The sequence below is a fragment of the Poecile atricapillus genome, chromosome 2 (assembly GCF_030490865.1).
Source record: "Poecile atricapillus isolate bPoeAtr1 chromosome 2, bPoeAtr1.hap1, whole genome shotgun sequence".
In the NCBI taxonomy this organism is placed as follows: Eukaryota; Metazoa; Chordata; class Aves; order Passeriformes; family Paridae; genus Poecile; species Poecile atricapillus.
Genome location: NC_081250.1, coordinates 106,915,796 through 106,976,743, shown reverse-complemented (window position 1 = coordinate 106,976,743; position 60,948 = coordinate 106,915,796). Strand labels below are relative to the sequence as shown.

Genomic DNA, 60,948 nt, shown 5'->3' with positions numbered 1-60,948 from the left:
TTTTTAAGAGAGAGTGTGGACCAACTACTCACACTCTGCAGTGTTTGCAGAGAGAAACTCTCTCAGTTGGGACTGGAAGGCAGACAAGGAGCTAAGGCTGACCTGCTTCCACTGTGTTGTTTTTTATCCTGGTGGGAGGACGTGAGGCATCACCTGCACAATTTCCTGTCTCCACTCAGTTGGGCAGTGAGTCAGGTGTTCCAAGCAGCATCACATCCAAGCCAGTCTGTCATCCTAGCAGGTGCTGAGGAAACATTTCTGCTTGATACCACAACACAGGAGTCTGAAAGGGAATTTTAAAGGGTCTCAGGGATTTCAAAGGGTTTGAAAGCTTTCCATCACTGCTTTCAGAAGAAATGTTTTACTGTGCTTATTCATGGCTTTGATGCTTGGAGCAAACAGATGCTTGTTTAGAATTAGGTCTGAATTCCCACACTCATAGGAAATACTCTATGCTTTATTTTGCACTGTTTAATACCCAAAGCTAACCATGCAAACTGTCCCTGTGAAAAGTCTGAGCTGTTCCCCCACCCAGAGCACTTGTTCATGCTGAGAGCTTTCTCGGAGCGTAAGCAGTCAGAGACCATCTGTGCATGGGCTGGAGAAACTTATGTAAATATTGCTGCTTTGGGGTTGGTATTTAGAAGGTGCTGGGCTAAATGATTTATTAGTGTGCTCAGTGCTGACGTGGAGCAGGTTCTCAGGTTGGCTTTTATCACTGACACCTCCTTATGGGGTCTCACTGGAAAATTCCTGGTAACTGGATAGTGGGAGGGACCTGCAGCCCCAGGTCATGTATCTTATGATCTTATGCTGGAAGCTGTGCAATCCCTCACAGCATGAGAGAATGAAATCCACAAGCATGGCCATCCTGAAGGCATGGCCTTGCATTGGTTAAATTTGATGGGAGAAGCTGCAATCTCTACACTAATGGCAGCTAAAAGTTTCTCCCTCCATAGTTTGTTTCTCTAATTTTCGCATGGTGGCTGTGCAGTAGTCAGAAACTACTTTCCCCTGTACAGGTCCTTCAGCAGCCACCAGCAGAGACTGGGTTGACCCCATGGGTCTGTAAGCCTTCCTTTTATAAGGAAAAATCCTTCATTTAGAAATCCCAGTAGTCTAAAACTCAGTAAATATCAGACTTCAGGCCACTTCTTCATTCCCACTGCATTCAGTAGAGCAGAGACCTGGACATGTGGGACTGGAGGTCGCTGGATTCAGCAGCCCAGCAGGTAAAAATAGTCTGTAGGCAGGTTGACTGTGAATTCCAGCTTGGCACACACACAAACCCTGTGCACATGTGGCCACACACCACAGCCCAGTGTTGTGGTTTAGGCCCAGCTGGCAGCTCAGTTGCTCACTCACTTCTACCTGGTGGGTGTTCAGTCACCTCCAGGATAGCCAGACCCCATCACACCTGATGGTGACTTGGGAGGACAAACTCCATCACTCTGCACATCCCTCCCTTCCTCCTCTTGCCCCAGCTCTACATGCTGAGCATGATGCCATATGGTTTGGAATACACACTTGGCCAGCTGAGGCCAGCTGACCCCTCCCAGCTCCTTGTGCACTCCCAGTCTCCTGGCTTCCACGGTGCAATGAGGAGCACAGAAGGCCTTGACTCTGTGTCAAGTGACTCTGTGGCCGCTCAGTCAGAACAAAAACATCCCTGTGTTTTCAACACTCTTCTCAACACAAATCCAAAACACAGCCCCGCACCAGCTACACTGCAGAAACAACTCTATCCCAGTCAAAGCCAGTGCACCTAGAAAACAGCACTTGCACAGGCAGCACAAAACTTTTAGTCCTGTCCCTCTGTGCCTGATCCACACGAAGGCCTGTGTGTTGGAAATACAGGCACACCATGTGCAGGAATTGTCCTCATATATCCAATTTATCCAGTACCTACTGGCACCTGGGGGCCACAGTAGGTACTCCCTTGCAGGGACAAACATACAGACACAGACGTCTGTACGTACACATGAGACTATGGACCCCTCCTGTAGCCAGTCATGGACACTCAGCCTACCTGGCAGCTGGCCCTGGATGCTCTCATCAATCTCTGCACACACACACACACTCAAGCAGACAGGTGAACCCCAGACGTCACACTCTCCCCTGTGCTTGGCATGGATCAGGAGCCAGCTCTTCCAGCTGTTTCACAGGTTAAGATGGAAAAACACCTGGCCCAGGCTATTTCTGCTTTGGTATCTGTCTTCCAAGTCACCTATTCCATTTGCCTGCCAGCAACAATAGGGAGCCTCTACCCAGGAATGAAGCTGGACACAGTTTAATGAGCAGACAGGGCAGATAGCAGCAATGAGGTGCAGGGCACGGTACTGACTGATCTCTTACATCCCTTAACTCTTGTCTACTCATTATTCTCCAAACCACCATGATCCCTCCCTTTTGCTGCTTCTGATTCTTCCCTATAACATCCTCTAAGTTTGTTGCATCCCAAGACATTGTTCCCCTGCACCCCATAATGTGCCAAACCCCTCAGGTGAGACTCTCCTGTTGTCTCACCCTGATGGATGTCACCCTTGGCCCACGGGACTAAGGGTTCCTGGGACAGTCCTGCAAAGTGGGCTTGGTGGTGAGATCAGGACCCTCAAAAGCAGTGCAGCAATGAAAATAGGAAAGGGGAATGGTCTGAAAACACAACCAAAATAGCTAATTGCACACACATAAGTAGTAAAAGAGGAAGATCTCAGAAGTGCTGGCAGTAGGCCAGGAGAACACTGGAATTTCACATGTTGAAAATTCATCAAACCTCCTTGATATAAAGTTACATGCAGGCCACTTCTGAGCAATAAATGAGTCTGTCTTATCCAAAAGCCTTAAAAAATTGAATAGGCCAGTGAGTGGGAGCTTGGAAATCCTCCCTGAAAAATTCTTCCTGGCAGCTTCAGCCATGGCCAAGGAATAGCAGGTCTTTTATATTTTTTATTTTTTTTTTTAGTTTTCAAAAAAATGAGAAATGTGAGGAGCAGTAGATATTTAGCTTCAGACTGCACTTAATCACATTATTTCATTTTTCTACACTCTGTCCTTGATATTTTTCCACTTGCGTGATTTATTCTTGGCTACTATATAACATAAATCTATACAAAAGATGCAGTTCCCTTTGTCTGAGTGCTAAAAACACAGCAAAAGAGGCAATAGGATTTAAAATACAGTAAGCCAATTTGAAGCATTTGATTTGACAGCCACCAGTTGCATGATGGCACAAGGAAAGCTACCAGAGTAAGCTAATAGAAATGGGTGAGTTTTGAAAGTTGCAGTAGAGTAAGCCAGGATCTGAGTTAGAGCATCCTAATGTTTACATGCCTCTTTGAGAAAATGGAATATTTTCACACAAAACTCCCTCCATGTGAGTTGCCCTCTGCCAGTGTTCCAACCTATACTTAAACTTTCTGGAATGGGATGTGAATTGTAACACCTTGCTTTCTGATTCCTGAACTCCATCATGTTTTAGAGCATCCTGAGTCTCGTGCCCTTTGAAAGAAAATCCTCTTTTCAAAACACTTTAAGTTAGTCTGAGCTGAAAGCCTGAATGTTGGGAGAGATGGGGAATTATGAGGGAAAAGATTACACCACCAGGAATGCAGGCCCTTGATAGCCCTTGGCAGGCAAGCATCAGTTTTGTTTCTGGAAATGGATGTACATCTAGAAGTTGGAAGAGCTGAGCAAAATAAAGCAGGGTGCTGCCTCTAGGTAAGAAATAAGAGTGGCAGAAAGAATAAATGTTTGGTTTTGGAAGTCTCCTGTGAGTCTCATAACTGCATATTGAAGGCAGCTCTCTCTAGCATGAATCAGGGTGTGCTACAGCTCATGGGTGTCTGGTGGGTGTAAAAGAGCTGCCATGGTTTTTGGGGACATGGGTGAGAGCCCCTAGAATAGGTCACATCAAGTCTACAGACCCATTTGGAATGATAATTTGTAGTCTCTCTGGGTGATAAATGCCTTAAATCTTACTCTTCCTTTTCTCATGTCCTTCCCAGGTCAGTCCTAGGATAAGCAGATTCTGTAGAAGTTTTCTTCTGAGAAAGCCCATGAGAGCTATTTTTATATATACTGTGTTGGAAATTGTTGACATCGCAAAGGGAAATATATTTTAATAGCAATTGTTTCAGTGCCAGTTCACATTTGTTTTAGCATAAATGCCTTTTTATAAATGAACCCAGTTCTGTGAGAACCCCATACATGCAGTAACTTCAAAGAGCTGGCACAGCCTGGAGCCCACCAGTCTCCACAGCATATACCTGTCTTTTAAAAGAAATATTGGTCACATTTAACAACTTGTGAAACAAGTAATATCTTTTCATACATATTTCCACAATACTATCACAGGACAACATGGCCATTTAATGTCTTGACAAAATTTTCACGAAAGCCTCCTTTGCTTATCCTTAGGGTGAATGAAGAGCCTTAACGAAGTCTTGGTGAGTGGTGTTCTAGAGGAGCTTTATCTGTAAAGTGCTACTAATCCCAGACCTCCCTGGCTCAATGCTCTCTGTTAACCACAGCAGAACATGGAGCAGATGAGACATAAATGCAATTCCTTTCTTGGGAAGGCATAGGACTTTTCCAGGATTGCTAAGAAAATAGTCTCTGTCAATACTCAGAGGCTGAGGAGTAAAAAAGGCTTTCTGACACCCACCCTAAACAGTTAACTCTTCCAACACAAGTTTGAGAAGATAATCATATTCCCAATGATTTAATGTCCTTCTCTATTACCAACCAAAAAAGAAGCAGAGGGAAGTATGGCTAAAAAAATATTCTTTGTAACTTTTTATATTTCTTTTTTTCCTTAAGTGTCAAATTATTAGGATTAAACTTCAAAAGTCCCATTGGTTTCTCTGAATGGTTTGCCAAGCATTTAATGATCTATTAGCAATTAATAGAGTGTGCTTGGCAGGCTAACAAGCTGGAAAGTATTCATTTCATATCCAGCAAGCAAAACACTTTAGAAACACATATAAAGAGCACAGTGATTTCAGACAGGGTTGTCATGATGAGTTTGAGTTTCTTGCCTGCTTCTATTAATTTGACAGTAATGATATAAGTTCAATTCCTAGGGCAGAGTGAAATACTTCAAGAAGTCTAATATTTCATACCAAATTATTTTAGCTTTCATTTAATGGAAAATTTTTCCATTTTGCTCCAAAGTGGAAGACTACTACAATTTGAGATGCAGGATATTTCCATGGAGTAGAAATAAAAAATTAGATTTTCCGACTTGCAGCATCTTGGTTCTAATTATATTCATCCTTACATTTGAGTGAGAGAGTACCTGTATTTTTGCAAACTGGCTTAAGTAAAAGAGAATTTGAATTAAAATAATTGCCTCTTCTAAGACATCTGTTCAACATTAAAAGAGTATAAACTCATTATCTGATACACATTATCCAAGACAATGTTAGCTTTTTTAATTTTATGCTTCTTTTCAATTGCAGCTTAAATTCCCAAGCTTTTTGAAATGGTGAGTCATTAGGAATGTAATTTCAAAGACTGTATTTAATCTCTTTATCTTTTCCCACAACTGATTTACCCAAGGGCACAAGTAAAGCACACATAACGTATTCCTAAAGGCTCCTAAATTGTTGTTTCTTTCTTATCTAGCTTTATTTTATTCTCACTTTATTTAAAACTGTTCTAAAAGGACTCATAGAGATGGTAATTTTGACTGTTAGGGAATTGAGTGGCTTTTATCACCATATGGATTTGAGCTGACAACTAGATCTGAATTTTGTCTTCTCTGCCTTTTGTTTCACACATGTCTGATCCACAACACTGTCTCCTGTCTATTCCTACTGGCTTTGGAATACAGACATATAAAGGTTTTGTCCTTTGTATCACTACATTTTTTTTTCTTAAAGCATTCTCCACATGAAATTGTTACCTTAAGTAGGAACCATGCCAAGTAAGGTATTAAGTAACTGAAAATAAATTAATTCAAAGCAGTTATTAAAGTTAGTGACTATCAAAAATGAAAAAAAAAAAACCCAAACCCAAAAAACCTCAAACTAAAAATCTAACTGATCTCCACTTTGAAGTTTAAAGTCTGGGGTAGACCACTCAGAAATAAGAAAGGGGGAAAAGGGAGGTCTTCTGTGTTTCCAAATTGCTGTTAATATTATATTTATTCTGGTACAGAACCTGAAATACATTAATGTGCATCATCACCACATGTGTGTAATATCTTTGTAGTGGTGGAATGGTGTGGAATAGAGATAGACATGGAACCGCTCCTGAAATTATTTCTGAGGATATTTTTCTCACCATTCTTGTCTGAATACATCATGTATGTCACCAGTTTGTACTGAAAACTTTGTTGGTGCATGGGTTAGTTCCAAGTGTAGTCAATGACTGGTGTAGAAAGTATGTACCAAATGTTACCATCCTCATTTGGTAACATGATCTAGTTTGAGGATGCCTTCCCAATAAATACACACTTTTAGCTTGAATCAGCTTTCCCATCTGTAATGAAAAAACCTTTCTCCCATGTTGACCTTAAGCTCCAACTAATTTTCCTAATGAGATGCTAAACAGGAGCCTTGGTTATAAGTGAGACTGACAAGCCTTGTTCATGGCTGCAGCTGGAATGCAGACAAAAGCCACCCAAGGACAAGCTGTCTTCAAATGTCCTTCTCAAAGTTCCTGCAGGCAGGGATATCTCCCACCATTGCTAAGTGTGGGAGACAGACCTCGCTGCCCTTGACTGGAGGCTCTCTGCACAATGAGCGTGATGTAATAACTTTTCCCAGACCCAGAAAGTCCATGTGGCTCTGCTGTGATGCTTACACCTCAGGCACTGTGCCCAGGATGCCAAATGTCTAGCCACATATGTATCCTAAAAAATATTCTAAAGAGAAATAGCTTTTAAAAGAGTGGGGTGAGACAGAAGACAATCACAATTCAGAAATAAGATATTGATCACGGAGGGGAGAGTGATGTATATTTAGAGGAATCATAATTTTGAACTTGATGATCAAAATTAATTGTGTATTTTTATAGCACATCCTTGTTCTAAGACGCAACAACCCAACCAGTGCTGTCACTTTGTAACTTGTAAAATATTCACAGAGGACAACACTGTTTTTATCATCTACAGTACATACTTTTTTGATATGGTGACATACAGGAATATAGACTGCAATGCACAAACTTCAAGAAGCAAGATGAATTCTGAGGAAAACACTACATGTCAGGTTTTCTTGAAAGAAATTAAGCCTAAGGTCCATCTACCAATGAGGTAAACCTTGGTCTTGTTTCTGCAGTGTCTTGCTCTCTTTCCTTCATAGTTAGGTGTTCATACTTGTACACAGAGACCACTCCTGGAAACTTTATTTTCTGTGCAGGAAAACAACAGACTCTGTTGAGACCGAGCAATCTTTCTACACTAAGAGACACACAGGACAAAGGAAGTGTCAGCTTCTTCTCCCAAATGCTCCCCAACTGATTTATTTGAACACAGTGAACCCCTCCCCTGGAGGATCAGGGCTGATGTTTATTATTTCTAAAAACAAGAGTCCACTGATAACCCATGATGTACCACCAACAAGAACCTTGTCACTCTCTTCTGCTCTCTCCTCTGTTCTTCCCTGGCCTATGATTTTTCTGGTTTTGTGTTTTCTTCTTTTTCTTTTGACAGGAGTTTCTAATTAGCAGCAAACAGACATGGTTGTCCCTCTGCTTCATTAGAGACAAGGCAGTCATCCTTTCCGCATGAGAAAGGCAAAGTTCAAAAGCACAACTGATTAAAAGCAACTAGCAGCCAAGTTGGCCTCATAGGCAGCACAGGATACATAGCTTGACTGTGGGTATTTTACCAAAAATCTGACTTCTGTGCTCCAAGTCTAAAAAACCATTTTTTTGATCAAAGGCTTCCTTCTCAGGCTGATATTGTTTGCAGAGTGGACAGGTAACACTTTGGAAGTACTAAAGCCATGATTTTGCTATCTTTATGTTTTTGGGAATGACACTAAGCCACCAACTTGAAGTTGTACAATTGTTGGGTTCACACCAGCATCTGAATATGTGCTAAGAATCACCAGGCACGTACTGTACTCCAGCAGGCCATAAGCTCAGTTGGAACCCAATAAGTTTACCTTGACATGAGTTCAGAAAAACTGACTTTGAGAAGCCCATTCCAGTTTTCAATCTGTTCCAGGGAGAGTTGTTTTTGATGTTGAATGGATTAGTTCCTCAATATTACTGTTTCTTTGGGTGTACTTACTACATGAATGTTAAGTCTTCACGCTCTCCCAGTCACAACTAATATTGTATCAGCATCTATTTACATAATTTGTGCAAGATGCACAAATCCTAACATCACTTACTAAATTTTCCCTTGTCTCATAAAAAGAGAACAAGCAGTATAAGCCCTAAGACACAGTCCCAGACAAGCACAGAAGACAGTTGTGGCTGTCCTGGCTGTTCTGCCAGGTGGTGGACACATGACCCCATAGGCACTGCGGCTCACAGATTCCCATTCGGATGCTCATACTTCAATGTACCTGAAGAAACTTCTCCCATTCTTTCAGCTTCTGAGTAAAGCCTTCAGGTAAGAAGCCATTGAATATTTGCTTTACAAACATCTGTTTTAGTCCCAATCTGCTCTAAAGACAGAAACCTACTTCGGGCTTATGGTTTTTTCAGATTTTTTTTTCCCCCACTGCCAACAAATGTGGAAAACCCCACAAATCTCAAAGAACGCAGTCCACTCCTCTTGACAGCACAGCTGACTGCAATCACAATGTGCTGCCATGCCACAGAGGACAAAGATAGCCAATATGTATAAATGCAACAATATTTAAAGTGACTTTTTTAGCAGAGTTTCCTTGCTGGCTGTGATTGGCTCCCTTTTTTCCCTCCCTTTCTTCTGGGCAAAAGATACATATTATTCCCAGAGTGTGCTAAAAATGCAGGTAAGTAATAATTAGAAACTTCTGCAGATAGAAATATTTAACTAAATTTTAAAAATTTATAAACTTCAATAATCTTTCTGGTACACACAGGTTCCTTAGACTTCTTTATTCTTATTTTGGGAGGAGAATTCCATCTGTTTCTATTTTTGTTTCTCAATTTTTACAACTGATCACTTTTCAAGATGAAGGGAAGTAGTTTTCTAGCATTAGAAGAGCTAGACAAGAGAGCTACAATTTTAAAATCAATTTAAATCTTATAAAATTGGCCAGCTATCAAAGGGTAAGAAAGAGTAATTCTTACACTGTTTTAAGCTCAAGCATAGTTCCTTACTGGCCTCTAGTGGAGCAGTAATATCCTCATAGACACTATCTGCTCCTTTCTTCTTGTAACTAAACCTGCTACCCTTGGAGAGCAATCCTTGCTGTTTCCACACTTCATGACACTATCAGCATCCATCATATCCCTTTTTTGTGTGTGAAGGGGTTCTGCTCTGCAATTTCCCCCCCTTTTCTATATCCCAGTTCCACTTGCTCAGTGAATAATTTAACAGACTTCTCCCTCCACCCTTTCTCAGAACACAAATAGGCTGAATAAAATGCAGAATCCCGCAGTAATGTCTGATGTACCTTTAAACAGGCATCCTCTAGGAGAGAACTTTTTTTGCACCATGACAAGTTGGTTCTACTGTGAGCTGCCAGATAAATCATACTTTGACACCTTCTAAGTGTCAAAATGGCCATCAGAACAGCAGCTGCAAAAAGTGTCATCTTTTCACATTGCATTTATAAAGGTCTGAAAATCTTGTTCATTAAACTTCTATCAATTAGCCCAGTTCCCATGACTCCATAAAACTCATTAGGCTGCAGCCCCACTTATCTCCTTGAAGTCTTTTTTAAAGCCTCAAGGCAGAAGTGCTATTCTGTTCTCCTTTGCCAATACAGCTCGTTTGAGTGTCTCCTTCCATTCTATAGTAAAAATTTAGCAGTTTCTACTCTCACCTTCCAATCCATGGGAGCAGGCTCCAATCCTGTCTGCTTGCCAACACCCACCGACCTCCTCTGCCATTTCAGCTCCTGACAGCTCTGCTCACCCACCCTGCAAAGAAAGGTTCCCAGGCACTTCCATAATGAACATCACTGTAAAAATCCCATCTTTTCTTGTCATCTTACATTTAAATGTTCCCATTATTGTTTGATCTTTTACTTTACCTTTCACTTTTACTAATAAAGTTTGTTCTGATAGTTTTTAAAATAGGATTTATAGTTGTTTCTTTCAGAAACTTTCTCAAACAGCCTACTTTATAGCAAAATTTACATTTGGTAAGTTGCAATGTGCTTCCACTTTTCTTCTGGTGGCTGTAGCTTCTTCTGCGTAAAGGCTCTCCCTAGTTAAAAGCAGCGTCCTACCCTACTCATCTTGTTAAAAACTTTTTAAAATATTTATTCAGAGCATGTAATAGTTGTTCTTAAATAATTTTCAAGACACCTGCAAGAATTCCACTTTTTGGCAGCACCTGTTAATTTTTTTCAATTAAAAAATAATTCAGGAAACCAGACTTACCTTCGCATGGGTTCTTTGGCTGCCAGCTCCAATAAATGATTTTACAGTGTTGTAAACATTTATTGTCAGCATGTATCAGTATATATGGGAATAACTAAAGACTTTCATTGTTATTTGGCTTTATGCCTTTGGCATACCTTAGGATATACCCCTGTGAAATGCTGAAGTAAGTAAACCAACTAAGCAGGTAGGATAGGAACAGTGCCTACTGTTATACCTTCTTCAACTTTTCTGCAAGGCTTGTAATTTCAGCCTAAAAGGATTTTGTGTCACTTAGTGTTACAGTTAAATTGATCAAATTAATTTTAGTTTTCTTCTTGGGCCTATGCTACAACCTCTCCACCAGCAGAACCTGCCACCATTCCTATATAAATACAGCTGAATTTAAATGGTCCTATCCACTAAGTTTTTAAATATATTTTTATACCCATACATAAAGTAAAATAATTAAAATCACAGATACATTTATATATATAAATATATATATATATAAAAATGTAAATATATATATATAATATATATATAAAAGATAAACCTCCAGATGTATCTGTACTTTCTATTATTTTATTTTTACTGAAGGGCTTTCAACAGCTGCTTGCTTTACAAACACTTTTAAAGAGAGTTCTCGCTGGTTGAATCCAACTCCAATTGTAGCTTCTTTATTCCTAGGGATCTTATGGTGATCTTTGGCCTACCTAGCTATGTAGGTCCTACCCTGCCTCTGTGATACTGTATAATCTTACTTTCCCAATGCAAGTATGGAAATGTATCCCCAGCTACAAAAGATTACTTTAAAATATCTCTGCAGAATCCTTTGTAATCTAGGTGATGACTATTGCTGTCCACTAGAACTCTGGGCAGAGCTGTCACACAAATTTTGAAATAACAATGCTTATCTCTATCAATAAATGTGACATATATGCAAAGAGATTTCAAAGAAAAAATAAAAGGAATATTGGATATTCTAATTTAAACACTGAGGAATACATAGTGCTATACATTTAACACCAGAATTGAAGAAAGACACTTAGACCTCCTGGTTTTGACACCTCCAAACTATGAACAGTAGATACATTTCATATTTAATACAGCTTTATTCGAAGTAGATATAACCATTATTGCAACAAGAGAAAAGAAATATGAGAAAATCCAGAGCAAAACAAAAGCACCCTAGAAAATTGTCACTTCTGCTCCCATTGACAAACATTTACCCTTGAAAGAACAACGGATTTCAGTGACTTCAAAGCAGTTACTCACTGACATAAAGTTTAGCCAGGAATAGCTGGAATTTCAGCTGCTAGCCTTAAGGAAGAAAAAAAAAAGTAGGAGACTTGTCTGACAGGTGCAAAAACAAATACAAAATGTATTAACACAATATGAAACAAACATACATTAAATAGTTTTGTTTCCTGATACATCAGACTTGCAAATGAATTTTATAAAACTTACATATTCAATTAAACAATTTATCTATCGTTGTGGAAAAACACAGTTCTTTATTTCAAGTTTATATTAACTATAAATATCTACAGACAGGAAAGATACACTTCAGACTGGCACTCCTAACTTCCCCATCCTTTATGTCTTCTGCTCTTTGCCTTTTGGAGAAAACATTACAGCATAAGGCTGCCGCCTTTTTGGACGTTGACAGGGAGCAAGATCCTCTTTAATGTAGCCTTAAAAAGAATAAATCTGAGGTAAGAAATATAATATAAAAACAGGCATAACTTTAGCTTTAATGTGTGTTTAGCCTCAAAAAATAATAACTTGTAAATTATTTTCTTTTCTTTTGGGGCAACTGGTTCTGACTTCACACAGAAGTTTTGAGATCCCAGTGTGCAAATATTATTTATTAAAATACAAGCTGCTTTCTAGTAGGTGACTGCACAGTAATACAATACAGACAGTTGACAATGAAGAAGAGGAGGGAAACTATGAATTGTTCATCTATTCAAAACAAAACTGCAATTTTCATTTTCTTTCTACCAAGGATTTTACATAAGAGTAACAAAGTATGGAAGAACTGCTAATTCAATTCACTATTAATAATCACTTTTAAAAAACACAAATCCTAGTCATACAGAGGAAACTTCAGGCACATGTATTTCGTAGGTTTGAATAGTATCTCCCTCTGTTTTAAGAGCACCCAGATTTATTAGAGTGGAAAAAGCCAAACATGGCTCAAACACACCTTGAAAGCTCTCTGATAAGGAAAGTGTATAGAAAATTTCTATAACATGCTCAACTTAGCTAACACTGACAGTGAACAGATATTTTATGCAAGTCAGTTTCAGCACCTGGCTTTTGTCAATTCCTTACCATTTATCAGCAACAACATCCACCAAAATGAGAATAGTAGATTTCTACTTAATGATTGGAAAATTCTGTCTATGCAATGCAGTTATTTAAAAAAAAAAAAAAACCAACGAAACAACACAAACAGATGGTTCAAGATACCAATAAGAAGTAGAAAATATTTTTACTGCTTTGGAGTGACAAGAGCAACCGCTCATTGTGGGAACTCTCTCCTGTTTTAGTTCTCTTGCTGCACTGCTATAAAATATTTTCTTTTCCACAGAAGGGTTGATCTAAAGTCTGCCTCTGATATATGCTGTTGAGGACCATTAACAACTGAACAGCTCTTACTCCAGCAGAACAAGGAGAAGCTAATTTTTAGTGAGGCTGCAAGCAGATTCTAAATGGGGAGCAACAAGTTACATGATCCACAAAAATCAAGGCTCCCCGTTCTGAAAGATTAAGGATGATTCTGCAAAACTATTACACAAGACATATACACAACTCTGGCTACATTTTCCTATGCCTGACCTGACACTGTTACAGGAAAAGATTCATGTTTCACAGCTAATGCAGAAGTAAAGATATAAGCAACTCAGAGAGTTCTTTTAGGGCTCCTCACTCCTCATTTCACCACTTCTGAAGAATTGTACATAAAGTACACTATAAACTCACCGTGTTTTAATAGAATTTGTAAAAACTCATTTTTAGACCAAACTCTAAAACTTCAAAAAATTATTTAGAAAGAACAAACTTCTATGTGAAGACCAGTTAAAAAAAATCCAAAACCAAACACCACATCTTTCCATTGTCACTAACAAGCAGGGTATATGTATGAAAAACTGTTGAACTACACCTTACCTGCAACATTTCCATTATCACCTGGTATTATGAAGCCCTAAAAACACTGACAATAGACATCAATAGTGGTGCCTGTCTCTCCTATGTAAGTACAATCTGCTGGCCTTTGCCTCTGAAAATCCAATTCTTGCTTATGGTCAAAAATATGTAGGGCTTAAATTAAGTTCTATGAAATGCCAATTATTTCTGCCTTCTCCATCTAGGCTGTAAGAAATTCTCCTTATATTGCTTTCTTAGTAGTACAGGAACTGCTAAAACCAGACAATATTTATTAAAAATAATGGCTGCTGATAAACAGACCTCATCAGGACTGGGTGAGAAAGGCTAATATATGAACTAGAGATAATTTCAGGGGGAAAAAGAAAAAAGAGCTTTAAAAAGTTCTTTTCAAGATTTTTTTTTTTTTTTTTTTATCCACAAACCTCTTTCCACACAGGTTTGGGTGGAAGGAAATCCAACCTCCCAGAAATTTTCTGGAGTATTTGGAGGAATGTAGCGAAATCTGTGTCTGGAACAGGAAGCTAGTTTCTTCTCTCTCTCTTCTTCTGGAATGTCTGCATAATACTGAATGTAAGGGAGGGGGGAGAAATCCCAGTTAATAAATTCATACATAATAGAGAGACTGCTTTACACAATTGACATTATCAATCACTATGTTTATTAACACAGTTATCTAAAAACAATGGTGAGGACAGCCAGAGTAGAGATTTGTTATCCAAGTGACAAACACCAGGCAATTATCCTAAAAGCTTACTGAATTTACAGACTAAGTATAACTTTATCATGGCAAATTTGTTAACCTTCTATCTTTTAACATACCATAAGTAACAAGGTTTAGGCATGTGTACAATTACTTATGTCAACAGTTTACTGACTGATTTTACAAAGCTAAGTAGCACAGGTGTTGAAAGAGATTGGAATGTTTTAATTTATTAAGTGTCAGCTTCCACTTATAAATAAAATTTAAAAAGGAAAAAAACCCACTACAAACCCCATGCTGCAGAATTATTTCCAGTATCCAATTTTACAGTAGTAACTGCAAACTGAAGTCAAAATGCTTCCTACTTACTTACTCTCAAATTAGAAGTAAATAAAGAGTTCGTTTCAGTAGCTGACTGACACTGGGACTCCAGAAATTATCTGCCAGCTGACCATTCTCTATAGTAAATTTGCTATACTTTCACCCCTGTCAGCTGTACTGGGGACTGCAATGAGAAAAGTCTATACTCTCTCCAAACCTTTTTGCTGGGTGTTCCCCTGAGTAGCATCATAGAAAGTTAGGGTATATTTTTTTCCATGCAATTTTCTAGTGTTTTAATTTTTAATTCTAGTTGTTTCTCCTAAAAATACAAATTTAGATCTTAGAGTACATAGAGGGTCAAAATATATTGGAAGTGAATGCATTGCTTGATTCAAGTGGTAAGTCAACATTCACAGCCACACAAAAAAACTAACCCTTGTGAAAATGGTAAAATAATTATACTGAAATGGCACTGTTACAATTCAAAAAGGCAAATTAAAGTTTATAACACATTCAGTCAGATGGAAAGTGACCTAGACTGGGAAAATCGGGGAAAGAACAGGATACCTCTGTCAACAGAGATTATTTCCTGCTCCTGGCAGGATTTTAGAAAACCTACTTGGAATTGTAAAATATGCTTATTTGATTTTTACGAAAGTTAAGAATGAGGTGTTAAAGCAACAAAATTAACTAAAAAAATTCTACAATGTCTGTGTATGACAAATATTGCTGAGATTTATTTAGGGGTAATTAGCAGTGCTCCTTATTTTGTCCTGTAAATAGCCTGAAGCTTTAGAAATTCATCTACTAAAAGTTGGTAGTGTTGCATTTTTTTAATTAAAAAAATTGTGATTAGTAAGGAATAATTACAGATCCAGTAATGAAAAATACAGAACAGTTTAGTAGGAACAGAAAATAATAACAATCAAAAAATCAAGATAAGCATGTTTTAAAAATAAATTAGAAACTTTTCTTCTTTGGCTTGTTTAGAAATCTATTAGGGTTGACAGAGACCGAGAGTTACATATGTCAGCTAGACAGCTAAAAGAACTCTCAGCTGTTTTCTAGATTGATCTCACTTTCCACAGCACTTTTAATCCACACAAAACATTTGAGCTAGGCTTTTCCATGTGTGAAGGTACTTCAATCTCATCCTGTCTTCCTTGTAAAATAATTGTTTATAGAACTCTACAATTTGCGGTTTCAGAAATGCAACCAACCCTAAAAACATTACTCCTTTTAGTTTAGTAAAAACTTACAGAATAATTCCTGTAATCTAAATGCATATTAAAACACCTGAATGATTCTCCTACTCATCTAAGTATAGCAACACTTAATAACCACACTAAAAAATGTTACTCTTACAAACTACCAGTAACTTCTGCCTGCTATCTTTGATAGCATCACAAGGTCATAAAAAAACAAAACAAGACTTCTTATCAAAAATTCTACACTATGAAATGAATGAGGTGCTTCCACAAAGCTTGAAGATAAGCACTTATAAAGGACTTTAATCAGCCTGTTGTGGAATGTGCAGAAGTTAAATTTCAGGTTTTCTCGGAGTGACAGTAACTGAACCCACTCACACCACTTGCAGTACTGGGCCAGAATCTACTGATCTCCACCCATGCCCTAAATATTCCCTTAGACTTTGGCAGCTTTTCAAACTTATATGGCTAATCAGCAAGCCAAGACTTTTGTAAAGCATCATTTATGCTTTATCCAATACTCCCTTTTTCCACAGGCATATAATTCAAAGCTAGTTTTATTATTGTGCAATGACACAGCCAAGCATTCCACACGTTCCAAGACATTAACCTTGAATGGTATAGACTTAAAAAAAAAAAGTCCAAAAAAGCCAAAACCAACAAACCCAAACTTTCCTAGCATTTAATGTAGAAACCTACTGTTACAAAACTGGAGCTGTGACTGTTTCCAGAGACCATAGTTATCACTTCAATTTGACAGAAAGTAACAATAACTGGATTTGCAGAAGGAAGATCTGTAGCTTACAGAAACAGGAAATTAAAAAGCACAACACATGGCTCTGGAACGATGAAACAGGTTTTTTTTGTTTTCTTTCAAACTTTTTAAATCAAACATTTTTTAAAACTGTGTTTATAGCTGACTATAAAAATTAAGTATTTGTATTTAGTAAGTTTTACCAAAACTGTTTTTCAGAAAATACTTTCATTAAAAACATACTGTAATAAATTTCTTCAGCTAAATAAATGGGACTTGCCTATAAAGTGAATAGCAGGAGAATCTCTGAAAAATGTCGTTCTATATATATCTATGCGGAAATTAAGTGAAAAGATTCCAGAAAATCCACCATTGTACAGTCATTAATCCACACATCTACTGAATAATCATTTATTAGATCATCAAGTCTATTAATGGCCAAATAAAATATGTTCTTATTACACACATAATTACGTCGATATTTTATCTCTACACCAAGTATCTGAAAGCAGTTTAGTAAATAGAAAGGGAGGAAAAAATGTGTAATGTGAAACCTAAACTTTTGTACTTTTTAACAAGTATTTTGAACAAATAACTTTAAACATTTTTGCATACATTTGCATAAATACACACATTGTCACCTATGCTGGTGCAATTACCTGAAAAAATTAACCCAGAAAACAAAGAAAAAACCAATCAAACCAAAACGAGATCCATCTATCTAGATAAAGGTACAACAGGATACAGAACTTATTTATTCCAGCTCACATAAAGTTCAGTAGAGCTTTTGATCTAAAGTTTGAAAACCTGTAATAGTTCTTTGACCAGCTAATGTATTTTTTATTAACAGTAATCTTACTGGAATCATGATATAAGATGCTCTTCCTTCATACAGATACACACAGAAAAATCACACCCAAGACTTTTCATGCTATATGCAGTTACTACACTAAAAACAAACAAACCACCTGCAAATTTGGTTATCCAGTTTTGGTAAACACTAACTTCCCAGCTACTGTAGGTAATGAGGATGATACAACCAGATTAACAATTAAAAACAGCACTTCAGCACTTAGATACTGTCTTGAGTTAGGAGAATGAAAGACTGACAAATTTTAAAGCACTACTTACTATTTCACATTCCTTACAAGTGTGGCCAAGCAATTTTCTTCTTTCTTCTTTTTTTCGTATAACCTCAATATGAGGAAAATCTAACACAGTATTCTTTCTGAAAAACAAGAATGTTTTCGCAGTACTTTTAACAGTACTTTTATTTCTTCAACATGACTGGAAATTTTCATTTTTTTAGAACACAATGATGGACAGTCAAGTTAAAAAATAATTCGGAAAATGTCTACAAAACCCAAATCACACTGCCTTTCATAGCTGAATAGGGCAATTTTTATAAATAAGACAGTTTTCAAACATATTATGAACTTTTACATAACTAGTGATGTGTGTCTCATTATTACGGTTTTTCATAATGTAAAAGTAATTACTATACAGAAATTATTCAAATATAGATCTTCTATAGAATATTTATTTTTGTCTAAGACAGAGTTGTGCTTGCAATGATTTCTGTAAGAGAAACATATGTTGGGGCACAAGATGAGTAGGCTCTTTTCAACTTAACTGCTCTCAAAACAGTAAACATGTTTTCCTCTACAAAGAAAACATGCATTGAGATAAAATATAAGCTAACTGAAGGGCTAGGTATCATTATGAAATGAAGATTCAGACTTCCAAATATGATTATACTGGAAGGCAACAGAGGAGGCACTACAAGAGGGGCACTAGAGAGCAAGGGGCAAAAGTACCACAGAAGGAAAGGTTTGTACAACGCAATTGTACAAGCAGCCCACCAGTTCTTGGCTCATAAATTCAGGCATGACCACATGCCTATATGAAACCACATGGATTACAAAACACTGCATTCACTAAAATGATAAAAAGCAGAAGCAACCCCTTCTTTTCAACAAATGTAACAGGCATCTCAATATCTTTCCCCCTACTGCAGTTTTTATCTGGTCTTTTATCTAATCTATCTTCTACCTCTGCATCTTCAACTGTTAGTCTGTTACAAACAAACACATTTATTTTATGGAGGATCTAGTTCCCTATAGGGAAGATACAAAGAACCTTAAAATGTCCATAACCCTTAAATTACCTCTCATCACTTTTGAAATAAGGCTCCACAAAAGCTTTCTGCTTGGCTTTATCTTGTTTATCCTCATGTTCTGTAAATACACGTGCAAAACAAAATATAAGGTTAACAGACTGCCTGCAGAAACTTCTGTAAAATTATAAATCAACTGTTAAGAAATATAAAAATGCTATGTACATTTCAGTAATACAGAATTGATAGAACAAGCAATCAAAAAGCATTACTGGAACAGGAAAGCAGCAGTTAGTCAAGCAAAACAGACAAGAAGAACGTCAAAGGAAAGGCTGCTTAAAATACAAAATACTGTAAAATCTTCAATAGAATTTAGAATAGTGAGAAGAAAAGAAGTAAATAACTGTAGCCAAAACCTGGTGTTTCTTTTAAGAGTCACTTTGGTGTTCTGCTGAGCCAACTTCCACTACATATTAGACATTTGTGTGGTGATAAATGAATTACTAAAAAATATTTCATATTGCTTTATGTTATGTCCTTGCAAGTAATCAATTTTACCACAAATTGATGCAAAAAGATGGTGGTTAATTTGGCATATTTGTTCCTAAAAAACAGAACCTGATTTCAAATCAACTCTTGTACTGTAAGTAAGCTAATAAAGACAACACCAAATTATATCCCACCCTTTAGTTTCTTGCTTGCTGCTATTTCCTTATCCTGCTCTTCATCATGAAGAGTTTCTTTTTCATCACATGCAGAAAGACTGTCTTCTGGTAGGCAGGATTCATAGTCTTCATGGGTTGTCCGATCAAACATATCTGTTATTTCTCCGCCTGTTGTTAAAAGCACGAATAACATCCAAATCAGTGTCTCAATGATTTTAGTCAAGAAATTGCACTTTGACTAAATGTGTATCAAAAGAACTAACATTTACTTACTGCTTCAGTGTCAATTAACTCAAAAAGAGCTGTACCTTTATTCTTGCTGCAACATCTTTGTCAATCTTTCAAATGTGGCCAATGCTCATTTATTTTTCTGATACTTTGTAACCCATTTCTAAAATCTGATTAACTGCTAAATCATTGTGAGGCGCCTTTAACCTTAATACTGGATACACGAAACTTGTAATTACGGACCTACCTAAGCAGAAGGAAATACTTTTTGTGGGTAGGAAATAGTCACTACCCTGCAGCCATGATTCTCCACATACCATACATTAAAAGTGATATAAACACATTTGGATTTATTTTAAACATACTAGATCTATTTATATGTTATTAAAAATGAAATTAGTATTCTCATACAACGTCTGATGCAATTACACAGAAAACTTTCAGAGCTGCTCACTGCAGGCGAGATCAGAACTGTTACATGGCTAAGTATTTCATCCTTTAAGCACTGTAAAGGAATAGCTACTGGCTCTCTCAGCACAAATCCTGTCTTTTTTTTAATCTATGTTTAAAAAAACCCTTAAAACCCACCACCAATTCTCTAGGAAACAGACTGATCTGGGTAACCTATAAAAATACATCACCACTTTTTTACTGCAAACCATTTCCTACTATCTAGCCATACAATTTAGCCCTACTCTTTCCTCCTCCTCAAAGAAACCAATCAAACAAAAAAACTCCAACAACCCCCCAAAACCCCCTCATACCACAAAAAAGCACACCAAAGTAAAGAGAAAAAAAAAAAAAAAGTCTTACGTGGACTGCTTTCTTGATTTTTCATTTTTAACAGTACACTGTCACTAACATATGTATAATCCATATCAACAACTTCCCCTCCAACTGTGGTCTGAGAACCACTCTAGGAAAAAAAAAGCAAACATGACAATTGCACCCAGAAGCAACTGGTGTAGTCAGTGTCAGGGCTGTGTATCTGAAACACTTTCAAAGCAGTTACTGGCTTCTTTTTGGACACTGATTTGCTTTCTTTCCTGCAGGTTACAGCCTCATTTGAATTCTTTCTCATAAGCATTTGTTCACTTTCATACTGAGAATATGCCTGATGAGTTTATGAAGAACAACTAAACAGTGGAAATGTTTTAGGATAACTGTAGCATGAACAAGTATCAAATGAGCCAAATTCAGAATTTTGTTACAAAGTGGGTTTGGTCTGCCCAGAACAATGTTCATTATAATACTTTACAGGCTTTTTCAACATCATAGAACATGCAGACTTATTATAAAAGTTCACCTTTGTATCAATCACAGTAATGTCCATTTTGTACTGTGAAAGGTCAGCTCCTGGGTCTATGCTCCACTGGAAGTTTTCTAAAGAGGGTTTATCTTTCAGGTCTGTATGCACAGAATGTAAGAAAAAAAGACAAATAATCATAATCAAACTCTGCCAGAAATATCTGATGCCCTGGTTGTTCTATATGTGCTTTATGATGGCACTCAAGGTGATCTGCTCCATAACCTTTCTGGTCACCTGGGTCAGGCTGACAGGCCTGTAGCTCCCTGGATCCTCACTCCAGTCCTTCTTGTGGATGGGTGCCACATTTTCTCACCTCCAGTCAACTGGGACCTCCCCTGGTTATCCAGGAGTACTGATAAATGATGGAAAGTGGCTCATGGAGCACTTCTGCCAGATCCCTCAGTACCCTCATGTGGATCCCATCTGGCCCCATAGATTTGCGTGTCTCTAAGTGGTGCAGGAGGTCACTAACAACTTCCCCTTGTGGGAAAATTATGGGGGCTTCATTCTGCTCCCTATTCCAGTCTTCCAGCTCAGGGACTGGGTACCATGAGAACAACTCATCTTACTATTAAAGATTTAGGCAAAAATGCACTTAAGTACCTCAGCCTTTTCCTCATCCATTGTCCCTATGTTTCCCCCACATCCAATAAAGCAAGAATATTCTCCTTAGCCCTCCTCCTGTTACTGACAGATTTACAGAAACATTTTTTATTGTCTTTTATGTCAGTAGCCAGATTAAGCTCTAGCTGGGCTTTGGACATTCTTATTTTCATCGTGTGCAATCTCACAACATCCTTGTAGTTCTCCTGAAGCCTACCCCCTCTTCCAAAAGTCATAAACTCTTTCTTTATCTCTGAGTTCCAGCCAATGCTCTCTGTTCAGTCAGGCTGGCCTTTCTCATTAGCTCACCTTGCACCACATGGGGCAGCCTGCTCCTATACATTTAAGATTTCCTTCTTCAAGAATGCCCAGACTTCTTGGACTCCTCTGCCCTTCAGGGCTGCCTCCCAAGGGAGGACTGTCAACTGGTCTCCTAAACAGGCCAAAGTGTGTCCTCCAAAAGTTCAAGGTAGCCGTTCCGCTACCTCCCACTTCTCTGAGAATGGAAAACTATAATTTTGTGACTGTCATACTCAAGATGGCCCCCAACCAACTCTCTACCTACCAGTCCTCTGCTGACAAACAAAAGGTCCAGGGAGTGCCTTCCCTAGCTGGTTTACTATTGAAGTTAGATCAATGACAAGTGTCAGGTCTAAGCAAAGAGTACAAGAGTGTCAGATTGTTGTTCCAAAGATGCCTCTTAGTTTATCTCTGAGGGGAATATTTAGATTCCAAGCTACATGGCCACACCAACTACTGGCAAGTAGCTTTTAAATTCACAATGCAAGTATTTCTAAGTATGCAGTGTAACAGCTTTGCTGAGGAGTACTAAAGTTTTAACTCTACAATACTAGTTTAAAAAATGTAGTTCTCCAACTGGGAGCACTTAAGAGGAAAGATGATACATGCTTCAGAAAGAATACATGACAGCCTGTGTTCATCACCAATAAAGGTACAAATTTCTTTACCTGATCATTAGGAATAATGAAAAATATTAACAAAATTACTTATGCTTACACTTGAGTAGTTTTCAAGTATATGATATAGATAGTTTAAACTCAAACTTCATGATATTTTATTACTACACTACAACAAATAACAATGCTAAACAAACAAGAAGGAACAAGACTCCTAGCCTGTTGAATGTACACTTGAATACCAATGATATATTTATTATACAGTGGCAAAAGTATGCCAGGAGGATACAGACTTGTAAATGTTGGGGTGATCTTGAGAAATCCCAAAGAGAATGTGACTGAGTGAGAAGCAGAACAAAGGGATTAAAGTGGAAGAAAGGAAGATAGGAAAAACTCTGTTCAATTAGAATACAGGCTGAGGGGGTAGGCAGGCAGTGAAAGGAATATTTTCATAAAGTTACCTTGCTCATTTTGCTGTGCTTTACTTTTTGATAGTCTACAAGGATTTGGCTGAAGTACAGATGCTGGTTCAGACTCTCCATGTCCTGTCCTTGTTTTCTTTCTATTTGGTATATGGCCACTGGCAACCTAACAACATATTGCAATTTTACTATTTCCCAAAACTTTAATAAAATACTTAAAAGGAGAAGAAAAAGAGTCAGAAAAACATACCTTTACATCATCAAATAGTTCCTCTGTCTCTGCAGAACCCAGCAGTGGTGCAAATTTAAAGGGAAGAACTTCTTCTTTCACTGGGATCTGGTTTTTCCTGTCAGGGAATGTTTTTCCCAGCACTGCCTCTTGTACATAGGATTCCTCTTGTAAATCTCTGCCAAACAAACAGCTCTCATTGTTGGCATTTTGAACGGATGATGAACCTTCAGGAATGGTCTTCCCTATGTGTGAAAAAATGTCATGCAGAGTCACTTGCTTCATTTTATTTTTGTATGTCTCCTCACTTCCTTGTTTTTTCTCTTGACCACGAACTCCAGAGAAGCGATCAGATAGATCCAAGGGCTTATCACCTGTATGCTCCCCATTAACCTGCTGAACATCAGATCGAAAGGGTACAGAGTTCTCTTTACTGAATGATGCTTTCTCACAGCTAACTGCATGATCATCTTCAACTTTCTTTCTCTTAGCACACCTGCTTTCTAGCTGCTTCTGGTATACAAGAAGGACATCGCTCTTGATCACCTGATTTTTAGCTGTGCAGGTATTTCCAACACAAGTTACAGCCTCATTAGAATTCTTTTTCACAACCATTTGCCTATGGACAGAGGCCTGGCTGATAACTGAGTTGATTTCTGTCCCAAGATTCAGTGGTGCAACAAAAGCAACATCTTCAGATTTTGATCTACTTTTATGAGATTTGGAATTGGATGGATTGTTGAAGAGGTTGGTTTTGAGATGAGGCTTTGATCCTGAATCTAAAGTACAAGGAGCATGAATTGTACTTGAGTTGTTCTTCATGCTGCTAGAAGCTCCAAAAACAGGAGAAGCTACCCGAGAATCCCAGCCATCACGTGGTGGAGTGTTATGAGATGGATCTGAAATACTGAATACAATGAGACATGAGAGATTTTTCTGGTGTACAGATGGAAGGAGAGAAAGTGATATAAAAAAAAATGTAATGTTTCCTATTGCTGATCTGCTTTAAAGCTGTCTGAGCTGCTAGTACCAACTGAAAACAGAAGGAAAAACAAAAATTAACCTATTCTACAGATAGGTACTGTTGTACTTAAGAGCTGAAGAAGGCAAACAAAATACAAGATCTCATCCTTCCTTTTGGTGTATGGTGCGAAATTCTGTTCCATGTTCAACTGAGAATCAAGGATAGAATTAAGCCTGCCTAAGAAACTCTTCTATACAAGGACTCCCTATCTTTTAGGGCAATGAAAAGGAATAAAGTGACAATGGTTGCGATAGTAGTCTATTTATGTTCTTGTAGAGATCTTAAAAGCACCACAGATTCTCGAAGCTTCTGCAAGTGAATGAAAAAAGTGCAAGCTCCTTTCAAGTGCTGTTTTTCACCTGTCATCAACAAAACATACATTTAAGATGACAAATAAAAAAAAATTCAGTTTAGACCACAGTATCCTGAGGATACTGAGAAGGGCAACAGTCAATTGGTTTGACACTTAACCAGAGCAATAAGATCCTTCTTGCATTCCAGCTCCAGGCCCACTGTTCTCAGGGTTGTGGGCCTCAGAAGACACCCTGCAATAATGAGAAGTCAGGAAAGAAAGGACTGTGTACACACAAAGCCCAAACAGAAGATTGTGAATTAAGTAAAAGCCTACAGTTTTGCATTCTACCAGATTCCTTGCTTCTCATGTTATTTACTTGGAAGAAATCCCTCTAATATGAAAATACTTATTTCCATTTCTATACCTTTAAAGCAAAATGCCGCAAAGTTTGTAGTTCTATGAAGACCCAAACTTCTATACGCCTGCTAAAAACAATACTATTATAACTGAGAGGAAACACACCCTAAATTGTTGTCATCATTTCTTGATTCAGAAGCTGGATGTTTTCTTGAGTCTTCAGACTGCATGCTCTCTGAGGGCTGGCTCATAACTGTATTAGTGAGGGGAAGATTCAGTACACTCTGGGACTCCTTGCAAGTGGTGAAGGAAAACAAAGAAAAGAAGTGTGAGAAGATATTTGATTTAAAATTAGAAATATGCTTGGTTGATACATAAATACTCTGAAGACCCATTCAAATCAAACATCCAAAACTCTGAAAACTAATAAAAGCTAAGAGATTAAATTTGGATCACCAGCTTTAAATTGAAAATGGAAAGTGAAAAAATTCATTCATGTGCATGGACACAAAAATATTCTGCATACTGTAATTTTCATGGTAGTTACCAACCAAAATCATCAAATAATCTCACCCGAGTCACCAACCAGTCTCAACACCAAGAAATATTTTTCAATGTCCTAGATTTGATTAGTGCACAAAAGGAATTTATAAGACCCAAGGATTTAGATCACTGTACTAACAATACTTGAAAAAAGGAACCATGTCTCTACCCTTCCCCTCACCTCCCCCAGACAGGTCAGTGCAGTTATATCTCTTCTTGCTAAAAACTAAGTCAGTAAACACTAAGAAAAAGCAAACCAAAGTGAGCTTACTGGAACTCAGAATACTTCTGCAGAATTTTAATGCAAAAGAGAAAAATACCGTTTTTGAAAACAACTGGCCCAAAAAACTGGTTATGTAAGACATTTAGGAATACTCACAGATTCGTCTTCAACACCAAGTCCAATTGTTTCTGCAACGACTGCAGCCAAGTTAAAGGATGGCTTTGGAACAGGGTATCCTCCCACCTTTGGTTTATCTTTGTGAGTAGAAAGAAGATCATATTAAGTTACATATGCATTATAGTACCTTGCTAGATTCACAGAGATGGTACAAACACAAAACTAAAAAGACCACAAATTAAAACTGGAAGTCATGGAAATAGTTTGATCTCTGCCAGAAAAAAAATCTTATCTGGAACGGTAAGTGGCCAAAGAATTTCTGGTGAGTGCAAACTGCTGTATCAGCACAGAGAAATACGTGCCCAATTTGAATACAGCCCCCCCAAATTAAAAAGCAATGTAAAAGTTGCTTTTCACACTCCTGGCCCAGGGCACAAATAGTCTGATAAAAGCACGTGGAACAGAGATAACGTGTATTTATAATATAATGCTTGTATTGCATATTTCCTAACTGACAGTCACTATTATTTTTCATGTGTTTTTATTAGGAAAACAAATTGATGAGTTTCCCTTATTTGAGGGGTTGAACATTACTCAGTTCATTAAACTGGGGCAAGATAATAAGATTGGAAAGTACACGAACAGCAACCACCAGAGCCCTGACTTGCATGAATAATTCCATGCTGATTCGCACAGTCATTAAATAATTTTAAAAAGTTTGTGCTCCATCAGGTTTCTGTGTTAAAAAAAGGTTAAAGAGATGAAACCTCAGTTTTACAGTATTTTTGCCTTATTTTGAATGGAATTAGAACTAAATCTATTAATACACTTACTTGGCACAGGGGACAGCTGTGGATCACAGGTGTCTGCCACTAGTACCTCTCCTCCATGGTGGGTGTTCACTTGTGTGGAAAAGAGTGGAAGTTTTCCAGTCTCTAAGGAATGTGGAAACATTTTCACATAGTGAAATTAGGGTACCGTGTTGTGGTAATTTTGTGTAGATACAGGCAATGACCCTGATCTTAAAAGCACTTGAATGTAAGATTTAATATGTCAGTAGATCTGGAAATCTAAACACATCTGATAACTTGTGACAGTCATATGTCAGAATAAAAATAAAATTATAAAAATTTTATATTGACCCTTTTTCTCACAAATATGATCTCAGCCAGCCAGCCCTCACAAAATGACACCACCATCTAGTCTGACCACATAAAATAGTTATTCAAGTTTTATGACCTGTTAATGAAACTACTGAAGATTAAACCATCTGAGGTCACAATGTTCTGCATCAGCTTAGGTAATAAAAAGCTGAAAAACTCGAAATCTGAATTATGACAAACATATGCCATGTAGTTTTTTCTAACTTGATGACCAATAGCTTTTCACAGCCATTAACTGTGACAGGCATTTACACCATTTCTTACGTATTAAACTTTGGATTCATTTAGTAGCTCCATTTTTTTAAACATTATATGGAAAGAGATCGATATGCTTAGCAAGGAGAAATTACTCACAGCACTAAAAATTTCAAATGAAAAATAAAGGGCATGAGTAACCAGCCCACCCTTCTCATCCTGCCGTTATCCTATTCTTATTCTTAGGAAGAGGCTTTTAGTCAAAACTAATATTTAGATGTATTCATACTTAAAATATCTTTTTTTTAATACCAATAAATTGACCTGGATTATGGTATTTACTGTGTATCAATAAAATACAAACACAAAGTGCCTTATTTCACCAAAGCACTTTTTGTAGACGAAATATATTAGAGTTTCTATGATTTTCCAGAACAAAGTCTGAAAATTAAATGCACACAATACTTCTGAATTTATGACACAAAACAAATGAAAACAGCATAGAATACAGACAAAGAGAGATCATGTAGATACCTATCAGTTTCAGTAACATTACTTCAGTTGCAGAATAATTTCAGAATGTTGCAAAACATCTATTTCCACTAGGTGGTGACATTGCTGCGTGCACAAGTCAAACCTGAACAGATGCTTTTTCAGCCAATTTGCTCGAAGAGAAGAAATATAGGCTGGAAAACTGCTACATTTGCATGTGCATGTGGATGAATGAAAGTAAAAGTTGAGGTAAGTTCTGAGCATATCACTAATGTAACAGTTACTGCCGTAGACTTTCTTCCCCGGACTCAGGCATTATCACACAAACAGAGAAAAGGCAAAGGGAAAAAAATGCAAAAAAAAAAATTATTTTTTTTTTTTTTTTTTTAATTTTGCTCTTTGCAATCAAGTTTATACACCATCTTTCTCTTTAGCCCTTAATTAATTAGAGAAAAAAAAAAAACCAAAACCCCCCAAAAAACTCTTACCACTGTTGCTTTCCCTAAGTTCCAGATCTGGGGGTGTATGTTCTGTATATCGGACATGCCTATTCTCTTTTTTTCTTCTCATACAATTCACCACAGAAAATGAAGATGTTAGAACTGGAGAATCTGGAATGACTCCTTCTTCTTCCTCCACTGCTTGCTGCTTTTGCACCCTGGAGACCAAATCAGGTGGTCAAATAAAACCCCAGGTCAGCAAGATGGAGAGGTTTCACTTCAGCAAGCAGGACAATCACACAGTTCAAGAACACAGTAATTCTAGAAATACAGCAACCTCAATGAAATTACACTGTTAAAAACTAATACTAAGAAAAATACTAAGAAAAGATTAATCATTGCTCCAGCCAAATAACATCATACAACCCTAGCTCTTCACATTTGAAGTCAACATACAACTGCATTATGGAAGCTCATTTTCCCCAGAAGAAGCTAGGTACTGTAGAGGTTATAGCTTGTTCTCTGAAGCAGATGTTCCTTTAACAAAACAATGCTGAAACTGATGGATCAGTGTTTCTCCCCCTGTATGGAAATCCCTGTGTATCTTCACAGTTTATGATCCTGAGATTGGTTAGAGCATGGTGCTGGATCACACCAAGATTCTGGGTTCAATCCCTGGATGGGCCATTCACTTAAGAGTTGGACTTGATGATCCTTGTTGGGTCCTTTCCAATTCTGAATACCTTCAGTGATCTGGAAATACTGTCTTAAATACAAAACAAAAGCTTTTGGACAATTTTAAATAGTAATGAACAGCACTGTATTCAAAGCAATCCCTCTCCAAAACTCAAAAAGGTCTGCAAGGAATAACATAAAAAAACATGTAAAACAGGCAATGGAAAACACAAGGTGAGTTATGAAGTTAACCTTCTCTCACACTGTCAGCTCTAGCAGCCTATTGGAGAGTCAGTATATAAAAATTAGCGTAACAAATAACTATGTCTTTTCTCTCCAAAAACTCTTATCTAGACACAGTGAGGAAATAACAACAAAAAAGGACTGATTTTGGATCTTTGAATTTAAATAGTTTGTTTAGTACTTCACAAGGGGCTATCTGCTCTATGGTGGTGGCAGTGAGATGTGGAAGAGGCAGTAAAAGAAAAGCACACAGAAATCTAACTCTGTCTGCTTGGTCATCTTCCTGCAGTTGCACTTTCCCTTATAATTCTCAAGAGAAAACAAGGGCCAAAAGATCATTTCCTAACTATAAAGAGGAGGATATAAGGTTTTCATCTAAGGGAAGATAAATTTAAGATAAATTTTTGCTTGCATTGAGGCTGAACCACAATATCTTATATAAAATAAGGTAATGGAAAACTTTAAAAAGCTGTCTGGCTTGAGACAAAAAGCATTTTTGCAGTTAGGCTTTTTACTGCTACTGACTGAACACCTAATGACAAATACTGATGCACTGATGTTCTCAAGTCTTGATGAATCCTATTGTGTGATTTTGCAATTACTCTTTTCTAGCAGATTTACAAAGAAAGCACTGGAAAACTGTATTATCTATTAGCAATAGCTTAAGACACAAATCAAAATAAACAACAGAGCAATATATTCATCAATTTACGTTCCAAATTAAATTAGTTGTTTGAGTTCTCTTTAAATTTACTGGCATATGTGGCCTTGTTTGACAAATGAACCTACTAAAAATATATTTTTCTGCACGTTACTTCTATACAAACCAAGCAGTACTTTCTACATACCACCACAGAAATAAAACATCAAATGCAGCAGCTGCCATATGTACTGTACATCATAACTATGTAATAAATAATTTCTGAATCATGGATATGTCTGAGACTCCAGAAGAGGTTTCTGTAGAAATTTCCTTGCTGTTTCCATCCATGCATAATCAAATCTCAATGTCATAAAGGATCAGACAATACAATTCTTCTACACTTTCAATGATTTCACTTCTATGGAGAATTCTCAGATTTTTATTCCTAATATTATAACCTGATTACAAAATATGGAAGACTGCAAAAACCTGATTTCACATAATGCACTAGAAACAATCTGCTACTTTGCACCTATGATGTGATATTATATTGACCTAGGTTGCCAATTCTAAATAAAGTACCATGACTATAGCTTAACCAAAACAATCAAAAGCAATGACTGTATTAAAACAGCAGTACCATCCTCGTAAATTACTGTTTATCCACCCAACTCTGCATTTATTTGAATGATCATCTAACATGCAGAGCAAATAACTTACTGTTACATTTGTTATTGTCAGCTTTCCTACATTCGCCAGAGATTTTTAGTGGATGCTGGGGTCATGAAGTATTTTACCCCAAGAAGATTAAATGCATACAGAAAAAAGAAAGGATAATGAAGGTGCAAAGATGGGAGACAAACTCAAGAAATACAAAGGAACAGGACTACAGTCATTCTGAACTGAACTCTAGCAGTTTTACTCCCTACTGAAGTTGAATTCTGACAGAGACAAAAAATAAACCACATGCATTAAAAACCGGTATCCAGTCCACACATCCTGTCCCATTTCTCCCAGGCATGCACACAACTTAGTCACAGATAGGCAGAAGTGAGATAAGTTTCAGATGATGCCAGATCACAAGAAGTAAAGAACACTACCTCTGCCTTGCACAGTACACCACATTCACCTATTAACTACATTAGATGGCACATTCTTACTATATCAGATTAAAATTTCACAGTCAATTTGTAGCTCATTATTTTTGTCTTGTTTCCAAAAATTACTATAGTATTATTCTTTTAAAATTGAAAAATTATAATAAGCTTATTTTAAAAATGTATTTCAAGATCCTGGGACTTTTTTTACTATCTAAATAACTGCTTTTCTGAAGTCTTAGCCTAGGATGGCAAACAAATGGTAAAGAGGCAACCATGGAATAAAAGTATGACATGTAAGGCTTTGCTATACACTGTGATCAGAAGTCATGCAAATATCTATGATAAATTTATTTCTCCCAGTTTTACTCCCAGTTTAAAACAAGATGCACACAGTAAAAAGAAAATAAAAATCTGCACAATAGAAGGAAACTGGGCTTATGTTGTTATAGTGGCTGTAGGCTATCTTTTCACAGTCTATCTATCAGAAAGAGGAAACAAGATTTAAAGACTTAAATGTTTATATCCCCAGACATTTCTACTGAGGAATGGGGGAATATCCAAAACAACCCAAAACTTACCCTAGCTCCTTCTGTAACTGCTGTAACTGTTCGGTTAACTTCTTATTCTCATCCTGTAAATTGTTTTTTTCATTCACTGGAATTTATAGAAAAAAATAGTTTAAAAAATCAATGCACAGATGTTAACATGATAATCTTATCAGGTCCTTTAAGGAAACAGAACCAATTGTAAAATGTAGTAATACATAACTTCTCTATGGTTTACAAAAATTAAGTTTCATGCTAGTCATTAAAAAAGTAGTAAAATGACATGTTAGAAAAGGCAGAGGTGGCACAAGTACTGTATCACAACTTTAGTTCTACACAATTATTAATTACTTTTGTCCATGTACACACAAGTGAGACTGCACTGTAAAGATGAATGAATTTCTCACTTGTCTCCATGGACAAAATTCCTTCCTTAGACTAAAGGTATCCTATAAAATATAAAATAATTTTAATTTGGTTTCAGCCACTAAAGCAACCATGAAGTCTTTCTTCCATGCTGTCTCAAGCTAATGTACTGATAGCTCCCAACTCTTCTGTTCACTTTAATTTTTATGTTCTTGTTTTTATTTTGTTGTTGTCTATTTTGCCTCTAGATTCCTCAACTGATCTTTTTCATTGTTATACAGATCTCAACCCAAACCCATGGGATCTTACTGTTGTGTCACAATTCAAGGCTTGCACCTTAAAGGTGAAACCTTGATTTTTAAGGCTGAGAGCTATATTTAGAGAGTGGCTGTACCCTGTTTGCTGTTCATCATTAGACTCAGAAATCAGAGTATTTTTATGTAAGTGCCCAATATTAGAAGTCCTCGAAACACTGATGTGTTTTGTATTAGCACAGAACCTAATATTTCCATAATTTAATTAAGCACCAAAACGCTATGTTTTGTCTGGCTTTTCCCGTATTCTATATCTCACTTAATGTCTGCTTGTACTAATGTCCAGGAAGACAACTAAATGATAGAAAATAATAGTAAAGATATCATTAACATTTTAAAATTCTGTCCTGTATTATTCTATGCTTTACACAATCAGTATTTCCAAACTCTCTTTATGAACATATTTATGTCCTGCTTGTGTATCACCTTACAAACAGTTTAATTTGTCTCACATGTTCTATTTCTTGATTTCAAAATGAGCTGGCTACAAGCTGTCTGGTACAAAGCTATTTTTTGTGGCCTCAGTTGGTTATGTGACAGTTATGGGTTTACTGCAGTTACAGTCCAAAACCAACTACAGGATACAAGCTGGACCCACTTCTATCTGAACTTGATACTTTGCAACCACCAGTTCCTTTTGAAGTCAGGGTTTTCTTAGGAAAGCTGGCAATCATTCTAGCTGTAGGAATAAACAGAAGCAGTCACATTTTATCTAAAGTAGCTACTTTACAGTGTAAGATTTTCCACGTCAGTTCACTTTCAGTATCAGCACTTCAATCTAAGAAGGTGGGTCAAATGACTAGTCACTGGTATGCTACATATTTTCAGCCTGTACAGTTAAGTATCCCCCTACTGAACTTTTTGGGCTTACTAAACACACCACATAAAAAATGTATCAATTCACAGGAATTACTGGAGAACTAGTTTAAAAAATAGCATGTTTTGTCTTCAGACAGTTCGGGATAAAACTCACTAAGCTCAGTAATAAGCTTGAGATTCTGCTGCCGGATATTTTCAAACTCTTGCTGCTTCTTTCTCATATGTTCTTCGGTTACAGCACAACGATCACATAACCCCGCTCTTAATCTACAATAAAATTAAGAGAAAAAGGTCCCTCTGTTAAAAAAAATATTGCCATGCTTGAAGCAGATACCAATGTTTAACAGACCTTCTGAACAATGAAAACCAGAAAACTTCTGACAGCTGTGCAGAACACCACTAAGTACCATGGTTTTATATGTTCACATAGCAATGTTTTGAGATTTCTGAAGGATCTAATACTGTGTGCTCTAACATTTACATAAATGATTGTAGGTACCAGATACTTCTAAAACAACACGCATTGTTGTTTACTTTATTTATTTATATGCTTTATTTATTACTTTATTTAATAAAGTGGAGCCTGCTACACCCTGCCACTGAAAACCTTTGTGAGACATCCTACTAAGAGTACTGTCAGATATAAATCACCATTCATTTTAAGTTCATTCAGGAAAATACAAATACGCAATTTACTACAGTAAATAGAATTACTACTTCATCTAAGAAGGATATGTACTGTCATTAAGCAAAATTATAAAATAAAAAGGACAAAGAGTAATTCCACTCTGTAACAACTGCCAAGTAAATGTGAAATCCTTTATCTTTACCTAAGCACCAATAATTTGAAATGGATCCAAAAGTTCATGAGGGGCATTGACTCCACTGTCTCTAATGGCTTAGATTGGCTGTTTAAAACATATCCATGATCAGAAAAGGAATGGTTAGAATCACTCCATCTTACCTGACATATTCATTCATGCAATGAAATGTGTTCATTTTATAGATCATAGATGAAATTTATTTATTTATGGTACACAGCAAAAAGCTAACAGTATTACCAAAGTGAAAACCACTATGAAAACCACAGTTTCTTTTGCCTGCTAAATAAGTTAGTCAAAAGTTCTGCACTGCTGCTGGTACTACATCAAGTATTAAAAAACCCCAGCTAAGCAAACTATGTAAGTTTCCAATTTCACAGCTGAATATTGGAGGCTAAAAGCCATGCTGGTTTATTGGTGTTTTAATATTGTGGAATTATGGCAAAAGTAAAATATTGAAACACCTCCTCATACTATCTTATCTGAATGTGTAACAAACACAGTAGTACAATCTCCTTGTATTAAATCAGTTGAAATACTTTTGGTTTTCAAAATTACTCACAATGTAATTCATCTGGTAAGGGATTAGAAAAGTCCATCCACACCTCTCTACTTACATGGTATGAAAGTTTATTACCTGCTTGGCTACAAGCTTATCCCTAATGCCTTTCACAGAGAAATGGAGTAGAAAGTAGAGTATCACAGCTTTAAAATTTGAGGTAACACTGGAATAGTGGAAAACCATTTACTATGTAATGATGATCTGTTCCCAGAAAGCTTCTGAGAGCCTATTAACAGCAAATTTAACATACACTCTCCAAAACAGGTATAGTTTTTAAAGATAAAAAATTGCACTGTAATTTAATGTCTATTGGTTTTGTTTTGCTGGACCAGATTAAACAGGAACAAATAAAAGGCAGAATGGATCAAAAGGTGAGGAGAACACCTAAGTCCAAACGAAGGCAACAGACAGAACTTGTGATCAAATTTAGGTAAAACAAGCAATTGGTAAAAAAGACCCCCTCAAATCTGAAACACTTCCTAGTGAGTTCTTTCTAGTTTCATGACATATTATATGGGTCTTTGGGTTTTGTACTTGTATTACATCTTGATCAATATAAAATTTAACTATACAAAGAAGGATACAAAAGAATGAACTTTAAAATGTCTGTTTGTCTCCCATGTTGCTCCATTCTAACTTCTATTGATCTTAACTGAACTAAACAAGATAAACACTTTGAAAATAACAACATAAGAGAATTTTTATTTATTTCTATTTATTATTTAATTACATAGATGAGATAAATAAATATATATGCAATATATTTTATGATTGCTCTTCAGTTGGAAAAATTCAAATTCTACACCTTACTCTATAACACACTATTTGGATTGCATTAGAAAAGGACTGGCTCACTAAAAAGAAAAATCATTAATCCCACACCAAAACACAATAAACTCAAAGCATCCAGAGCTACTCTCTAAGAGCAAAATACAGCAAACTCAAAAGACAGAAGACACTACTTCACCTGTCTTCTAAAACCTTGATAGTGTCATGAAGTGCTTTTTGCTGTTCTCTGAGCTGTTGGTTCTTGGTATAGAACTCTTCAAGCCTCTCTGCATCCCTGAAAAGAAAAAGAGGAAAATTAGTTCTAGCTTTAAATCACAGCAATTACTTTTTCACTAGAGAATTTTCTCTGTCATGTTTCTTTCATATCCTTGGGAAACATGATTATCATCAGCACAAATATTAAGTTGAAGATAAACGAAGCTAGTGTTTCTAATTAATAATAATTTACAAATGTCAGACAAAAGATGCAGCTAGTTTCTAATTCATAATACAGGTGATCTTCTGTTACATCTGATTTTTGTTCAGGTAAAAACCGGAATTGATGATAATCAAGACATTAAAGCTAACAATGTTCAAGCAACAATTTCAGAGAACAAACTCAAACCCTTTTCTTACACTTTACTGTGTTGTGGAGCTGTTTGGAATCTAATGGGAGCTTTCACAATCAGGTCATTTTGGTCTTATCAGTGAGTAAATTCTGTGTGGCAAACCACATTAGGTTTGGAAACCTCTGAAAAGTCTTTAGATCCATTAGAGGTTTACTTCCTCAAGAAGAAATTCTCTATAGAGCACATATTCCCATGACATGAATAAAGACAAGAGAAGTCTCTTTCCAAAACCCTCAGAAGCAGATAATCTTGTGGAAAATACCTTCTCTAAAAAGCAGAACTAATTAATTAACTAACGAAGAATATTTTCTCTTTAAAAGAGCCAAGGAAAAGTAGTAACATTAACTTCCCAATTTTAGCTCCCTTTCAGTTTTATCATCAGATCACATCTCTTCAAGATGCTAACAAGGTATGAGTGACAAGCACATAATTATTTTCTACACGAAATTCAGTAAAAGCTAAGCGCCTGAATCTGTGTAACATGACAATGACTAACTTCTGAGAAATTCCCAGCTCTTCTATTTACCATGGAATCCTTTGTATATATCCACGAAAGCAGTTGTTTGTTTTCAGAGTGCCTGAGATGGATTACTTGTGGAAGTCATGAAATTGGCTCATGAAAAGCTGTTAAGTGCACACACACACCAGGAAATGAAAACATATTTACTAACTTGTTGATACAGTTCTTTTACACAAACATACTTTTAAATTGGCACTATCCCTTTAACGTATGTTTAGCCAACCACATTTCATACTGCTGGCATTACAATAGTACAAGAAACTAGAACTCATGGGTCATAAAGTGAACAGCACAGCTGGAAGCTTCTACAGTGTACAATCACAAGCATATTTTATTAATCCTTAAATTTAAGTACAGATGCTTCATTTTTTCTGTACTATCATACAGACCCACATACCCCATTCCAACTGCATATTCAGCCTATAAAACTGTTATATGCAAACACCATCAGGGGCCATTTAAGGCTTCTACTTTTACTTGGGAAGGACAAAATGTTAAACTTTTTTTACCTCAGTTCACTAACCAAGTACAGCCAGACCATGGCAAAATTTGAAGTCTGACAAAAGCAAGCTGTATTTTCCTGATGCTTAGGACATTAAATAATCCCTCCAACAAAAAGCTAAAACCACAAAAAATCCCCTCATTTTTTTCTGTTTATGCCACTCACGTGAGACTTAATATAGCCAATTTAAAAATTGTTCCTATTTAATTCTAAGTCATTCTATGGCATTAAGTCATTTTCAATAAATAAGTAAGACATAAATGTATACTAATCCTACATGCCTTTCACCTAAATCCTGTAAAGTGCCCCATAAAGACAGTAAAATGACAGGAGGAACTAGGCTGTTGGTTGGGGTTTTTTTCCTTAAAATTCCAGTATACCTGATAAACATGACAGACATTTTTGGCTATGAAGGCACTGCATAATGGCCAGTCTGACCTAGGGTTTATAAGTCATTAGCTCCAATGCTGGAGTGGGATACAAAATAAGGTGCTCATTGTCAGCTGATTACCAAGTTTGAAATACTAAACCCCAGGTATTCACATGCAGCAAGGAGAACAAGACCTCCTATGTAACAGTACTTTATCTACAATGTGGCAGTTGTAGAAAGATTCCAACAAACAATGATTAACCTATCTGGTATTTGTTCAGCCACAGAACTGATATTTCTCATCTAGAAATTTAGGATTCCGGAACATGGAAGCAACTTATGATACACCAGGCTAATATCAAAAGCAAGAGATAATTTCATTATTTCAGATTAAAATTGAGCAATTACTTAATTTTTAAATCATACTCAAGAAAAAACACACCCTGTAAAGAGCTCCATACATCTTCAGATTACTTCAGCTGAATTATTGAAGTAAGCAGAATTTTTTATACATCTAAAGGAAGAATCCATGAAACCTTAATTGATCTTACAATAATTGCAGCTCATTAATAAATTAGATCATTAAGATGAGTACTTACAAGCATCTTTCCTTTTTCAACTTAGATATTTTTAGCTGTAAACCTGAAAAGTAGAAAGAAGAAATCACATGTTATAGAATTCTGACTTAAAAAAATGAGTGAGACCAGTAAATTAGCTCCCCATTTTCCACTGTCATCTACAAAGAGACAAAAAATGTCACTAATCTGGAGAGAAAAAAGTTGCTTCTGGGCTTTTTGAGTGTGTTCTACAGGATCTTAGAAACAAATATAGTCATTGTGATCTCCAGGAAATGAGGACTTCTTAAACAAACACATAGATTTAACACAAGTAAACAAACACCTTTGTGAAATAACCACACATGAATAGCCAGCACTGTCAATACATTTTCATTGACTATGCCCACATAAGTAGCATAAAATAGGTTCTGTGTGCACATAAAGTCATACTTCTGCACTGGAAATGAAGCACCCAATCACTGAACTGAGAAATGCTTTACAGTGTATATGCATAAAGGAAACATTAAAACTATGTGATTCAAGGCTTTAAAGCACAGGACAACATCCTTCTTTAGAGATGTGCTACTAGACTCTCAGTCAAAGCTTCCTTGGAATATCTGAAGGTGAATTGAGGAATGATATTTAATCTGTGGCCCTTCTCCCACTAAGAGTTCTAACTTCTAACTATATATCCTGAGAAGAAGCGAAAAAGTTTGCAAATACAGTTGGTGTTTTCAGCAGGAGTGGCCAGCTGACAGCCCAGGGGACAGAACACTGTCCAGCCAAACTGCTTGCAAGGTCTTGGGTGCATTTGTATGTGCACAAAGACAAGAAAGATATTTATGTACGAAACAGTTGAACAAGCAGGACATAGTGCTATGGAAATTTATGTGATATTACCCACACACAAGCAGGTCATTCCTGTTCCAAATAAACAGAAATAATCAGACTCCCATGACAGAACAGTTTCTTACACAGAAATCCAAGAGAAATTTTCATATCACATCAGAAAATAACATAATATTTCCTAGCATGGTTATTCTCTTCTAATGATGAAAGGTTGCTACCAACTTAGGTCGAACATCAGGTTTCCTGTAAGCTCTCTTGCAAGAGCATTATGCATGTAGAATTTCAGGATAAACTTATAAAACCAGAATACTTGTAAGAAAACTTCAGAGTACTTTGAATTTAAGCCTAAATACATAGCTGATACTACATCTTATTATAGAAAATGTAGGTTAAGACAGCTAACAGACTATTTTTTCTCCCCTACCAAGCTCAACTAGGAACAGCTCAAAGGGAAAAATTAATTGCTTGAGAAGGTTCACTCTTCAGGCCACTTAAAATGTCAAGCCAGACACAGACTCAGTGAACCCATACTTGCTACAAGATGCCAGTGAGACAATGAGTTAAAAATCCAGACAGACTACTGAAAAAAATTCTTAGGAAATATAGCAAGATTTCTTTTATCTCCAAGTGTTCAGCACCTGTGAGACATTATGTTCTATCATGCAGATCAGCACAGAAAGAGGGTTTATTTTTTTAAGTAGCTGCTATTCATCAAGTCAATTAGGCATCTGCAATTAGAACCCCTATAAAGCTTGCTTTAAAGCTGCTTCACGCCCATCGGAAGGAATGAAGCTGCACAACAATGCATCTCCTGTATGAACAGGTAGTCTGTTCAGCAAGTATTTAGGATTGTAACTTTGGCAACCTGAGCAACCAATTGAAGAGGCAGGGCTCAAAAGGCCCAGTACTGTGCTACAGGTAACACTATCTCCCTTCTCACCTGAATTCAGGAAGAACTAAACTAGTTACTTAAAGGTTACATTTTTTCTTAGTTCAAATGACTGCAATGAGAAGGCAGGAAACCAGCCTGTTACATTTATCCAAGAGCCTTGAATTACTACATCTGCTTTAGTCTCTTCCTTTTGCTTTTCCAGAGTATTGAGAGTTTTTAAGCATGCTCATTTAAAGAGCTTTGCTTTTTCAAGTTTCCTTATTTAACATAAGAAGCACATAAAATTCTGTGGAACTACACTGTGTCCCTTCCCAATCCAATTTTATCTTTTGCACAATATTTTTATGGAATAGACAAGCTGTAGACTATATAAATCTACACTACCTAATGCTTCTAAGTGCATTAGTAAATGACACCCCTCTACACCTGTTAAAGCAACAGAAACCTTCTTTAAACTATCATTAGGCACACTAATTAAATACTTTTTAAATGAAATTTGCTATTTGATTAGACTACATAGCTGTAATATTTCAATTAATGGCTATGATAATTTCTGTTCTGATCAATCTTCAAATGCACTGAATGCACTTCCTTAAAACTGACATTGCCTTGGAAGACTGCAGAATCTTTATCACTGAAGACTTCTTGAAACAAGTTGGACAAGCTACCGTCAGCAATGACGCAGACATAATCCTACCTCAAGGGTACAGAGATGGACTAGATGACCTCCTAAAATCCCTTCCAGCTCTGTTTTCTGTAATTATTTACTTTTGAGGAACTTCCAGCCATTTCCTTTCCTACAGCAATCAATAAGATTGTTTTCCACATAAGTTTCTCTCCTTCTGTAACCACAGGTTTTTTTCTCTATTGATATCTTCTGCTTTTCAGAGGTAAGCAATAATTAAAAAAACAAAGCTATTTCTTGTACATAAAACACTGCTCACATTTCTATGCTGATATTTTTAGTACAAAGTTTTAGATTCAAATTAATCCTCAAACCCATCTTGATAAGATCCACATGCAGCAAGCATCTATATAATTATTTCAAGCAAGAAGCAATAATTACCAACTGTAGAAATAAATCAGTTTATCAAAAGCATTATTAAATTCCTTTGAATCTTCTGGGCACTATGTAGGCATCCTACACATTCTACAGATAGGAAATAAGAGCAAATAGTTTTAATGACCATTATTCTGAGTTGTTGAATACTTCTGAACTCCATGAAAAGTCAACTGACACTGATCATACCAAGCATCTTTGGAAACTGGGATGTAGGTGTCCTACCCATTGTCTCATAATGAATTTAAGTTAAATAATAGCTATTTTGGCTGAAGAAGGCCAAAATTTGGATTTTTTTGGAAATGATCAGTTTAGAAGAACAAGAAACTGGATTTCTTTACATAACGGTGGAAAAACACACCATTTACATACAGTAAACACACCCTTTATATAGTAATATCCAAATTCAATAGAATTCCTTTCAAGCTGCATGAGTTTAAAGTATTCTTCAGTCTACATTCTACAGATATAACTTGTATAACATGTCAAGTTCATGTGTCATAAATTCTACTTTTCATGAATTTTAAATAAAAAGAATTCCACCATTTCAGTGTTTAGTACCTTGTACATGCAAAAAGCTTTTTCAACAACTACTAATTTTCCCTTAATCCACCTTCTACCACCTTTAAAATAATTTTTGCTGACATTCAGATTGGAAACTCATGAGTCAATTTTAATTCTTATTTATAGACTTCAGAAACAAGCAAAGTCTAGGCAAGTCTGTGTTTGATGTTTCTAAAATATCTTCCAGTACCATTTTCTCTAAGAGGATCCCCACCTTCTGAAAAAATTAACTATCCTTCAGGCATGCCTTTGATGTTATCATGGAAGACCTAATTTTACCTAACACAGTGTGGGACATACTGACAAAGGGCTAGGCATGAAAAAGACTGCCTGGTGGCAAAATTACCTGACCACACCCTGCATGCATGCTAAAGAGTACCTTGCTTGCAGAAAGAAAACCCAAACTTGAAAATCATGTGCTGCACACCCCAAGAAACTAGAGAAAGGGTCACTTAACATAAGTCTCTACACTAGAGCTTTTTGTTTGTTAAGTTTTTGTTGTTCAGACATGCCATGGATTGTCAGATCCCATTCTGTCAGTACTTCCGCATATATCTGTGGTTGACATCACACCCATTCCAAAAGAACAATCAACAATTAAAAAAATAATTATTAAAAAAGTTAATTTTTTTTGTTTTGGAACACAATATAAAATTGTAGTTCATTTGTTAATGTAAAGAAATCCTACTGTCTGCTATCATTTTCTTTCCATTTGCCATATTGGTATATGCTTTTTGGTTGCTTGTTTAGTCTGTTTTTTTTTAATAATCAACAACAAAGATTGTTGCTGATTATTGCAGTTGACAGCTGCAAATTATTGCATCAAGACTTTAAGTAGGAGGCATGTAACATCTATTAATTATAAAATAATTCCCAAGAGTTTTTGAAAGCAAGAAGTGATAGTATAACTGGGCCAAAATGGACAAACCTGAAGCAAGGTCTTCACGCTGGTGGAAACAAGCAAGGCCACTCAAATGGTCTGGGTAAAGATCCACTTGCATGACTAAAGCTCTTAAATCACAAAAACTCACCCACTTTTATTCCAGCCTAATAAAAAAAAATACTATTTCATACATAAGGATATACTTGTTAGAAGATACAATCTAATACTGTTTTAATTCCATCCAAAAGGATTGATCATGTGACTTTAGATCAGCGGAACAAAATGTTAACTTATTTTGTGTTTTTAACAAAAAAACGTTATGAATACTCCTTGTAAAACAGTATTACAGTAACAATACATATGGTGCAATAATTCATCTTTTCTGAATTACTGAAGAATGAACAGACACTAACAGCCAATCTGTAGAAAAAATGTTAGTACAAGTCACATAATGTAAGAATTATCGTATTATAAAAACATTATAAATTTTGCTGAGAAAAATTAGAACACTAAAATCTGAAGAAACAATTTTCACTTCAGTAACATTAATCTGCACTGTGATTTTGCACAAGTTCGGGGAAATAAACAATGCAAGTAATTTTAATGTATCTGAACCAACTAAAGCCAAAAACAAAAGGAAATACTCCATTGAATAACATGGTTTGGAAATTTGAATCATAATCCATTAAAGGTAAAGTAACACAAATATTTTGCACGCAAGCAGAGATTGCATGTACCATTGTGTTGCTTTTTCTTCACTGACCTAGGAAATAATTTATGTGTTGATAGTTTAATCCTGTTAAACAAGGCTGAGGTGGTCAAACTCTAAGGATCATTTTTAATCATCAGGTCCAACTTTCTGCATAACTTAAAACATTAAAAATCTATTTAGTTCCATGCAGAGTATTTTGGTTCAAAGTTTTCCTGTGGTAACTGACAAACACCAACTTTCACCTGACAAACCCAACCTTCAATGATTTACCTTGTACTTCTTTATCATGGCATTCTTTCAGTTTGCACCACACTTCTTTGAAGATATCTCCTGTAGTTTCTGCAGAACTAGGGCTCCCACAGCTTCCTCCAGATGCATTCATCTTACTTATTTCTGCTCCCAGCTTCTTTGATTGAAGAACTGGCTCACTCTCAAACTTTATATTTTAAATTACATAGTTATGAAAGTGTTTCTGAAGAGAAGTGTAGATCTATAACAACAGAATGATAACACATTTGAATTTATCAGACCATAACTTGTAGCCATGAATGAAATGCAAATTTGCTGCCTATGCTTTTTGAGGATATATATTTATATACTTTAATACTGACAGTCACACAAAGTTTGGACAATGCTATGTATTTTGCTGTAGGTAGTTACAAACTAACAGAATTTTCCTTCCCTTAAAAAGCTATCAACTCAAAATTTGATTAAAATACCTAGGAGTCTGTACTTTTTTCTAATCTAAAGATACAGTTATACAGAATTCCTGTTTTCCAAAAGCAAGCCATCATGGCAAAATCTGGCTGCCAGCAAAAGCATTTGTCAAAAGTTTTATCAGAGATGGATTTGTCTACATACATTTTTTATATAAACTTGGATTCAAATTACACTCTTTTGCAAGGAAAAGCTCACATCCCCTTGAAGTCTTCATAATTCTATATTAAAATTATTCCCATTCCCTGATTAAAAAAAAAAAAAAAATTGGAGAGTAATTGCAAAAATCTGTAGATCTCCAAACCATTAATATTTGAGAGGAACTATCAAAGTCAGATAGCCCTATCTTAGAAGCTTGACTGCCTGCAAAATTTAGGATAATTTTACCCATAATTCTCACTTGTTTTGAAGGATTTCTTACAGAGATTATGCCCTCAGGCAAACTATGGGGGAAGCATGGTACTCAGATCTGGCTCTGAGCCAAGATAAGATTCAATGCTACTGGCACTGGGTGTCCAATATTGAAATACTACTGTAATCTCTGTCCTTCCATTCCCTCTGTGTGAAACTGGACATTCTAAGTTTTCCCCATTTTTATGTAGTCAATTTTAAACAAACACCCTTGAAAAGGGACTGTCATTACCAGGTGGACATAGCTATCTCTATGACTTTGTAATATAAAAAGCAGTAAGAAAAAAAAAAGCTAGCTATTTTGTACTATTCCTAAATTAGCAACTTGAGCAAGCAAACCACCATGCCTATACTGCTAAATGGAAGAAACAATTTGCTCTCAAACTTTTGATGTATAAGTTAAAGTCCAGATGATACAAGATTTATGATTCATCAAGAAGCTGCATTTCCTGTCTTGAGAGCCTTCAAACAACTCAGAATATCTGAAAGCAGCTACTGGTTTAACTGCTCCCTCAGATTCACCACAATAAAATGTCCAGTCCTGGGGTCAGTAACCAAGCGTAGGGCCTGGAGGCTTTGGTTCCACTCTCCTGTCTCCTCTCTCTGTGCACTATTTTAAATCACTTTTTTTCAGTCTGGCTATCTTTACAATGGAATAAAAATAATGGAATGAAACATTATTCTCAACAGAAACACTTGAACTGTATGTCTTCTATAGCACAAGGATACTTGAATGCTACAATAATGCAGCCAGCAGCCCCACATTTGTTTTAACTTGCTCTGTCCATAGCAAATTCAGTGCCTATTTCAGGATATGGCTATAAGTTAGCAAATGCTGTCTTCAGAGAAAACCTTAATAGAAAATAAAATTACCATTTGAAATTAGCAATGCCTACAAGTCTTCAACAGAAGTTGAGCAGTAATCTGCTTGCATCTCTGCAGCTGAAATGCCCCACTTCGTGTGCAGCCACATTAAGCCATCTTAGAACACTTTGCGGAACCAATTGTCTAGTGACATTAGGAATGGTTTTTAAACTCTTGCTTTGCACCTTCAACGGATGTTTCAGGATCAAACTTTTTCTCTATCAAGCACTAGGACAGTGAAAACCACACGCTTGCTTTCACTTACTGTTTCAGATTTAAGTATGTCAGATGACTCATTTCCATGGAAAAGTCATCTGACTCTAGACAGTAAATGTGTCCGTAGTGTTTGTTTTGGTTTTTTTTTCCCCAAGATAACTGCAATGAAAAAAAAAAAAAAAATGCACAAAACCCGCTCAGAGCTTCTGCAAATTATTAGTACACCAACCGACTACAAATAGGAAAAAGGAGCAAGGCATTTTCCCAAGCTTCATCTGCTTCAGGATCCCAAAAAGATACATAGCTTCCTACATGTGTTCAACCTCCCTTAAAATACAGGACCCGCAAGAAGTATACAAGTCGAGGCTTTGACAGGTCTGGGCAGCTGCAGAGGTGTTAAAGCGATGGCTTAGTCTCCAGCCCTAAGAAAGTGCTTTCCAGTCCTTAGGGGAAAAAAAACGCCGGAGCTGAATGCACGGACACTTGCAGGCAGGGACAGAGCTGGAAGCTGCTTGGAGGTGGGGGTGGAAGCACCGCACCAGCCCCTCTCCCGGATGTCCTGCTTTGCTGCTATCCCGCCGACTGCCGCTTTCATAGAACAACCTGAAAGTGTCATTTCCCTCTTCTTCCACAAACCAACTCCCGCCAGCACCGTCAGGCTTTCCACGGCTTCATCAATGATCGCCCCCAGGAATCCATCAGCACCGATAAACGCGCCGAGGCCGCTTATCGGTGTTGATACCTTTCCGCCGGGGACGCGCCGCCCCTCCGGGATTCGGGGGAGGACACCAGGGGATTCGGGGCGCCTTGATCCCCACCAAAACCCACCGGCTGCTCCTACAAACTCAACTCTCCTGTACTTTCCTGGCGGTGAACTTTGCTCTCCTTTCCCTCTTGCACGAACACCGCACAGAAAACTCACTCGAAAGACACGCCGGGATGCTCTGGGAAATCCTGCCATGACCAACACCTGGGAGCTTCCCGCCAGGCTTGGGTCACGCCCCGCAGCCGGGACGCCAGAGGAGCGGTATGGCATGTCCCACACGCCGCTTCTCCCGAGCCTCCCAAACGGAGAGAACGGGGCTCCCTCGGGCAGGCGGGGCAGTGCCTGAGGAGCGTCCGGCGGGGACCCGGGGCCGGAGGGGCCGTGGCGGGCCCGTCCCCGAGGCGGAGCGGGGGCGGCGCACTCGCGGCCGCTCCCCGGCGGAGGATGAGGAGAGCGCGCGCCGTTACCTGGTTGGCTCCCGCCGGCCCCGCGCGCCAGCGGCGGGAAAAAAGGAAAAGCTGCAGCGAGCGCCTTCCCTCGCCCGGGGGGGGCGGGGCGCGGGCAGATCTCGCGAGGCTTCCGAGCTGCTCTCGCGAGGGTGCGGCAACCTGGGGGTCTGAGCTTCCCCCCCCCCCCCCCCCCCCCCACCCGCCTGGGCGGCTGCCGGGGGGTTCAGGTGGAGGGGCTGACACGGTCAAAGGATCAGGATTGGCTGGGTTAGAAAAGACCGCTGAGAGAGCATCGAGTCCTGCCTTCGATCCAACACCACCATGTCAACTCGACCACGGCACTAAGTGCAACCTCCTGTCTTTCCTTAAACACTTGCAGGGAGGGTGACTCAACCACCTCACTGGGCAGTCTATTCCAATGTCTAATCACCCATTCTGTGAAGACACTCTTCCTAATGTCCAACATAAGCCTCCTTTGTAGCAACCTGAGGCCACTTCTTTTTGCCCTGTCGCTTGTTGCCTGGGAGAAGAGGCTGATCCCCAGCTGCCTGCAGCCTCCTTTCTGATGGTTGTCGAGAGTGATAAAGTCACTCCTGAGCCTCCTCTAGGCTAAACACTGCCAGCTCCCTGGGAAGTGCTTCATTGGACACGTGTTCCAGATCCTGTACCAGCTTTGCTGCCCTTCTCTGGACATGTGCCAGCACCTCAATGTCCTTCTGAATTGAGGGGCCCGAACCTCACGGCCTCACCAGTTACGAGTACAGGATCCCGCTGGCCTCACTATTTCTGACACAGACAAAGATACCATTGGCCTTGGCCGCCTGGGCATACTGCTGGCTTGTGTTTGTTCATCGAGGTCACCAGGTGTTCTCTCAGCCCTCTCCTCTGGCCCAGTACTTGGGGTTTTCACAGAGAGCTGCCAGAGGAAAGCCAAGGGGATAAGCCAGGGCCTGGCTGGTGCCACAGCTCGATGTGACAGCAGGCACAGAACACTCTGGAAAAGCAACGGTGCGTGCGAGAGCCTACATTGAAACAAATGTTGCCCCTGCCTTCCTGGAAGAAGTTCTTGCTGGTTTAGATGTAGACAGGATCATTGAGGTGTACAACTGTACCAGAAGTGGCCTTGCCTTTAAGGCTATGCTGTTAAATCTCTCTGTGCCCCAGGATTTGTAATCTGGTTGCTGGGGTTTACACACAAAAGTATGTGGGGAGGCTTTCCCCCACCTTCTTCGTTTTAACAGTTTCCATGGCTTGTTATTTTACCATACCACAAAGCAGTCTAGACATATTTTTGTGTTTTATGTGAATATGGAAACCAGTAGGCACATATAATTAGTACAGTATAAGGCTGCTGAACTTTTTCGTCCCTTCTCAATGTTATTTTTTTTTTTGCCCAAATTGGAGAGCCATGTTCCTTCATTCATTGGGACCAGCCCTGCTGTCTGCAATGAGATAAACCCCTTGATTTTAGGTAGTTCTTAGTGATGAAATAGAAACAAAACACAGTTTTTCAGTATTACTATTTTGCCTTTACATGATTCCACTGGACTGTTTTGATACATATAGGAACTCTTGCAGAGGCAACTTGGTGGCATGACTACCTAGGACTAGAAGATATAATAGCAATCAGTCTGGAAGGGACAGTGCTGCAAACATATACTTTCTAGATTGTTAATAGCAATATTTCAAAAGTTAAGTGTTCAAGTATTTCATAATTGTTAGTAGCTGTTCCATCTAATTCTTTTTACATTACTCAGATCATTCAGGTCTCAAGAAAACATCATAAATAAGGAAGTACAGCACAAGTAAAACTGGATCTGAAATACTGTATCAACATTTTTGAGGTATTTTGAAATACTGTCAGACAGGAGATGACACATTAGTCAAGCTTCAAATCTGTTTGAAAAGATTGAAAATTTTCTTGGTTTCCCATCAAGTACGTACCGTGAATTCTGAAGTGTTTAGAAAAATCTTGAACTTAACTTTTCTGCTCATTCCTCATCATTGTTTAACTACTTATTTTTCAACATAAATAAAATGAAAATGTTGTTCAGGAGCTCAGCAGCATATTACTTATTGTAAGATCAAATAGTAAGTTTGATCGGTTATCAGATCAGTAGACATATGCGGGAACTAAAATTAGCTAGTGTTTTGGAAGAAGCTGTCATGTCATAATAGGTTGTGATTGACTCTCCAGTCTTATTAAATAATGCTTGTTGGCAGCTTTTCATTCTATTTTTGAAACTTTTGTAATCTTAAACTTTGTGATGTAGGCAAGCAATGATTTCCTCATGTTAAGGGAAGCAGATGTCTTAAATCTACGCACAGATCTGATAAGTAGCAATAAAATAACCCTCTTGCTGATTGATCAGATACTTTACCATAAACTGTACCTTTCTTACTATTTATAGGAAGCACTCTGGCAAATAATTATGTCATCCCTTTTATTTCCCAATAAACTCTGAACTGTTTGTTTTCATATTCTCTTGTGTTGATCTTTACAGCAATATAAATCCACTGACTTCTACAGTGTTATCCTTATCTACTCCACAGTGAGTGAAAACGGATTAACACTAACGGTTGAACTTTACTTTTATCTCCCTTCCAGATTTATTTGATTTTATGTACTCCGTAATCACATAGTTGGCCACTGAATAGATTCCTGGCTCATTGAACATGCTAGAAAACTACTGGAGACTCTGATACTCCACATTCACACACGGGGTGTCTTAAGATGACTAGTCTAACTGGAACTGCATCTCATTCACCTCGTAAGAGTAAACACACACACCTAGACAATAAAACTGTGGGAAAAATGCTTCACCGTTACTGTGCTTGAACAGATATGAAACTTCCTGTGGTGTCATGGCTCATGTCCAGATTTCAAAATAACCCTTGCTGTGGCACATTGAACTAGGTGACACAACACTTACCCATGAACAATTCTGCAAAAAGGGAGTCTTATTTTATCATATACCATTTTAGACCTGGACAGTCTGAAATGTTTAATCCTATAATAGTAGGTGGAGCTGTCGATTTTCAGTTACAGTTTAGTGGCAATGCCTTTCTTTTTGATGACTGGACTATTTACCAGCAAATCAGCTAATAACTGAAGTTTGATTGTATTATTTATTTTATTTATGATTACTTATTATTGTATTTCAGTTATTTCTGAAATTCTATTGTAAGAGTTGCACGTTGCAGAGCAAATAAAATTAAAAATAGCCTTTAATCACACACCCCCTTCCTCTCTGTTTGAGGAGTGATACAGAGGCTGCATCAGTGTTTCTAACCACTCAGGCTACAGCATAGCGTGAACTCTAGTTCACTGCATATGCATACAGAGTAAGGCTAAAATATATTAGCAGAAAGCTTACTTTTTTTTTTTTTGTGTCCATTACTTTAAATTTAGATGCAAAGATTAAATTTGAATGACAATGGGAAGTAAAATTTAAATATTTTATTTGCTTTATGCACAAAGGTAACTATTTCATTCTTTGCATATATATATATGTGTGTGTGTTTGTGTGTGTGTGAATGTATAAAATAAAATAGTGAGATCCTTATGTATTTTTATCAGATTTAATAGATCACACGTACATATACATGGCCAGTGTGTTCACAACAACCTCTACTTGCAGATCTGCAACTGAAGGATAAATATATTGTTTAATTCTCTAGTCATGTTCGTTTAATGTACTTTATGTTGCAATTGCCAATAAAGACATCAAAGGAGCCAAACTTCAGATGCAGAAAATAAGATAATGTGGCACAGTTCAGCTGCTACATAAATGGGATTTGAACTAGAAGTGTAGGAACTGGAAGTGCTCTGAGTAGCACGATTTCTTACAGCTGGGAGGGCACACAGACAACAGACACCACGCTGTCTGTCACAGGTGGTTGCTTTCTCTGGAAAAATAGGGAGGAGCCACTTCATCACCCCACTAGTTGAATTTGATTCTTCTCAAGCTGTTTGCGTAGCCACATTTGAAACTGAGCCAAGATCAAATTTCCCGATGCCCGTAACACTGTTCATTTTAAGGAACCCTCTTCTTTGAAGTGCTTTCACTGCTCCTCATCTATAGTCAGAAACTGCCAGGGCTTATTCAACTCAAACTCTCAGGTCCCTTAGAAAGTCTTGATGGAGGGGGGGAAAAAAATTTAAAAAAGCAATATGAGGGATGCTGTTGCAGGACCACAGTACAGTGTTCCTGGTCTTCAAGCTCTATGCAGCAGCACCTGTTTGTGTTAGTTGTATGTGGAAATGTTTTGCTCATATTGATGTTTCTCAGGGTAACATGACCAGTTTGGGTAGTTATGAATATTTATTTCAGCCTTGGAAGGCTGAAGTAAAAGTTAACAGATCTGTGCAAAAAATCATGCCACCTATCTTTTACTGTAGTGAACAACATGAATTCAGAGACAGAAAAGAAACAACAGATAGGAAGTAATATTTTACTTACCATTTGGGAAAAAGAAATCCCCAAATAATAGTCCCTGCACTTCCAGCCCCTAAAAAAAAAAAACAGCTGAGGAAAACCTAAATAAAATAGAACACATAAACCGAAGAGAGGATGGCAAGCAGCATTTTGAAAAAGTGATTTATTTAGTTTGAATTTTAAATATATTCAACATGTTCTCTGTTAAAATCCTAGCTTTAGAAATCAAAGCTCTCTTGTAGCATTTTATAGGCTCTACACAGAGTTCTTGTGAACACCATACAGTTCAGCCAGCTGTAATTTTTCTTTGGAGAATGGTTTATCCCTTTGCAAGTTTTCATTACATATTTGATAGCAGAATCAACTGAGAATATAAGAAAATGAAACATTTTTTCCTGATGAATATATCAGCTTCTGGGAGACTACAAAATTTTCCTATGTTCTTTTCTGTTTATCCACACTTTGAAGAAAAATATGAACACATACAGTGCTGCTAATGAGAAGGGGATTTCAATTCATTGATTTTTTTAAAGAAGCTCAGGAGGCCTTTTTATTGGCACTCTACAAAAGAATAATATTAATTTTACCTAGAAATAGCTGGCAGTAAACATAATTGAAGCTTCCTGTTGTGTGAATACCATAAAGTCTTACATAATCCCGTATAGATATTTTGTATCTAGTGGTTTGTATCCACTGATTCTGAGACCGGTTTTTTTTTCACAGCACAAAAGAAAATGGTAATTGTTTTGCTTAAAGTTAGACAAAATCAAGAATGCCTGAGAGACGGAAGTAGCTATGTGAGGGTTTTAAAAAATGAAGATACACAGATATTGAAAAGATTCACATTTACTTATGTTAAAGAGTTATTTTGTCCTAACAGGCGTGACAAAACCTGTCTTCATTCCTTTCTATTCAGCTCAGCAAGTAGTTCTGTTCTCCAGTAGTTAATCAGTTACCAGATTCCACAGCTTTTGTTTTTACACTGTTTAATTTTTCTTATTTGACACAGAACCTGTGAATGGATTCAGCTGCAGATACAGGTACAACTTTCAGGTCAGCCTGCTCTTTATGACTAGCACTGCTTTTTATTGCCATTACTACCACAATTACTCATTTTAAACAGGCAAATTTCTAAAAAGTATGTAGAAAGAAAGCAGTTAGAATGACAAGTAAGTTTCCTATCTTACCATGGAATAGGTAAATCTAAGATTAAGTAGCTCATTCTATAAAATTGAACAATTAAAAAAGTTAGTTTGGCAAGAATTAGTAACAACACATCTTACTGTAATGACATTATGCCTTATCACAACACTGCTGTTATGTGACAGGGATTATGAAAACACTGTATAAAAGAGAAGCCCAATAAGCAATACCTAAGTGAACTGCTCAAAATACCAAGTCATTGGCTGTGGAGTTTCTATCTCTCACTCGCGTGCTAGGTTCATTGAACTGTCTCTGCAGTAAATACTCTGCAGACAGAGCAGATGATGTTGAGCTGCACACAGAAGGCTCAAACAGCTACAGTTACCAAAATCCTGTCAACAAGTGCCATAGAGACTGGCAGTACTCAGACACATTAAGGAGATAGCCACTATACCACTTCAAGCATCAGAGAAATTTTTTGCTTAAGGTTATCTTAAATTAATTTTAAAGAAAGATTTTTCAAAACTCACCCTTCTGTTTGAATTGTGAAAAGTTGTGTTCTTGGTCGGGGTGATAAATATTTACTATTGACTTCCCCTCCAGCTATAAACCTCAAGTGTAAGTGAGATGAGGAAGCCACTGTGGACCACACTAGAGAATGCCGAGAGGAGATCTGCTGCACCTAAGATATATACAATGTGCAATGGATAACCTAATATGCCTTTCATTTAACTGGCTGGGCAGGTTTCTGCATTCTGGAGAGCATGGAATCATACCAGAATTTGTTGGCATAACAGGCCCGTCAGACCGGTTCCCGGGGCACCCAGGAACCTGCCCAACCAGTCTGCATCAAAGGCCGGCCCAACATGCTGCAGCTCAGCTCGGCTGGGGAGGCTTCTACGCCGCGAATTATTCACGCCTCTGTCAACTCCCAACATACTACTCAGAGAGAATGATGTAGCCTCCAGCAAAATAATTTACCGAGGGGTGGGGGAATGATGCATCCTTGTGAAGTGTAGCAAGATCTTATTGTTATAAATTTTGTTTCATTTTATATGCAGATGAACTGGGCTAGAGGTCTGCCCAGAAAAAATGCTAAGAGAAACAGAGAAGAAAATGCCTTTTTTTTTACAATGCTAACTGTGCAGACTTATTATGATGGAGTAAGACCAAACCTTTACAGTGACAAGCTAAAACCCCCCAAAATTATACACTAATTCAGATTTATTTCCAGTGCAAAGTATATTTGCTGTGTTCATAGGATTCAGTTTATCTTTATTACCACACGAGAGGCAGCACATGGGAGCTTGCACGTGGAATATCCATCTTGTGACTTTGGTGGAGCCCTAGGTCTGTGCAAGCTGACTTTGAATGACTACACAGCCTGCTTCAAGGTGAAACAGGTCAGAGAACACGGCACATATCGGCCGTGCTTCCATAACTGTGAGGAACTACAGCAGTTGCCCTGCTACAATAGCACATGGGCTGCAATGGCAGCTGCGCTGCTTCTTGTTCATGGCTGTGGGGCAAGAATACTTGTACAGCAGTCTTGCATATTGCTTAGTTATTCAGGCTGTAGGCAGAGATCAGCATATGCCCCAAGAGAAGCCTGCATCTGTGTAAACTTAGTACTCTTTATTTTTTTCCCAGATACAAATATAGGCCATAATTTTCAGATCTTCTGCTTTGATTGTCAGAGATGTTGAGTAAAATCAGTAAGAGTTTTAATTAACACTTCTGGAAAAGTAACCACGGGTACATATACAATCAGTCTGCTAAATCTGTGTTTATTTTTTCTAGGCACCTAAAATTTAAACACTTGGGCTTGAAAAGGTTTGCTGTATTGAGTGTTGTCAGAGGCTGTGAGTAACTGTAGAAAGCTGTGTTTGTTCATAAAATGATCCCACAGTGATGTTTGTAATGTTATAGATCATCTTTTCTTAAGAATTTTATAGATCATCTTTTAGCAATTTTAATAATACTTACTAGACAAGCTAGTAAGGAAGATACCACCAAATTCAAACAGCATTGTGTAGCATAGAAAGTGTTTTCACCATTGACCTGAATATGAAAGACAAGCTGATATTTGAATATACTCAGATGATTTTACTACAGGAAAGTAACCCTTCCTATAATACTGTGTCTTATGACTGTCTTGAAAGAAAGGCTATTTTCTGAAGAAAAGAGCTATTTCAGCTAACTGGGCTGAAATGCCAGATGTATGATGTTTCTGCTTGCAGTCACACCACCTTAGGCTATGATTGCATACAGCTAAGCAGGGCTGGGCTGGGTCAGTACTTGGATAAGGGATTTACAGAAACTCTGCTGCAGGAAGTGGTTTTGGTGATTCAGGAGGCTATACTGGATAATGGGCTATACTGAATAATCAGGCATCACTGCCAAATGTGATGGAGAAATTGGATTCTGGGAATGTCCCAATCTTGGTGCCGTATTAAATGTAAGTTTTTAAAGACTCCAAAGCCCTTTCCACAAGCACTTAATCTTAAACTGGAAATCCCTATCCAATGTGAATGTACCGTGTCTACCTAGGATTTGGTTTTATGAGTGTTGCATAATTGGATAAACTGTGTAACTGATTAACACAAGTAAATTACCACCCAAAATAGCTGTAAGACTCTGCAATGTGGCAAAGGTTCTGCTCAGGTACTAGACTTAAGGAGGGCTGGTGTGCTTCAAAGCCGGTCTACTTCCAACTATGTCAGCTGGTTTCATAAAATGTACTGTCTGAAATGTTCCTTTTTGCATCCTGAGCTCATCATTAAACTTGGAGTCTTGTAGTGAACCTGATGGTGGGTCTTTAAAGGCATTGTACTTTCCACTGGACTCTTTACTGGACCCTGAAAAGCCTAGGAATAAAAGGGATGTTTACTACCTCTTCCTTTGACTTGAGAGCTTAAAGGAGCTTGTTCTTTCCAGACTCTTGTTCCCTCCAAACAAAACCCACCATGTACCCACCTTAGAGATTCAGCAGGGGCTTTTCTCTAGTTAGGGCTTCTCATACAGAGTTGCTGACAGGATTGAGATTTTAAGTTACACTTTCATATTAATTTCCACCATTACAGAAATTTACTTTTTCATAAGTAAAGGGCAAAAGTATAAGACAAAGAAATTATTGTATATATCAACACATATTTTAACATCAGTTGACTCTTGTTCTCAGCTTCATAACTCATAACAGTTCTAAATGTAGACTTACAACAGACATCAATATTATAGTATCAGGCTTGCTCAGAGTTGTCTGTGAGAGAGATTGTTTTTCCTTCTGAAGAAGACGGTATTATTATCTGAAGGACCTATTTCTCTCTTATTTCAAATATAATTTGAATTAAATGGATTTCACAGATGAATTTTCTTCAAAATCAAATGTACTGTTACATGCTTTTCCAGTTGAGAATAAACTATAAGTTGTTTATCATCTCCAGATTCCATCAAGAAAAGTCTTGTAATGCTTATCTGTGAACTCTACCAATTTTTACAGTGATCACATAAAATCTTCAGGAGAGGAGTCTCAGAGAGGTGCAATTCTGAAAAGTAAGACAATATAAATGGTGCAGGCTTCAACTTGTTCTTATACTGAAGGTATGAACAAACATTCATGTCTGCAAGTATTCATTACGGAGTTTACAACATACCTCCCCATAGCTATCAAAAGCTGTTCAGTACATTCACAAGCAAATTCAGATAACACACATGCCCCTACCCCCTATCACAGTTAGGTAATATTTCTTTCCACTTGACTAGTTGTGTAGCACTGTAAGGGCAAGAGACTGTTGGTTCATAAAGGGCGCAATGAAAAGTAGGCCAAGTCCAACCTTGGAAAATGAAGAGAGGTAGCAGCAGGTAATTTCTGACCTAGAGGCTAACTATAGAAAAATGCCTTCAAGTCAGCCAAGGGATGCAACCTAAAGCATTTTTGATGCTTTCCTGAGCAAAAATGGATTTGGAAATTGTTGCAACTATTTTGTTGATGACGACAGTTTCTCCTTTACCTTGTCTGAGACACTGGGATATAAAAAAACAATTACAAGAGAATTATCACTATTCTCACTACAAAAGTAAGCCTGGTTCAAAAGCTTGCTATTTTTCTCAGAGGCATGTTATGCATGAAATGTTATTATTTTTTGGAGTCCTACAGGCATTTAGGACTGCTTTGCCTTTTTCTTCATGGAGATCATGGAAATTGTTACAGTGGAGTGAATATTTGCTGTAAAGAGAGTTATAAAGCAGGAACCGTAAGAGGCATTGCTGTCATTGTTTGGGTGTCTGAATAATAGGTACTTTTTTTGTTATTTGTCTTCTTTTTCAGATGATACTGTATTTAGGAACAGACTTTCTATATGAGGACATGGAAGCATGGGATATCATGGACCTCACAGTTATCTTTTCACATACTGAAATTAGATATTTTATTTTTCTGTTTTGTCATCTAGGCCTTCAGTTATTTTAAATATGAGAACTACTTTCCTATCCCTTAATCTGTACTTACGGTATTCTCTGCAGGCCTTGGTCAAAGATCTTAGAAAATCTGAGTAAATTGTCTACTACTCTACTAGTCTGCTGTTTCACAAATACATGAGATAGTTTTGTTAAGGAGCTATAGTTTTCTTTTGTAGGAGTCTTGCTGAAATATTCTTAGCACATTTTATTTCTCTTTGTGTCTCATATTGCAAAATGAAATAATAGTTAAAATCAAGCTGTTACTGAAGAAAGAGTCACTAAAATTTTCAATAGGTCTGCTTCTTTGAAAAAGAATATGTTATTTGTTGCTTTCTGGTTCATTGAGTATCAGTGAGAAAATATATTTTTGTTTTGAAACCTAATGTTAGTGAGACAATATCTTTTGTTAAAAACTTAAAATGCCACATTGGTATTAAGCATCTTCAGAATTCAGAACACTGAGGGAAACCAAACCACTCTTATGTTCCATTACTTCATTCAGCAGTCCTGTTGAAGAATTTTCTCTTCCAAAACCTAAAGCTTTGTTGGTTTCTCCTGGTTCTTGTATGTAGAAACAGCAAGAGGAGGAGGCTATTAGGAAAACACTAGATGGATGTAAACGTATATTCCAACATTTCAAAAGCAAAACTTTTGACTTTTACAATTAATGTCTTTCACAGAAAATTCCAAGCATCTAAAGTTAGAAGGAGCTTTGCTAATGACTTTACTGAAGCCAGATTTTTAATCTTCTTGTGTTATCTTTCTTGAATGATAAAATAATTTTGAAAAAATTACTGTTCCGGTATATATTTCTGGCTTGAGCTGTTAAGGGAGCTACTTACTTTTTGAAGCAAGGGGGAAAGATAAACTTAGGCAGCCATTTCTCTGTGGTGCTAGTCCATACACGTTATACAGAACCGTGCTTTACTGTGGCTCAAGATTCCCTTCCTGGCCATGCACAATAAAAATGGAAAGTCAAGACAGACCCATCAAGCCTCTATCTTTGACCTTCAGCCTGTGACTTATACCACAAGTATGCTTGTATCAGTTCAGCGCATCACCCAGCACATCACTAGCTCCATTTCCTCTCCCTCTCTCACTTCTTCAATTTCTCTCATCTATGATCAGTTGTTTATAATTGGCAGCTACAACAGTCACACCATTACCTGTTGTTAACCTGTTGCTAGCTCTCTTAGGACTTTAAAAGGAAAAAGTTCACACCAGACTTGCAGCATTGTTGAAACAGGATGATAGAATGGCTTGTTTTTATGCCTCATTCAGTATTTCTTCTTCATCCTGTTTCAGATTAGCTACCTCTGGGAAATCCCAGGAGGAGGTGTCTTGTGGCAGAAGGAGGGGAAGAGCAGTGAGAAGTGGGAAAGGTGTGGCAGTGCCTTTCCCCAGCACAGGTCTCTGCAGACCTTCTGTCCACCTTCCTCTGAGAAACATCTGAAGCCCTGACATTCATAAATGGCAAAGAAGCTGTCACTCACCTTCTTGATTTATCCTGAAGCTAACTTTGCCATCGTCTCCAAAATATTCCAATGAAAGCGTTGGTGGGTTTTCTTGGTGGAGAGTATCAGTGAAATAGTCTGGTTTAAAAATTTTATACTTAAGCAAAAGGAATTTTTAAGCAACAATTATTAAATAAATATAATAACACAGACACACAAAATCTGTATCAGGATAGATGAAGTACTGGCAAACCTTGGCAGGGCAGACAAAAGTGGTAGGCTCACAGGATTATTTCTTAAAGCAAAACATGTTTCATTTTGAAACAAAGCAGTGGTAACATGTCTGAGGGGCACATGCTCCAAACTTTTCAATATATGAAAGTGATCAAACTTTTGGGAAACTGGCACATGCTCCATGACCAAAACTTTACTTAATATGATATGGATGCTGTTAAAGGCCTTAAAATTTAATGAAGAAACTGTGTAATGATACATAGCTCATACAGCTACTGTATGAGCGCATTACTGGACTAAGTCTAGAAATGATGTGCTACATTTTCCTCATTTCCGGCTGCTTTATCAGATCAACTGATAAAGAGATGGGATCAACTGAAAAAAGAAAAAGAAACAAACACAGAAAAGGTAATTGTGGTTTGAAAGTATCTTTTGTTTTAGTTACTTTCCTCCGTCAGGAAAACTGCATGGCTAAAACATAAACTCTTCACCTGCAGAGGAAAGATATAAACTTTGAAGTGATTCTTCATTACACGATGCCAGTCAAATTTTGTTTTGCACTGTGTTTATTGTGCTGTGCATAACACCACAGCTTTTTCAATGCTCCAGTGGTCAAAAAAAGAGCAGTACCATACAGACACAATATAAGTATTGTTGTTTCCTTAAGTACTAACGAGCTTCTGAAAATTCCAAGCGAGGGAAGTGGTAGTTTCCCGTAAGGAAAGTGTATTTTTTCGGGTGCTTCCATAAGCTCCTGACAGAAGGCAGGGTTGTCAGGACTGATGGCTCAGGTCACCTTTGTCTGAGCCTCCACCTAAGGCAAGGTCAGAGTCCAGCTGATAGCTAAGGATTGAGTCATGTCAACTGAGAAAGCAGACTACAGGATTTTAGTGTAGATGAGTTTTTTGGATAATTCACTTAAGCTAGACCAAATTCATCTGCAGCCACTTACTTTGACTTCCATTTGAAATCAACTAAGCTGATTTGAAGGTTTTGAATGTGAATGTCAGTGATCAGACAACTTTTTGGATTTGCTTAGTGTAATCAGAAATTACTTAGTGTAATCAAAAATTACTTGTCTTTCATCACTGTGTCTGACATAGGCAGATTAGAGAGAAGTCATTAAGGTGTGAATTTATGGCACACTGGCTATCTTGCCCTAGTCCCTTCTGAACAAACACTTGTAGTAATTGTCAATGTATCCTACTGTCGAAGTGGACTAACTAGTGAATTATGATGGTGTTCCCTAGTCCTTTTGGCAGTGGTTACCTTTTATAGCTGGAATTAATTCACTGAATGTTCCTCATATCCCACTCTTGAGATTAATTTGTGTTCCTCCATGATTAGCAAAAAGTGGCAGCAAAGTCAGTAAGGCTGACCTGGAGCATGTCCTCTAAACTGGTGCTTGTACAGGTAAAGTGTGAAATTTGATTGGGTGCTGAGTAATTCAGTTGTCTAAAAGGAATTGTCCTAATCATCCTTTGTGCAGGTTCTTGCAGTATGATCTTCTTTAGGAAGTGAATGTTTTAACAGATGCTTTTTTGAAAGTAAAATAATTGGAGTTTGATCTAGAGTTTAAAAAAAACTACTTATTCATACAGTCTGGAGGCCTCTAATATTTCTATTTGTAAATCAGCAAGGTGTTCTTCTTATGTAAGCATCTAGAAATGTCAAATCAGAACACAGTGGTGAAACTATTCTTTCCTGGGCACAACACCTAGAAAAAATTACTCTGATGCACCCTCTAGAATTAACACAACTACATTTCTGAGGATGCCCACATCATGTTCCCCAATAAATTATTTATAGTCAAAACTAACTGGGAAACAACTATCACTCTCTTCACCTGGCCCAAACACTAATTCTCCACCTACCTTCTTAAAACTGGGCTGACTCATATGCAGTCAGGACCAGACAGTATGCTCTGTAAAATGCAGCAACTAGGAATTTTAAAGAAAGCAAAGAATACTGACCAACAAATGCCTTTTTAATTCAGTAAATGAAAATGTGTGATCTAAGTGGGAGAACACTTTTACCCACCTCAGCAATTTAAAGAATGTATGGAATAGTGGATAGTGTATTTGTACCTTCAATCTTATTTTTTTTCTGATACTCAGGTATGTAGTTCATTACTTTCTGGCTTGTATTCAAGCAAATACAGGAATATTATTAATTCTAGGAACAAATATCAGGGACTCATATTTGAGTTATGATTTAAAAGGCAGCAAAACAAAAGCATGAAGTGTTAAAGTACATCTAAGGTATTGATCTAAGCTCTGCTACTGTTAAAGTAGGCTTCCATGTTAGAAATTAAGGGATTGTTATTTCATTAAGGAAGTGCATAAAATAATTTTTCATCCTGAAATGGATGATCTCAGTGTAGGTGCATGAGGAAATTGTCCAGTTATGCTTTCTCCTTTCACTAATTTGCTGCTCCTTAGGTTTTATGTTTTAGGACTCTTCAAAGGCTTGTCTCTATTGAGTCTGTGAGGGCACACAGAACTAAGGAATTAAATAGGTCCCCCTGTTTCATAAACTGAGCTGGCAAGGATTCTGCTGCCTGAATGCCTTTGCTGGAAGGGAATCTGGATCCCCTGTACAGCCAGATATCCAGCTGCTTCTCAGTAAAAGGCTGGCAAAATAGATGAATGGTGACTATTTTGGGGTGAGAGCAGAGCAGAAGGAGTGGTCTCTTTGCAGGAGCAACCTGTTGCTTCTGATTTCTTCATTGCAGCAGCTGCTGCTTTCTTCACTGCAGCAGCAGGGGTTAAACTCTCAGTTCCTGAGTTTTGTCAACATATGTGAATTATGTTAACCTGTTCTTAGGGTGTCAAGATCTCGTCTTCCCTACATGTTGAGAAGCCCTGGGACTGTCTAGTGTCAGCAATACTGTTTTCTAAGAATTCTGCACCCTTATATACTTAGTTCTCAGATTATATCTTTATTGTTTTTGCAATCATGCTACTTATATTTTAAACACAAGGTAGTACAAGGATTAATGGAATTGTAATGTGCAGACTGGAACATGGCCTGTTTGTTACAGGAAACCACTGTCACGCGTTACTGACAATCTGACATAGGCTCGATTGTCTACACTGCAGCGTAAAACGGGAAACTTACCTTTGGGAAAATGGAAACCATTTATCAATGGCTTATCTCCAGGTTGTTTTCTTAACATCAGTGAGAAACAATAATTCAATGACAGAGAAGAAGTTGGTTTTTTTTTTTTCATAGGTACTCTACCTGGGTCAGCAACAACATTAGTTTCTTTAGAAAATAGTTTTTTTCTTTTTTATGTTTTTGCAGTGCTAAGCCAGAGGAATAACACACACACACAAACACAAGACGTTCTGATCTCATTGAATCTCAAGACACATGGGGTTGACTTCAACTGGTACTAGAACTAGTTTAAAAACTGTACACAGTTGCTTT

At 37.4% G+C, this 60,948-nt stretch overlaps 1 protein-coding gene across 2 annotated transcripts; it reads right to left on the bottom strand.

Moving 5' to 3' along the window:
• Nucleotides 1-11,562: 11,562 nt before the first annotated feature.
• Nucleotides 11,563-51,962, bottom strand: RBBP8 (RB binding protein 8, endonuclease). Of its 2 annotated transcripts, XM_058833556.1 has the most exons (20): nucleotides 51,901-51,962; nucleotides 50,252-50,300; nucleotides 42,636-42,855; nucleotides 37,448-37,490; nucleotides 35,027-35,122; nucleotides 32,831-32,943; nucleotides 31,211-31,286; nucleotides 28,020-28,189; nucleotides 26,515-26,616; nucleotides 25,721-25,818; nucleotides 24,964-25,091; nucleotides 23,144-24,029; nucleotides 22,933-23,059; nucleotides 20,949-21,049; nucleotides 20,456-20,558; nucleotides 19,433-19,582; nucleotides 18,801-18,870; nucleotides 17,765-17,861; nucleotides 14,073-14,214; nucleotides 11,563-12,170 (listed from the first exon to the last, which is right to left on the bottom strand). In XM_058833556.1, exons 3-20 carry the CDS (start codon nucleotides 42,745-42,747, stop codon nucleotides 12,073-12,075), a joined length of 2,712 nt encoding a protein of 903 aa, XP_058689539.1. In that variant the 5' UTR covers nucleotides 42,748-42,855; nucleotides 50,252-50,300; nucleotides 51,901-51,962; the 3' UTR covers nucleotides 11,563-12,072. The 2 variants fall into 2 exon arrangements, with proteins under 2 accessions (XP_058689539.1, XP_058689538.1); XM_058833555.1 differs by lacking the exons at nucleotides 50,252-50,300; nucleotides 51,901-51,962 and adding an exon at nucleotides 45,496-45,721.
• Nucleotides 51,963-60,948: the final 8,986 nt, after the last annotated feature.

Excerpts from the sequence above, each read along its gene's own strand:
- RBBP8 (XM_058833556.1), bottom strand. The coding sequence starts at position 42,747 with ATGAATGCATCTGGAGGAAGCTGTGGGAGCCCTAGTTCTGCAGAAACT. Across the intron at positions 26,617-28,019 it reads ACTTAGGGAAAGCAACAGTG|AGACTGGAAAACTTCCACTC; the intron begins GTAAGAGTTTTT and ends CACATTCCTTAG. Across the intron at positions 12,171-14,072 it reads CCAAACCTGTGTGGAAAGAG|GCTACATTAAAGAGGATCTT; the intron begins GTTTGTGGATAA and ends ATTCTTTTTAAG.